Source organism: Trichomycterus rosablanca, chromosome 1, assembly GCF_030014385.1.
Source record: "Trichomycterus rosablanca isolate fTriRos1 chromosome 1, fTriRos1.hap1, whole genome shotgun sequence".
NCBI classification, from domain to species: domain Eukaryota; kingdom Metazoa; phylum Chordata; class Actinopteri; order Siluriformes; family Trichomycteridae; genus Trichomycterus; species Trichomycterus rosablanca.
In genome coordinates, this window is record NC_085988.1 from 64,668,403 (window position 1) to 64,738,458 (window position 70,056).

The 70,056-nt window shown below is 39.8% G+C and overlaps 3 protein-coding genes across 4 annotated transcripts; 2 read left to right on the plus strand and 1 right to left on the minus strand.

Annotated features, from left to right (window-relative positions):
- The first annotated feature begins 8,386 nt into the window (after positions 1 to 8,386).
- avpr1ab (arginine vasopressin receptor 1Ab) lies at positions 8,387 to 21,253 on the plus strand. The gene is made up of 3 exons (XM_063008101.1): positions 8,387 to 9,290; positions 18,323 to 18,649; positions 21,249 to 21,253. The coding sequence occupies exons 1-3, from the start codon at positions 8,405 to 8,407 to the stop codon at positions 21,251 to 21,253; spliced, it is 1,218 nt and encodes a 405-aa protein (XP_062864171.1). The 5' UTR covers positions 8,387 to 8,404.
- A 10,130-nt stretch (positions 21,254 to 31,383) lies between these two features.
- On the plus strand, positions 31,384 to 55,049 carry hcfc2 (host cell factor C2). Its single transcript, XM_062995006.1, has 17 exons — positions 31,384 to 31,543; positions 36,842 to 36,990; positions 37,484 to 37,644; positions 37,746 to 37,954; positions 39,033 to 39,117; positions 40,372 to 40,478; positions 41,886 to 42,101; positions 42,943 to 43,161; positions 43,262 to 43,317; positions 44,405 to 44,504; positions 44,611 to 44,679; positions 44,780 to 44,799; positions 44,876 to 45,013; positions 45,101 to 45,286; positions 49,585 to 49,876; positions 51,382 to 51,454; positions 51,607 to 55,049. The coding sequence occupies exons 1-17, from the start codon at positions 31,384 to 31,386 to the stop codon at positions 51,611 to 51,613; spliced, it is 2,247 nt and encodes a 748-aa protein (XP_062851076.1). The 3' UTR covers positions 51,614 to 55,049.
- Positions 55,050 to 55,061: 12 nt separating this feature from the next.
- Positions 55,062 to 60,170, minus strand: nfyba (nuclear transcription factor Y, beta a). 2 transcript variants are annotated; one of them, XM_062995025.1, is made up of 7 exons: positions 60,102 to 60,170; positions 57,797 to 57,890; positions 57,539 to 57,672; positions 57,261 to 57,458; positions 57,106 to 57,175; positions 55,955 to 56,034; positions 55,062 to 55,521 (listed from the first exon to the last, which is right to left on the minus strand). In XM_062995025.1, the coding sequence occupies exons 2-7, from the start codon at positions 57,888 to 57,890 to the stop codon at positions 55,489 to 55,491; spliced, it is 609 nt and encodes a 202-aa protein (XP_062851095.1). In that variant the 5' UTR covers positions 60,102 to 60,170; the 3' UTR covers positions 55,062 to 55,488. The 2 variants fall into 2 exon arrangements, with proteins under 2 accessions (XP_062851095.1, XP_062851086.1); XM_062995016.1 differs by having other exon boundaries at positions 57,106 to 57,184.
- Between the last annotated feature and the right edge of the window lie 9,886 nt (positions 60,171 to 70,056).

Sequence of the window (70,056 nt, forward strand, 5' to 3'; positions counted from 1 at the left end):
ATATTCTGAACTGTAGATGGGGAAAAATATTTTGCTGAGAAATATCTTTGAACTGACTGACAATTCTTTCATGAAGTTTGGCACAAAATGGTGAACCATGACCCATCCTTGCTTGCAAAGCCTTTATTGTATGCTTTTTTAATACTTAAATTTGATGACATTATAAAGATGATGTTAATAATATCTAAATATTTAAAGCTACTTGGCATCAATGCCTTCTTGATCTAGGAACTGCCTACACACTCTGGCCACATGAGGCTGAGGATTAAAAAAAGTTGGGACTGTATGGAAAATGCAAATGCAGTATTTCTTACAACCCCAAATCAGAAAAAGTTGGGACAGTATGGAAAAAGCAAATAATAAAAAACACCGAGTTTCTTACATTTACTTTGACTTTCATTTGATTGCAGACAGGATGAACCTGAGATATTTCATGTTTTGGTCAACTTCATGTTCTGGTCAACTTCATGGTCAACTTCATTTCATTTATTAATAAACATCCATTCCTACATTAACACATCCCAAAAAAAAGTACGGACGGTAAAGCATTTACCACTTTGTAATGTTGCTATTTCTTTTTACCACACGTTTTGGCACTGAGGAGACCAAGTGATTTAATGTTTCAGCTTTTATTTTGTCCCATTTTTCCTGCAAACACGTCTTAACATGTGCAACAGTACGGGGTCGTCGTCGTCACATTTTTCCATTCAGAATTCTCTATTGGGGACAGGTAGGTAGGGGACTGCAGGCAGGCCAGTCCAGTACCCGTACCTTTTTCTTCTGCAGCTATGCCTTTGTAATGTGTGCAGCATGTGGTTTTGCATTGTCTTGTTGAAAAATGCATGAACATCCCTGGAAGAGACGTTGTCTTGAAGGCAGCATATGTTGCTCTAACATATCAGTATACTTTTCTGCATTAATGCTGCCATTACAGAAGTGTAAACAACCTTTGCCAGGGGCACTGACACAACCTCATACAATGAAAGACCCTGGCTTTTAGAATTGTTGCTGAGGTCTGGATGGTCCTTTTAAGTTTGGTCAGGAGAACACAGCATCCATTTCTTTCAAAAAAGATCTGAAATACAGTTTTGTCTGACCACAATACACGTTTCCACGTGTGAGGCTCGATGTATCCAAGACAGCTAAGAGCCTAGCGAAATCGATCTGGACATGGTTAACAAGAGGTTTATTTTTTGTAGTGGCATTTGTGAATGAATCCCTTTACATTAGCACATTTAGAACAAGTTTGTACATTTTATTTGATTTTATCTTATACTGTAAACAACTTCTGTTTTGAAGATTGTTTACAGTCTTTGTGTTCAGTAGAAAACATAGATGTGATAATGTTTCTATTTAGTTTAATCTATTTTATTAAGTACTTTTAAAATGATTAAAGTCTCTCTCCTATTTTTGTAAGAAAAAAGATGGTTAGCTGTGGATCCTGGGTGAGGTAAATAAACATTAATGTTCAATTATGTCACCACATTCTATTGTTTTCCACAAGGATTTTTGTGATCACAGTGTTTTATTGATTTGGCTTAAGTTTAACTTGTTTTCCTTTTAAAAATTTGACAGCTGCATGAAGGCATCTTATTTACATCTGTGTCACACAGCACTATTAGTTGGAGATGCTGTTGTATTAATCAAATGCACTCTGAGCACTCCAGTAATGCACTAAGAGCAATGGCACTAAAATACGCCACTTGATTACCACTTCTAAGCAGACTAATAAATTGCAGATGTCAGAGATGTTGAAATTTTAAATCTCTCTGGCACCCATTGACATGTGTTTGCAGTTTGATTCCAAATAGGGTCTTGTTGAAAACATTTCATTTTAACAGATTATAAATCATAGACTTCTTGTAAGGAGAAAAAATAATCCTGTGTGTAAAGCTTCTTTCAAATTACACTACATTCATATTCCACTATGGAACTAAGTGGTGTGGAAAATGATGGTTATTGGCGAGCAATGTTTGTTGGCTAAAGCTGAGAGGGATTGGGTGTACTTAGTCTTTCTAAATTGTCATTTGCGGTTGAATACCTGTGACAAATGCTTGACTTAAAAATTTTTGGAAAGTACTTTTGAAAGTAGGAGGAACATAGCCAAAAACTTTAAAAGAACATAAACGTTATTTCTTAGCATCCAATGTGCTACAATGTGTAGGACACTTTAATGGGGAGCAGTCAACACATTTGTCAAACTTAAAAACACACTCCATTTCCAGTATAGTTGGGGCATTCTACAAAATGCAATTAAAATAAGAATGATGGATTTGTTTGTTTTCTTGAAACTTTACTTTTAACAATTTGGCTCATAAGCTTAATTTTATTTAAATGTTAAGTCTGCAACACACAAAAAGTTGGGACAAGGACAACATAGGAATGAACACAATTTGGACACATTCCACAATAAGCAGGTGAAGTGGTAACAGGTAAGGGTATCCTAATTGGGTGTAAAAAGAGGATCCACCAAAGGCTCAGTTTGTACAAACAATGGTGGGTCATGGCTCACCATATGATTTCAAATATTTTAGGTATTTGAACATCTACCATAATATAATATTGTGAAAGGAAGATGTCATTTGAACCCTAAGATGGCATCGCATGAGAAACATGCTACTGTGATAGTCACATGGGTTTGGGAGTACTACGAAACACTATTGTCACTTTACACAGTTCACCACTGCATCAAGAAATTCAACTAGAAACTATGAAGCAATAAGCAAGCCAATCAATGTATAAAGTTCATTGGGCCTGAGCTCATTTCAGATGGATGAAAAAACAGTAGAAATGTGTGCTGTAAAGTAGAAATGATGTGTCTGGTCTGTTGTGGTATGGGAATGCATCACTACCTAAGGAATGCATAACTTGCATATGTGTACCATTAATGCAAGGGCAAACATTTGGAGGGCGGCACAGTGGCTAAGTGGGTAGCACTGTCACCTCACAGCAAGAAGGTCCTGGGTTCGATCCCCAGGTGGGGCGGTCCGGGTCCTTTCTGTGTGGAGTTTGCATGTTCTCCCCGTGTCTGCGTGGGTTTACTCCGGGTGCTCTGGTGTCCTCCCACAGTAAAAAGACATGCCAGTGAGGTAAATTGGAGACACTAAATTGTCCATGACTGTGTTCGATATAACCTTGTGAACTGATGAACCTTGTGTAATGAGTAACTACCGTTCCTGTCATGAATGTAACCAAAGTGTAAAACATGACGTTAAAATCTTAATAAACAAACAAACAAACAAACAAACATTGGGATTTTAAAGAGGCATTACCTGCCATCGAGTTGATACCATTCCTTAGGCATTACATTGTTATTTCAGCAAGACAATGCTAGGCCCCATTTTGCATGTGCTACAACAATGTGGCTTTGTTGACACAGCATGTAAGTCCAGATCTGTTTCCGATACAAGAATAGGTAACAATTCGCCCTGCAGTTTAATTTGGAGTTAGTAATGAGATAAATAAATGATGATGTTATTTCAAACAGGTGATGGCAACAGGTGATTGTAATCATGGTTTAAAACAAAAGCAGTATCCATGAAAGGCTGAGTCTTTGAGGAGCAAATATAGGCAGAGGATCTCCAGTTTGTCAACAAATGCAAGGGAAAATTATTGAAATGTTTAAAAGCAGTGTTCCACAATGAAAGATTTGTAAGTTTTGTATTTGTGTAAGATTTGAATGGATGTGTTAGAACTCTGAAATCTTGTATTCAGAAAAGTATGCAGATTCTTAGCTGTGGCTCCCCAATGGCCCAGCCAAAATACTTAATGCCCATTTAACATCTTTAAAGAGACCTGTACATTGCAGTTCAAGGAAGCTTACCATCAGTTCTGATGGATCTCAAAAAATTAGATAACCATAAAAAATTAGATAAACTGCTTAAATCCCTTGTGGGGGTGTACCCAGGAAGACTTGCAGTTGTAATAAGTGCCAAAGGGGCTTCTATTGTAAAAGATTTCAGTTGATTCTTTGATTTTGATGAGGTAAGAATTAAAGCTTAAATAAAGGGTATTGCGGATCAAATGGAAAAGAAAAAGCAGAGGAAGAGGCTTCTTAAATGATTGAACTTTGGTTTGTTATTATACAACATTCTTTACAGTTAAACAGCAAAGTACTTCTCTAAACTACAGTACATGGTAAATATAAAAAACATATAGTTTGTAGAATGTGATATTGGAACTAGGCTAGCATGGTGGCTCAGCAGGTAGTGCTTGTGACTCACAGCCCCTGGGTCCAGTGCCAATCATTACTTTGGTACATGTGAGATTTGGTATGCATACTGAATGTACACTGGTTTCCTTCCACTCTCAGAAACATGACAGTAGATAAACTAGCTACTTTACTTTAAGTGACTGTGAATAATAGTGTGACACTGACCTGTCATCCAATCTAGATAATATCCCCACTTTGAGCACTATGACAGGAACTATCCAGAACCTTATCAGGTTAAAGCCATTATTAAAATAAAAAATAATGATACAGATTAACAAATGAATTATTAAATTACTAAATTAAAATGGTCAAGCAAGGTCTTTTACACATGTAAACCTCACCAACAGCCCACCCTTACAGCACAGAGTGAATTATGAGCTATCCTGTCATTGGCAGTACTTGATTGCACCTCATTGTGTAATAGTTCATTGAAAAAGGGAGCTGGAGTGCAATAAGCTAGTGAAACATAAAAGGGAGTTCTAAGGCATGATAGCTGAGTTGGAAAGGTCTCAGTGTAGGTTTGCTTCAGCATTTCCCAATCCGGGCCTCAGGGAATCCTGCATTTTTTCCAGCACACTTTCTATTTATATAAGACAATAAAGATTAATGTCATTTTGTCAAATGCCACCGGCCCATTGAACTTTCCCTTTACACATTGCTCTCCCACAAAAATATTACTCACTCACTCACTTTCTTAACCGCTTATCCAATTAGGGTCGCGGGTGCTGGAGTCTATCCCAGCTTTTCAATGGGCGCAAGACACAGTAACATCCTGGACGGGACACCAGTCCATTGCAGGGCAGACACACATACACACATCCATTCACCTGTAGGGCAATTAAGTGTCTCCAATGAACCTGACTGCATGTGTTTGGACTGTGGGAGGAAACCGGAGCTCCCGGAGGAAACCCACGCAGACACGGGGAGAACATGCAAACTCCACACAGAAAGGACCTGGACCGCCCCGTCTGGGGATCAAACCCAGGACCTTCTTGCTGTGAGGCGAAAAATGCTAAAAATGTCAGTGCTGAGTTACTACCTGCAGGGATTATAAATGTTCTGCTGAGCACAATTGAACACAGTAAGATTGGAACATTGCCCACAGTGATTCAAGTGATGTATTATGCACGCACGCCCCATGGCTCTATTAAATGACCCCAGCAGTCGTAGACCTCCGAGCCGCTTTCAATCTCACTAAGAGAGAGAAGATAAAATACTAGGGGGGGGAGCCTATACCAGCTTTTCAATGGGCACAGTAAAACCCTGGACGGGGCACCAGTCCATCGCAAGGCAGACAGACATACACACACACACACACACACACATCCATTTACCTATAGGGCAATTTAGTGTCTCCAATTAACCTGACTGCATGTTTTTGGACTGTGCTACCCACCGAGCCACTGTGCCGCCCACAAAAAGATTAGATTTTATTTATTTTTATGTTTGTAAGACACAAAATATTGCTGCTAAAATTTCCAGTGCTGAGTTACTACCTGCAGGGATTATAAATGTTCTGCTGAGAACAATTGAACACTGTAAGATTGGAACACTGAAGGTGTTTATTTCACACCAAGTGTTTTGCTGCCCTCCCCTGCAAATGCAACTTCCAAAGCCTTATATTTCTAAGTAATATAATGTGTAACGATTCTGACACTGCAGTAGTCACCAAAAGTGGCATATTGCGTTGAATTTGGAGAAACCACTTGTTATATAAGTTGTGTTGAGCTGTTTAAATTATTCTTGTTAGTTTTATTGCAGACAGCTGAAAGATTGTAATTTTTGTTAATAAACCTGCAATAAATTTGCAATGGGGGTTGAGTGATTTTGCCTGCAACTGTAATTTAGGGATTTTATGGCAGTAGGGGAGATTACTTCTGCAATTACAGCTTTCATATTATTTGTTAATAATTTCACAAATCCACCCTCCCCCCTTTTTTATATTATGGGTGGTTTTGTGTTTACAAAAATTGAAAAAAAGGTATGCAGGGTTGAGTACTTATGCAAGTAATGGCCAGTATATTCAAACCTGTTCAGACTTGTTTGCATTTAATTGAGGAGTACATTATATTTTTATAGTAAGATACCCATTTTACCCAGCAATCTACATCTTATAACCCATCATTTGTAATGTTTCCCCAAATTAAAAATAAAAAACAAAAGCAATTCAATTCAATAAAAGTGCATTCTGCCGCTCAGGTGAACACCATGCTGGAACCAGAGCTGGGATCTCGAATGCATCGTATCGAATCTCAGCTCTGCTGTTGTTCAGATATGTGTGGGATTAAGCCGGATAGGGTCTCTCTCTCATAACTAATGCAATCACTCTGCTGGCTGATTGATGCCGCCTGCACAGAGATAAGAAAGAGTGCTCTCAGGGTGTGTCTCTCTGTACACAGTGCTGAACTGCACTGCACTAGTCAAAGTGTAGGTGACAAGATGCATAAGGCATGCTGTCCACGTGTCAGAGGGGTTAGCAGCGTGGGTTAGCTTCGTTCTCCTCAATTAGAGCAGGGATCGGCATTGGTGGAGAGGAAGCATGACGCAATCGGGCAATTGGACGCGCTAAAATGGAGAAAAAGGGGAGATGCATAAATAAAATATATATTTTTTTAAAATACAAGTGCATTCTGGTCAAGTGCATCCTATTGTCACTATACACAGGTACAATGCAATTTCGAATGGCATCTCCCCAATAGAGGTAGTAGCAGCAGTAGAAAAAAAAAAGATAGTAGTAGTAAAATCACAAACATTATTTATATTCTAAAAAATATAAATAATACACTGCTTAAGTAGATTTACTGTGTCTAGAATGTAACTGTCCACCTGTTGCAATTTGTATTGATTGGACCTTTTATTGATAATTACCTAGCCCCTTGATATTTGATACAGTATTTTCTTCTTTCAGAATAAAGTTTAAACAATCACGATCAAGTCTGTTGATGCATGCTCAATAATCAAGGTACACAAATCCACAAAGTTGAATCAGTTCATCTGGACACAAGTTTGTTGTAGAGATACGTTTCACCACTTAATCCAAGTGACTTCTGCAGTCTGAGTTGGTGGTGGGTTGGGGTATCCACCACCAGCTCAGACAGAAGAAGTCACTTGGATTGAGTAGGTTGGGGTATCCACCACCAGCTCAGACTGAAGAAGTCACTTGGATTGAGTAGGTTGGGGAATCCACCACCAGCTCAGACAGAAGAAGTCACCTGGATTGAGTAGGTTGGGGTATCCACCACCAGCTCAGACTAAAGAAGTCACCTGGATTGAGTAGGTTGGGGTATCCACCACCAGCTCAGACAGAAGAAGTCACCTGGATTGAGTAGGTTGGGGTATCCACCACCAGCTCAGACTAAAGAAGTCACCTGGATTGAGTAGGTTGGGGTATCCACCACCAGCTCAGACAGAAGAAGTCACCTGGATTGAGTAGGTTGGGGTATCCACCACCAGCTCAGACAGAAGAAGTCACCTGGATTGAGTAGGTTGGGGTATCCACCACCAGCTCAGACAGAAGAAGTCACCTGGATTGAGTAGGTTGGGGTATCCACCACCAGCTCAGACAGAAGAAGTCACTTGGATTGAGTAGGTTGGGGTATCCACCACCAGCTCAGACTAAAGAAGTCACTTGGATTGAGTAGGTTGGGGTATTCACCACCAGCTCAGACAGAAGAAGTCACCTGGATTGAGTAGGTTGGGGTATCCACCACCAGCTCAGACTAAAGAAGTCACCTGGATTGAGTAGGTTGGGGTATCCACCACCAGCTCAGACTAAAGAAGTCACTTGGATTGAGTGCCGAAACGTATCTCTATGACAAACTTGTGTCCAGATGAACTGATTCAACTTTGTGGAATCACGATCAAGTTAAACTCAGGTCCAGTCTTGCATGTTGGTTATAGTTTGGGGGCGGGGGAAAGAAGGGAAGGGCGGAACTTCAAAGGTTTCCTGTTTAAAAGCAAAAGCGCACAGAGAAGCTGGGGTTAGAAATGCGAAATGCTCCTGGTAGCCTTAGTGTGCTGAAAATGTGAAAGCAAATGAAGCTGATTTGATCAGTGTGCGCGGACTTCAATCAGGATCAAATGGCGCATCTCGGATCGGGGCTGTGCGCCTCTGCGCATGGAATACAGCATGGAAACGGCACACATGATAACTGGACTCTGTGCCTGAGCACATCGGGTGCGCATTTCCGAATGGATGGAACTGAAAACAACACCGCTACAGGGAACAGCAGGTTTGCGGGTAACACCAGTGGTGACCCGTTCGGGCGCAATGAAGAAGTAGCCAAGCTGGAGATCACGGTGCTGAGCGTGACCTTTCTGGCTGCTGTAGTGGGCAATGTGAGTGTCCTGCTTGCAGTGCTAAACGCGGGCAAGAACAGCTCGCGTGTGCACCTGTTTATTAAGCACTTAAGCCTGGCAGATCTGGTGGTTGCGTTCTTCCAGGTGCTGCCCCAACTCTGCTGGGAGATTACCTTTCGCTTTTACGGACCCGACTTCTTATGCAGGTTGGTGAAGCACCTACAGGTGCTGGGCATGTTCGCGTCCACTTACATGCTGGTGATGATGACTGTAGATCGCTACATCGCGATATGCCACCCTTTGCGCAGCCTGCAAGGTGCCACCCGGCGTGCGCGCTTGATGATCGCGTGCACTTGGTTGTGCAGTGTGATACTCAGCGCACCTCAGTATTTTATCTTCTCTCTTAGTGAGATCGAAAGCGGCTCGGAGGTCTACGACTGCTGGGGTCATTTCATAGAGCCATGGGGGGTGCGTGCCTACATCACCTGGATCACCGTGGGCATCTTTCTCATTCCGGTCACCGTGCTCGCCCTGTGCTACGGGTTCATCTGCCGCAGCATTTGGAAGAACGTGAAGTGCAAGACGAAGAGCAGCGCGGCGCATGGTACGAGCGCACTGATCGGTAAAGCGTCGGTCAGCAGCGTCAGCACCATCTCCAGAGCCAAACTGCGAACCGTCAAAATGACCTTTGTGATCGTGCTGGCCTACATCGTGTGCTGGGCTCCGTTTTTTACTGTGCAGATGTGGTCCGTGTGGGACAAGAACTTCTCCTGGGATGGTGAGTGCCAAAAAGCGATATTACGCACACATCTTGAGTGGGCATTGTGGCAGCCTAGTGCTTGATTGGTTACATAATTCTAATAAAAGTAATGTACATTGCAGATTTATTAATGCATATTGTATTAAACATTAATATATTAAATCTATTCAAATACAAAAAGAGTGGTTAAGGTACTGGACTAGTGATCAAAAGGTCGCTGCCAGGTTGCCCCTGCTGGACCCTTGAGCTGCCCACGTGTGGGGGGGGCGTGGGTTAGCTTTGTTCTCCTCAATCAGAGCAGGGATCGGCATTGGTGGAGAGGAAGCATGACACAATCGGGCAATTGGACGCGCTAAAAAGGGAGAAAAAGGAGAGAAAATGCATAAATAAATTATAAAAATAAATAAATAAAAGTGCATTCTGGTCAAGTGCATCCTGTTTGCTTTAATTATCCTTGAAATAGAATAGAATAGAATAGAATCATACTGTCACTATACACAGCTACAATGGAATTTCGAATAGCATCTCTCCAACCAGACAGACAGATTTTATTAATTCTAATAAAAGTGCTGTACATTAAAGCTTTATTAATGCATATTGTATGAAACACAATAATATATTAAATCTATTCTAATACAAAAGAGTGGTTAAGGTACTGGACTAGTAATCAAAAGGTCGCTGTCAAGTTGCCACTGTTGGACCCTTGAGCAAGGTCCTTAACTTTCAATTGCTTAGACAACATACTGTCACAATACTGCAAGTCGCTTTGGATAAAGGCGTCTGCTAAATGCTGAAAATGTAAAAAAGTTCCTCCACACCCTGCTATGCAAACTATGTCTTAATTGACAGGCTCACAGTTATTTTAGGTCCTTCCTCATACTGTTTCAACTCAGATAGAAGCAGAAGATTGTTTTTATATAATAGATTTATACGACTATTGGAATGGATGCGACTTAAACATCCAAATTAATTATTTGGGGGGTGACCATACATTTCGGACTTGATAATAGCCTACTTTAAAAAATATCATTTATTTTAGAGCATTTGTTTTTTCATTGTCATGGCTTTCTTGACATATTATAAACCCTATTTTAAAACATACATAAGTTCTTACTGCGTTTTGCGATACTGAGATTTCTTTCATACTTTTTATCTATATAAATGTTCTTTCTAATGTAGTTTCTTATGTGTTGTCTTATTTGTTGTTGGTGTCAGTCACGTTACTAAAGATACAAGCTATAAATTATGCTTTCACAACAGAGATGTTCACAAGTCACAAAATACGAGTCTGAGTCGAGTCATGAGTCTTTAGGCTAGAGTCCGAGTCAAGTCACAAGTCTTTAGGCTAGAGTCCGAGTCAAGTCACGAGTCTTTAGGCTAGAGTCCGAGTCGAGTCACAAGTCTTTAGGCTAGAGTCCGAGTCAAGTCATGAGTCTTTAGGCTAGAGTCTGAGTCAAGTCACGAGTCAATATAATATACACAAAACAAGAAAAAAACGAATAATTTGTAAGTTCAGATAAAAACAACAACAGATTAGCGACTGTATTTTGCCGTTTTACTTAGTGCCTTTACTTTCCTAGGTACCAGTTAAAAGCTTAAACTGATGTTTTGTTTTCATTGCAAATTATGGCACAGCTGCCAAAATCCCAAACACAGCAAAAAAATCCATAATACTGCTTACCTTAGCTTATGTTCTTCCAGACGCTGTTAAATTTATAACCGTGTGTCCCATTAGGAATATAATCTGTTATTTTGTAAATATGTTTATAATTAAAAACCTCCAAACTTTTCCCGATTGTGAAGTAAAACACAAACTCGTTAGGAAGCCAATCAAGCGTTTCATTGACACATAATCTGTGTGACTCTGCAAACTAAATACATGCAAATAACAGCATTTCTTACTAAAAATTAAAGTCAGAAGGTCTGACTGGTTCAGAAAGCGGTTCTTACAATCATTAGCGCCAATTCTGCAGGAGCGTTCCATTGTCACAAGTAACTAATGTTGCTGACTTTTAATGTCCACAAGTCATTTTATGCGTCATGAGTCGAGTCCGAGTCATTTGAAATGAGTCAGAGTCAAGTCTGAAGTCACTGTGTGTGCGACTTATGCCTAGTTCACACTACACGATTTTTGCCCTGATCTTCGCTCAGCAACTGGTCGGCGCTAGATTTGCCGGCTCGGGAGCAACTCAGCGTTTGCTCGGCGATCAAAACTCGGCTCTCAATCGCTATGTGTGAACTACCCAACAACTCGATCCAACTGGCTTGCCGAGCACTCGGCGACCCGATCGAGATTTCTAGCATGTCAGATATCTGATCTGAGTTGCACGACCCGGCAATGAGTGCTATGTCGAACAGCCAATGAGAACGCAAGATACAGTGTGAGGGGAAACGCAGGGGAGGTGTGTAAACAGGTGGGACAGGGGGATAATATAGTTTATATCAGAATACACCGGCACACACACACGTTTTACAGTATTTCTGACTTGATCGTTCTCTACTAAACATAACACCAACGTTGCACTGCAAAAATATTAATTAACCTCCAACTTACTATAGAACAATCCACACTGTTCGTGTTGCCAAATCCACTCAGATTCATTTATTTTTCCTCCTTGATTTTACGCTGCACATCAGCGCACAAACAACTTTGATCACTCGCTACTTGTTGACGTGCATATTTGGACGTGGTATCATTAAACCCCTCGTCACTTCTCACGTTTGTTTTCGTGACAAAACATAGTTTGGGAGACCAGAGAAGCTCGCCTGCGATTCCAGTTGGTGATAGATCATGTAGTGTGAAACCCCCTATCGCAGATCAGTCGTGTAGTGTGAAATACACACCGACTGAAAGACTCCCGAGTGCAAGAGATTCAGTCGTGTAGTGTGAACTGTACAGCGACCCGACAAATCAGAAAGTCGTGTAGTGTGAACTTGGCATTAGAGTCCCCATCTCTGTTTCACAACTTTTACATTGTGTAATAATTGTTAAGTATGACAACTGATTCAAAGAACTAAGTTCTTCAGTGATGTAACTTATCATCACTGGTGTAACAGCTAAAAAAATGAAGCCAAAAAGCCAATCCATTCTGGTAATGACCCTTGTCAAATAATCCTTCACCTAATGAGCAACATTAGTAGCTTTGTGTGGGTACAACCACCAGAGGCATTAAAGACACTTTGACTTATTAGTGCTGTTTGTTTTAATTACGAAAAACTTTTCTTTCATACCATTTCCTGTATACCCAATGGCTGGATTCCAGGATCTAGATTGAGCATAATCTTAAAATTGCCTGAAATTGCCAATGCATATTATTTAAGTTAGAAGAAGACCTTAATTTGCAGTGGGAATAATGTAAGAAACAAGCCGGTTCTGTCTCACAGAAAAGTTATCAAATCTAATACAAACAAAAATGTACACGTAAACTTTTTAGCAGTGTTTTTCTTTTCACTGATTCATCCTGTCCGGGGTATTTTCCTGCCTTTATTCCAATGTTCCACAGCCCATGCAACTGTAATCAGGCAAAATCTGCTGTCAAAATAAACTTAATATTTTCATTACTTAGCTTTGATTACTTGGTGCTGTGGCAAAATTAATCATTGTGGTTAATGTGTGTTGTGCTCGGGTGGTGTAGCAGCAAAGTACGCTGGTCCAGTACTGCCGGGATCCAGGGTTTGAATCCCAAGTGGTGCTGTCAGCTGTCTAGAATTGGTCAATGCCCCATGATGGTTGTGATGTCTAGGTGTGTTACTGCATTGCACGACTGAACCCACCACAGCACTACCAAGAATAAAGCAGACACACCGAATGGGACTAGTTATGTAAAGTAAATAATAAGCTTTTAACTTTGTGACAGCAGTTTAGCAATGGCCCTTTTCTATTTCAGCATGACTGTAATGTGTATAAAGTGAGGTCAATAAACACATGGTTTGACAAGTTTGGCGTAGAGGATGTCGAGTGGCGGGTCTGGCCTCAATGCCATATAACATTTTTGGCATGCATTACTGAGTAGCTGACCTCAAAAATGCTATTTTCACTGAATAGACACACAATCCTTTAGATACACTTTAAAATCTTGTAGAAAACCAATTCTAATTGGTCCATCACGATGGTTTGATTGACATCCACATCTTCCAATTGTACACACTTTTGTTAATCAAGCCGAAAATGCTGCTAAATGTTCTGTGTGTAAAAGTTAAAATAAAAACAGCAGTTTTGCATAAGTGTGATGTTGTAGGTTCTGTATTTATTCCTTTAGAATATTTGTTTCACAGTCTGAGCATTGTTATTTAGATAGCTAGTTTAACCATGGTGCATTGAGACATGTATTATTACTGCTTAGTTGTTTGATAGGAGAAATGGCGGTATCGGATTTGTATCGGCAGATAATCAATTTGCAGTCTGTACAAATTTGGCATGAATTGTCATAAAGTAATGTGACAAAATGATGTAAAGACTTCTAAAATGTGTCAATTTTCCACCAACAAGTTACAAACTTCAGCTTTTAGTTAAAACAGAATAATTTTACTGTGTGTGCAAAAAATAAAAATAACACATTAAGGATGAACATTTAGAACATGGCCACCTGACGTTTAGAAAATGCTCAGCTGTTCTGGAAAATAGCTGTCATTATAATCTGAGAACGTTTTGTGCTGTTCAGTGGTCTCAGTTGAGGTAAATTTCCACATTGCCTCCCAACTTTACCATGCTGACATGAAAAGTAATGCTGTCTGGATGACATAATAATGTGGGGAGAATTTATCTTATTCTTATTTGACTGTTCCCGTTATGGATCGCCACAGCAGATCATTCGTCTCCATCTTGCTCTCTCCTGGGCATCCCACTCTATCACCTAAAACACATGCATGTCTTCCCTCACTGCATCCATAAACCTCTATTTGGTCTTTCTCTCCTATTCCTGCCTGGCAGCTCCATCATCAGCACCTTTCTCCTGACAGAACTTTTATTACTCCCCTGCACATGCCCAAAATATCTCAATCTCTCCTTAACTTTATCTCCAGAACATCCTACCTCAACTGTCCCTCTACGCCACCCATTCCACCCTGCCTGCATTCTGTTCTACACGTCTCTATCACAGTCTCTATTTCTTTGTACACTCAAATTCAAGTCCACATTCATCACCTCAACTCCCTGCAGCTTAACCTTTTCAGCACCCTCCCTCTCATTCACGCACATATACTCTATTTTGCTCCTGATAACTTTCATTCTCCTTCTTTCCAATGCATTCCTCAATCTGTCCAGGCTTTCCTTAACCTGCTCCCTACTCTTGCTACAAATCACAATGTCATTCGCAAACATCATAGTTAATGGAGACTCGTGCTTAAACTCATCCATCATCCTCAAGCTGTGGCTGATATTTGAACCATTATGCTTCTTTTCCACTCCTCAGGCATCCTTTCACAGTCCAAGATTTTGTTAAAGAATCTAATTAAAAACTTCTCTCGCCATCTGTCCTAAACATTTCCATGTTTCTACTGGTACGTCATCAGAGTTAACTGTCTTTCCACTCTTAATTCTCTTTATAAGTCCCCTGACTTTTTCTTTGCTCATCCAGGGCACTCTGTGGTTCACTATCTCTACGTCATCCCCCACCACCCAGCGCTTGTCTTCTTCCTTTACCCTCTCCATCTGATCCTTGGTTCGGTCATCATTCTCCTTCTTCTCCTTTTCACCTCCAAAGACATTCTACAGACTACCATCTGAGATTTACTAACTACACTCTCCCCTGCTATCACCTTACAGACTCCAATATACTGTAGTTCACCTATGTGCACATTTCCCTGCTCTTATATCTCACTGTGTTCCTCCTTCTTACAATGTGAGATGCCTATAGCCATTTCCATCCTTTTAGCAAAATCTACCACTCTCTGCCCTCCTTATTCCTATCCTTAACGTGTATTTACCCAACACATCCTCTTCCCTTCTATTTCCTTTACCAACATGCTCACTACAGTCAGCTCGAATTACAACTCTCTTTTCTTTGTATACCCTCTTCACAACTTCATCTCACTCACTCCAGAATTGTTCTTTCCCCTTGATCTCACAACCCAGTTGTGGTGCATATACACTAATGATATTCATCAGCATGCCATCATTTCCCAGCTCTACACTCCTCACTCATCTTTTCACCTTCATTACATTCTTGATTCCCCTCCCATGTACAATATGGTAGAACAGTTTAAACCCAACTCCAATGCTTCTAGCCTTACTCCCCTTTCATTTGGTCTTGGACTTCTTGTCTCCATTATACAAGTCTTAGTGCCCATGTTCAACATTCCAACTACCACCTTTCTGTCTCTCTCTCTCTCTCTGCTGTAGAACATTCTTTTCCCTCTCCTCCTTCTTCTCCTCCATGGCCCAACAGTAGAATAGTTTGCAATAGTATCCTGCTGACCAACAGTTCTAGAGGTAGTTGTCTAACCCAGGCGGGCGGCACAGTGGGTAGCACTGTTGCCTCACAGCAAGAAGGTCCTGGGTTCGATCCCCAGATGAGGCAATCCAGGTCCTTTCTGTGTGGAGTTTGCATGTTCTCCCTGTGTCTGCGTGGGTTTCCTCCGGGAGCTCCGGTTTCCTCCCACAGTCCAAAGACATGCAAGTGGGGTGAATTGGACATACTAAATTGTCCATGACTGTGTTTGATATAACCTTGTGAACTGATTAATATTGTGTAATGAGTAACTACAGTTTCTGTCATGAATGTAACCAAAGTGTAAAACATGACTTTAAAATCCTAATAAATAAACAAACTAACTAACCCAGGCTTGGGACCGGCACAAAGAGTGCACTAATACATGCCTCCCTATGGCTAGGTTGGGGAGAAATTATATGAGACAAACAAAGGAATTCAAACTAAGGACCTATTGTTTAAACATTTACATTTAAGACATTCAATTAGGCTTGTCTGTGAAAACCCTAAAATGTTTTCTTCATACTTTTATCAGTGAAATAAAAGTTAAACAAATTACAAAATTAAAAAAATAAAAACAAATTACAGTTTTTAGTTTTTATTGCGTTTTTTGAAAGTGTCCCAACTTCTCTGGAAATGGGGTTTGTACTTTATGTGTAATCTTTGTTAATTATTGTGTACCAAAATTGTGTGAGGTGATTAAGCAAAAAATAATTCGAAACAAAGATAATATAAATAAGAGAAACCACAGGTTTTAAAAATATTATATTATTACTGAAGGAAAACAGTACATAATACATTAAATATAATAACCAGTTCTGCCGGTTTAAGCAACAGCTAATACCAAATGTATTCTAATAATGGAACTCAGTATCATTCTGACCCTCACTTATTTGCATAATTGCTTTAATTTGGCCACATTAGAGGGATTTGTCTATTTAAGGTTTTGCCATATTACCTTGATGGGGTTCAAGTCAGGAAGTAAGCCATTCAGAGGTGAACTTGCTCTTGTGCTATGGGTCATTGTCTGGCTACGTCAATTAAATAAGCTTGAGCTTCAGATCATGAACTATTAACCAGACATTTTCCTAGAGATGATAATTTATGGTTCTGTTAGTTATGGCACTAACACAGCAAAGTATCCCCACACTATTACAGTACCACTACTATGTACTTTTTTCATCTCATGTGTTTTGATTGTGGCATAGTGTGGTACTTGTTGAAACCTTGTGGCCTTTTTCACATTGCTTGAAAGTTCAGATCAATGTTTAGATTCAACAAAGCTAACACTAATTAAGGTGTTTAGTACTAACTGTGCATAGTTATCAATTAACTCAGCTGAGAGGGCAGCTTTTTCCCTACAGAGCAAGCTAGTGTTATACATAAACGGAAATATCCATTCATGTATATATCTGAGGTTCTTCAAAAAGTTTCTGCACCTTTTAAACTCTATTTATTAAGAATTTAAAAAGCAAATTACATCACTTTTGTACATAGTCGCCTTCCGATGCATTTTTCGATGCAAAGTCGTACCAACTTTTTTATTATTATTATTTTGTTTATGCATTTTCTCCCCTTTTTCTCCTGACTTTTAGCGCATCATATTGCCCGATTGTGGCCCCTGCTCTGATCTGAGAACAAAGTTATCCCACACCCCCTCCAACACGTGGGCAGCAGCCATATGCTCTTTTCTCCTACACTAGATGAGATCAGCTGCAGACCAGCTCTGTGTACGGAGAGACACACCCTGATCCACACACTTTTCCCCGCCTCTGTGCAGGCGCCATCAACCAGCCAGCAGAGGTCATAGTTGCATCAGTTATGAGAGAGTCCCTATCCGGCTTAATGCCCCACACCATATGAACAACCGGCCAATTGTTGATCATGTGGCTGCTCAGCCCAGCCGGCAGGCAGAGCTGAGACTCGATACAATGTATTCGAGATCCCAGTTCTGGTGTCAGCGTGTGTTTTTACCGTTGCGCCACCTGAGCAGCTCTCATACCAACTTTTTAATGTCATCAGCAAAAAATGTTTTTGGTTGAGCGTGTAGCCACTGATGCGCCGCTGCTTTCACATCATTATCACATGAACATCTTCTTCCCCTTAAAGCTTCTTTGAGTGAACCAAAAAGGTGGAAATCAGATGACGCTAAATATGAACTATAAGCTCTCTCAGTCTCTCAAACACGACCAATTACTACTCCTCCCAACCTTATCATTTCCAACAAAAATTTAAAAGTGTGGAAACTTTTTGAAGATCCCTTGTATATTCAATTTAAGTATTCACATTAAGTATTAATATGTATTCAATTTAAATGATGTTTTAGATTAAACATGTCTGGCAATAATCATGCCTGGGTGTGGCTAGTAAAATTCAACCCAACAACCGAATTTGGTAAAGTGGTTTATTTAGTAGGAATAAGTGGGCAGGTACCTTTTTATATAGGGCCAAGTAGAGCTGAACAGCATCTCTCTTTCCATAAATAAAAACATAATTTTAAAAAGCATTTTGTGTATGCAGAAATAGAATAAACTGGGAAGTGGACAAATAGTGGTTGTAAGCTTTTTATTTATGATATTTTGCCTGCTATCATTTTAAATTATGTATATTTACCTTTTACAGATTCAGAGAACACTGCAGTGACCCTGTCGGCCCTTCTCGCCAGTCTAAACAGCTGCTGCAACCCATGGATCTACATGCTCTTTGGCGGTCCTCTTCTGCACGACTTTCTGCACTGCTTCCCATGTTGCCGCAAATTCAGATACGTCATCCGTAACAACTCTGACAGCAGTTTAAAAAGGAACACACTGCTGAGCAAACTACCCAGCACCTGCACACCCGCAAATGCCTCCGACTCTTTGAGGGACTCGCAGAAGTCCAGTAAGCCTGTAGCACCTGACTGTTCACAAAAAAGCAACCAGTGCACCAATGTGGACTCAAAGAAACATTGTAAGTGCTCAGCACTGGACAATCCATGCAAATCAAAGCAATCACACCTTGCTCAATTCCTTGATACAACAAGTTAAAGACTGTTTACAGACTCTGAGCCACATTTGTCCACTACAGTAGCAATGTTTTCAGTGTCTTTGTGTTATCTTAATATAATTACATATGGAAATGTTCCTTAATATTTATAAATATAGTACAGTCAAATGAACAGTACGTAAAATTGTATGAAAATAAGTATTTGTAGTTAAAATCATATTCTGTTTAGGCTTGCAGTGGGTCCAACATTGTCTGTGCATGCTTGCTTAATAGGAATACGCTGTGAACCTGGCACCAGATAGTGACTGGCTCACTTGCATTTAGACAGAATTTAGAGCTCATTCCACATGCGGAAAGCATATCAAATTTCTTATAGACATTGACTGAAGGTGAGGTTTAAAGCCCAGCTGCTGTGCAGTACCCACACTACCTGATGAACCACCACACCACACCAGTAAAAATATTTAGAAAAATTAGATCTATAATTGAAGTCTTGAGCTCTAACAGGCTTAACTGGCCATGCCTACGTTTTACTGAGTTTCGCTTTATTGCAGCTAAAAAAATGCAACTTTTTCTGTCTGGTTGGGCGGCACGGTGGCATCCCCTGGTGGGGTGGTCGGGGTCCTTTCTGTGTGGAGTTTGCATGTTCTCCCCATGTCTGCGTGGGTTTCCTCCGGGAGCTCCAGTTTCCTCCCACCGTCCAAAGACATGCAAGAGAGGTGAATTGAAAATACAAAATTGTTCATGACTGTGTTTGACATTAAACTTGTGAACTGATGAATCTTGTGTAACCAGTAACTACCATTTCTGTCATGAATGTAACCAAAGTGTAAAGCATGTTGTTAAAATCCTAATAAATAAATAAATACATTTGCTGTTTGGTTAAGAAACCTGCATGAGTGGTGGATGATTCCGGTAGGGTTTTATGAGAATCCACCACTGGCAGGTAAAAAGAAGTAACCGGCGAATACATGCCTATTTGAAGGGGCAGGTACTAGTCTGCGACTCTCCTTGGCCAGCATGGGGGTGGTGCAAGTGGCATAGGAATTGTAATTGGGATTGGATTGTGAAAAAAAGGGCAAAATATCCCAAACAAATGTTACTTATAGGTTTATTTGTCAATATTTTAGTTTTAGATAAAGCTAATTAAACAATCAGCCTTTACCAAGAGTGCCAGGCATTTTGGGTATGTTCACCAAGGTGGAATGTCTTCCTCCAGAAAGTAGCAGATGAAATAAATAATTTGCTGAATAAATGTAAATAAAAAAGGATGTTAAAATGAAATGTAAGCAATGCCTCAATAATACATTTAAGCCTCAAGTCAAAATTGTTTCTATGGTGACAAGGAAAACTGTTATAAGGCGACAAGACTGTGCAGCTGGTAGCATAAGTGTGGCACCGTAATGAGGACCCTCACCGTCATTTTCTGTAATGAGTTATTTTCATGTTTGTGTTGGTTTTCTCTGGATAGTTATGTACTCCAACCTCCCAAGAACATGTTGTAAGTAGATGAAAATGACTATTGTCCTGTCCCGGGTGTATTCCAGCCTTTCACAAACCAGTTTTAGATAAAAAGCAGCCATGCTGTTGTAGCATGCATGACGCTTGACATTATCTTGCTGAAATAACCATGGACATCCCAGGAAATAACGTTGCTTTGATGACAACATTCGTCTCTCTAAAATTCCATTTCATGCCTTCACATCAATGGTTCAATCACACATGCACCTCCACAGCACAACAGGATTTGCATCTTTTGCCCATAATCTAGATGGTCCTTTTCCTCTTTGGCATGAAGAACTTAACGTCAGTGAAACAAGTGGACACGTCTGACCACAGAACATTTCCACTGTGTTTTGATCCAGCTAAGCATGAGCAGGTATCAGCATTTGTTTATATATATAAAATAAAATAGTTCCTAAAAAAAGGTTTGTCGATATTAAAAGTCATTTCTTTGTTGTCAGTTAAATAAAGGTTTAAAAGAATGAACAAATTATAGATTCTTGTTTTTATTTTATTTTACAGAATACCCCAAGCTTTATAGAAATTGGGTTTATACACTAAACATTTTCATAATATGCAGAGGGAAACCAACAGGGTCCTTCACACCATCAGAGAGGGTCTAAGATACTCTATAAAAATAATATTTTGAAAGTAAGCAGTTCTACTTTTATCTACTCATAATTTGACAATCAAGATTTAAACAAATACAAATCTAATCAAATAAATCATTTATACCTGCCGGTTCAATTTGTGAATGGGAACAGTTAAAAGTACAGAAGCCCCTTCGTCTCCCTGTAATAATTTGTCACCTCTGCTGTTGCTGGAAATAATATTGGTGATTGGTAGAACAAAAGACAATTATTTTAACCATTTATCCTGTTTATTTAAGGGAACAGTACAAGAAAACAGAATGAAACTGATTCAGTAGTTTAGGAGAGGACACAGTAAACTTCACTGGTTTTGTTCTTCAGTCAATAAAAGGGGGTGTCACAGGGCCAAGGTTCAAGAGTCACAGTTTGCTACTGGTAATATGTGCCTTTGCTCTTTTTACCCCAATCAGCCTGACTTCCAGTAACAAGTGCTGGTAGAATTATTTTGGACTACTACACTTAGTGGAACTGGGTAAGTTTAACCCAGATTTTTTACACAAACTTGACTTTTTAGTCAAGTCAAGTCAAATTTATTTATATAGCGCTTTTTTACAATGGACATTGTCTCAAAGCAATTTTACAGAATCCAACAGACAAAAAAAAACCCTACTGAGCAAACTGAGGACAACAGTGGCAAGGAAAAACTCCCTTAAAATTACAGGAAGAAACCTTGAGAGGAACCAGACTCAGCAGGGTGGCCTGGAGGATACTTTAAATAAATAGGATTTAGTGCATTCCAAATATTATCCCTGAGGACAGTGAGAAGCTATTCCAAAAGTTACAATTTAAAACAATTTATTCATTCCATTTGTTTAAGTCTGTTGTCCCACTGGAACACTCAGTTGCACTGAGATTTAAGAACTTTAAGGTATTTTTCTTTTATTATTGTTTTGTCCACGTTATACAATGAATTCAGTTTTAATTAACAGCATCAGAAAACAATACTACGGCCACCATGCTTGAGACACGATGCTGTTTAGAAATGGATCCAAGTAAATATATTTTCTAATTTCAAATTAATTCCATCTTTTGACTAATGCATACATGCATACATGATGATTGGGGCATGTTTAGTAAAACCAAGCAATCTACTGGCCTGTTTTTGGATATTTGAGTACCCTGCCAAACACAGAAATGTAGAATTAAATCAGATTGCATCAGTTAAAGAGTTTATTTTAAATCTGCAATATGAATGTACTTCTTTGGATTGAAATATTTTTAATGCAAACAGCCACTAAGCAGTATCATAACAGGGAGAATAAGGTGCTTTAAGGGCTTTTTTCATTTGTTGCCATGACAGGGACCTGAACTGTGCTTATGGCCATGGGCATGATATGATAAACCACCAAAACACTGAGCCTCTTTGAGTAAGATCATTCTAAAGGGATGTCAAACACAAAAGTGGAACTTTTGGGTTAAAAACACATATACAGCAGCTTTTTTAACAGCACATATTTTAATATGATGTTGTTTAAAGTTTCAGAATGTCATTTAACCTTGTGGCTTGAAAAAAGCACAGTATCTGGTTATTTCTCCGTACCCATATAAACGGGGTTTCATATGGCATAAATGCAAGAAAGAGGCCCCTGCTTCAGCTTTTTTCTTTTTTGAGTTTCAAGGAGTTAACTGTGCAGCAGCTTCCAGTCCTGTTGTGATAAGGAGCTGTTGGTGCTTTTTTTTAAATCCCATCTAACATCCAGACAAGTTTCCTCTCAGTTGACAATTCTTTTTTTTTTGTTTTTTCCTGACCAAAACAACATGCTTCCTGCACTCCTGAAGGGATTAGGAAGCCATGCCACAAAGTCAAATGGCATTACAAATGTTTATACACCACGAATAATACATAATATATAAACAACTGTTGAAAGATGGTTAATGAATATTTAAAATACAAGCTTCAAATATTCCGCTAGCACACCAGTGCCGAGATTCTGAACTCCTTGGTTCGAAATTCGCCATTGCCACTGGTCAGCTGGGCGCCATGTGGCGGGCACAATTGGCAGTGCCTGTAGCAGATACTAATTGGACACCGTATCTGCAGGGTGGGGGCCAGACTATGTGTGGGGTGGAATCTTCATACACTGTGTAAGAACCCTGATTGACGGAAGAGACGCCTGTGCAGAGTGCAGGGGCGAGAAGAGGAGGGCTGTGCACGTGTTGGAAGAGGCGTGTACAGCGACGTGCTCTCCTCGGATGCAATCAGGTATCCCTCAGCAGCGGAAGACCAATTTAGTGCGCTAAATCAGGAGGAAAATTGGGAGAAAATGTATTAAAAAAAATCTGTTGTCTAATGGGTCACCCATATGGGATTTAAACTTTGCAGACAAATATGTCTTAATCTGGAAATCTAAACACCTCTAGCAAAAACTGGCTGCTTGTAGCCCAAAAAGAAAGTAATATCCAGCATCTTTTGATCTGTCTACTCTGGACATGCAGTGTGCATCCTGCCTGAGATGCTACTTTTATTACTGACTGTAGTTCATCTGTTACTCTGCATGCTTTTTTAGCCTGCTTTCACCCTGTTCTTCAATGGTCAGGACCCCCACAGGCCCACTACAGAGCAGGTATAATTTGGGTGGTGAATCATTCTCAGTACTGCAGTGACACTGACATGGTGGTGGTGTGTTAGTGTGAGTTGTGCTGGTATGAGTGGATAAGAGTTTTTAAACACCTCACTGTCACTACTGGACTGAGAATAGTCCACCAACCAAAAATATCCAGCCAACAGCGCCTGTGGGCAACGTCCTGTGACCACTGATGAAGGTCTAGAAGATGACCAACTCAAACAGCAGCAATAGATGAGGGATCGTCTCTGACTTTACATCTACAAGGTGGACCAACTAGGTAGGAGTGTCTAACAGAGTGGACAGTGAGTGGACACGGTATTTTAAAACTCCAGCAGCGCTGCTGTGTCTGATCCACTCATACCAGCACAACACACACTGACACACCACCACCATGTCAGTGTCACTGCAGTGCTGAGAATCATCCACCACCTAAATAATACCTGAACTGTGGTGGTCCTGTGGGGGTCTTGACCATTGAAGAACAGGGTGAAAGCAGGCTAAAAAGGTATGTAGAGAAATAGATGGACTACAGTCAGTAATTGTAGAACTTCAAAGTGCTTCTATATGGTAAGTGGAGCTAATTAAATTGAAAAGTGAGTGTAGAATCCAGGAGTTGGTGTTAATGTTATGGCTGATCGGTGTATGATAAATGAGATTGGTCATTGTAGACCAAATTATAAATTGAGAATTAAAAATGCATTAGCACTAATGTGACCAGAGTAAAAAACAAATGTAATTAACGTACTTCTACTTCACTTTTTAATTGGTTTAGAAAACATTGGAAACATTGGTTTTGTTATTCAATACAGTTTCAGTGTAATTATATATACTGTACACTCAGTTTCAGTCCACATTAACTTTATACCTGGTCAGAAAACAAAAAATAAAATATGTATGCACTAATTTATCTCATAGTGTCTGGGGAAAGATAAGCTGTATGTATTGTTTCAAAAACACCATTACTGCTGTGAAGTATAGAGGTGGGGGCATCATGGCATGGGGCTGCTTCACTGCAAATAGTACTGGGGCGTCATACGTAGCTTGTTGATTGATGGCACAGAGATGAGGCGAACAGAGACGAGGGATAATGAGGATTACGGTGTGACTCTCCATACACAAAGCTGATCCACATATAAACACTATGCATGTGAAAAGATGCAGTCGGTACTGCACACATGTAGGAGGGGGTGTGTGATAGTTGCGGCTCTCCTCAGTCAGGAGTGAAGGTTAGCATCAGTAAAGGTAAAGCGTACTAATTATGATATTCTGAAGCAATCTTAGTCCATGCAGGGCAAGAATGAAAAGCACTACTAAGTGTGATGACCTTCGAGATTTTTGACGACACTGCATGAGAAATCATGCTACAGTGATAAATTTAACCATGGAATCAGCGATCATCAGAAAACTGTTTTCACCTACCACAGTCCACTGCTGCATCAGAAAATGCACCTCAAAACTCTATACACAAAGAGAAAGCCATACATTAGTTCTATACAGAAACACCACAGAGTTCTCTGGGCCCAAGCTCATCTGAGAAGGACCTAATGACTGCGGAAACATGTTCTTTTGTCAGATGTGTTCATGTTTCAGCTTGCTTTCTGAAAAAAGGACATTGAGTTATCTGTGACAACAATGAAAGGGACCATCCAGGCTGTTATTAGTGAAAACTGCAAAAGTCAACAACTGTCATGGCATAAGGGTGCATCAGTGCCCACGGCATGGGTGACTTGCACATGTATGAAGGTACCATTGATACAGAGGTGTGGATTTTAATTTTTAAAAGGTGTTGCTATCAACCCAGTGCCATTTTCCAGAAATCTGTGGTTGTTGATATATTACGAAGGATTTCATTTGCAAAACTGCAAGAGTTAGTATCTGTTGCAAAGATTAATAGGAAAGGTGACAGAACACAGCCCTAAACATGCCTTTTTACCAACTTATTTAAGTGTGTTGCAGACATTAAATTTTAAATGTCTTTAAGAGAATTGACAAATCACAGATTCTTCTTTTGACTGCATTTTACAAAATGTCCCAGCTTTTCTGTAAATGGGGTTTGTAATCAAATATATATTTAAATATACTACTTTTTCATATTATATTGAAGGAATCCTTGGTCCATGTTTATCTGCTAAAATCTGAAAGTTTGTACATGCAAAATGGTCTTCTTTTCCTGATAAACATATTGACAAAAACAAGAAGTACATTAACAAAGGAAGGAAATGCAAGTACAATGGGCAGTTAGAAAGAGATCAATGCGTAGTTAAAAATGGAAATACTTTAATCTTAGCAAGAACAGATATGCTTTCTGACCCTTCTAAACAACAACTGTGAAAGCCATACATGCCAATGATTTTCATCAAAGCCCTTGGCACATTCTTTAAACCATCTCTATTGTGCTAATTCCTTTACCAAATGTTATCTTGACAAAAACATTACTTATCAAGGAATCAAGGAGGGTTTATTGTCATTCACATCACATGTGGTACATGAGGTGGAACGAAATTATGACCCAAGGTCCCAGTTACACCCAATAAAATATCTAATATATACAATACAAAAGAATAATCATAGTATGAAAAATATTTACAAATATAAAAAGTAGAAGTAAATGTAGCAATGTAAAAATGTAGAAATGTAAAAATGTAGAAATGTAAAAATGTAGAAATGTAGCAGCAACATGAACAATAAGAGTGCATTTAACTTATAAGCATGGGTAGTAGAACTGAGTAGCAGCATAATAAAATGACCAAGTGCAAGGTGCAAAGACAGTGTCTTATTGTGCGTAAATGTAAGGTGTCCAAGTGTACTCTGAAAGTGTCAGTGCAGAGTGTTTGGCGAGGTGGAGTTTGAGAGTCTTACAGCTTCGGGAATGAAGCTGTTTCTCAGTCTTGTTGTTCTACACTTAATGCTCCGCAGCCTCCTGCCTGAGGGGAGCGGGACAAAAAGTGAGTGTGCTGGGTGAGTGGGGTCCTTCATGATGCAGGTGGCCCTTTTCCTGCATCTGGAGGTGTAGATGTCGGTGGTGGTGGGGAGGCTGACTCCGACCGTCCTCTGTGCCGCCTTCACCACTCTCTGCAGAGCTTTCCTGTCTGCAGCCGAGCAGCTTCCATGCCACACGTTGATGCTGGAGCACAGGACGCTCTCCACCACACATCTGTAGAAGGAGGTGAGGACTGAGCTCCCGAGTCCGGCTCGCCTCAGCCGCCTGAGGAAGTAGAGCCGCTGATGTGCCTTCTTGACCAGACAGGAAGTGTTGTTGCTCCAGGTGAGGTTGTTACTCAGGTGCACACCTAAGTACCTGTAGCTGGAGACCACTTCCGCCTCAGATCCTCCGACGTGCAGGGGGAGGTGGGCGTGTCTGCTCCTTCTGAAGTCCACGATCATCTCCTTCGTCTTCTTCGTGTTGATGCAGAGGTTGTTCTTTCTGCACCAGTCCTCCAGGTGTTCCACCTCCTGTCTGTAGTTGGACTCATCATTGTTTGTGATGTTTCCAACCACTGCTGTGTCGTCCGCAAACTTCACAATATGACAGCCCGGATGGAGAGGTGAGCAGTCATATGTGAGCAGTGTGAACAGGAGGGGGCTCAACACGCAGCCCTGAGGGGAGCCAGTGCTGAGGATAGTGGTGGAGGAGGAGATGTCATGGATCTTCACCGACTGCGGCCTGTTGGTCAGGAAGTCCAAGACCCAGTTGCAAAGGGAAATGCTCAGTCCAAGTGAGAAGAGTTTGTTTGTTAGGGTCTGGGGAATCATGGTGTTGAAAGCAGATGTAAAGTCCACAAAGAGCAAACGAAACCTGCTACTGATGAATAACCTCAGGAGCTTTAAATAAACAATTTAGAGCTGCATAACAGGGTTATGATTAGGATCTAGAGTACAATGGGCATTTCCTCTCCTGTCGTGTATATTCTTCATTAGTTCCTGGTTACTTTCATAAGGCCTAACACATTCTGCACCTGTTTATACTGTTTTAAAATCCTCACTTGTTTTGTTCCCTAACCCCCAGCATTACTTTGGGTGAAAACCTAGGGAGCTCTCTACATAGACAGCATTTTACGTCATCCTACACTCGCTTCCGAGAAGTAGGCTGTTCGAAATCCTAGATGCCTTAATATGCTCACTAGTAAGGTATCTTAAAATTTCAATGGTATTTTGACCAGTGGCGTAACTAGGAGCGCATGGGGCCCAGTGCAAAAAACTATTTTGGGCCCCCTCAATAAATTTAATATATATCTATTGGCCTAGTAACGTTAAGCAGGTTACACAGATTCCCAAAATCCCTTGCTGTGCACTCACTGTATATTTTGATTAAATGTATTCTGATATTTCATTGTCTTTGAGTTATTTTACTTAACGAAAATATTGTTGTGTTTGTACTTTCGTTATCACTGCACTTTACCGCTAGCATTAGCCACTTGCTACTGTAGAGGGTCGGCTCACCTAGCCACTGCGAGTGCTGCTCGTCCGTCGGGAATGCTACGGGTCTTTTGCTGCGTGCGGTGGTGGAGGTGTGGGAATAAAGGCACACGACAAGGTAGAGTTAACTGTTTAGTCAGGACTTCAATGAGCGTTACAACACTTTAGACTGCCTAGCTCCAGCACCCGAACTACCTATTGCGTTCAATGCTAGGGCCATACGGCGAGTCTCATATACAAAACTAACTAATTGCAGAACGTCCGAACACACATGTATAAACCGGGTGCTGCATTCTGAATGGGTGAGCTAAATGTCACTCACATATTGCCGCTAAAATATTGTAATATAATAATAACCACCTGGCGAGTGGAGGGTTGAGTTCATGTCATGGAGGCCCCCCCCGCCATGGGCCCCAGTGCACCTGCCACCCCTGTCCCCCTGGTAGTTACGCCCCTGATGACTCAAGAACAAGTGAGCATCCGATGCTGCCTTAGCGGTGGAGGCAATCCCAGCATTCAGTGCGGCACAGTGCGGTTATTTCCAAATGTAAATAAATTATTATTGATTTTTAATTTGTATAAACTTAAGTGTCATTTATTTGCAAATTCGGGCTTGTTAGCGAATTTAACTGTTTTCGGTACACGAAGGCAGATGTTAGTTGATTGGATTGAATGGCATGAGGCTAACTGTGTTAGCTTAGTTAGCGAAAACTGATGGAATCGCTGTCTAAATAGCGTGTTTGAATAACCTGCCTTATAAGTCAATGACTTATTAGAATCCTCTCTACTGAGGCAGTTGCCTATGTAGGCTGTAAGACGGCAAAGCAGCTCACTAGGTTTTTGAACACACCCTTTGTCTCTTGTTTTAGTTAAATAATTAAACAACTAACAACTGTTTTGGAACTTTCAGCAGGACAACAGTAAACTCTTCACAACCAAGCGAATTTAAAGCCCAAGTGCACTGGGTGAAAGAAATTTAGAAAGTTATCTTTATAGTAAAGTTTAATGCACTGACTGGATTAAATAATGCTAAACGTAGCTGTCGTGCATTAGTCGTAAAAGGCCAAGAACTTCTTGAACTTGTAGTTTTTCTAGAACTTCTGCTAGTAGCTGTCCTGTGCTCCCCTCTGCTGATGAAAAAGAGTGTGGCTGTGCAGTTTGTTACAGGTAATGCCAGTGGTGTGTTGTTATGTTTACAGCATTTAGCAAATGCTGTACAGACGTTTCACAGAAGTGCTTCTCTTATTAAACATTTTCTTACTCTGGTTTAATTAGACAACCAAAAAGTACACAAGACATTAAAACATTTAAGGCTCCTATTTAGGCCCCTCGTAAAGAATTAAGCTGTTAGCTGTCTTTTAAAGACAGCAACAGACCCAGCTGTTTGAACAGACAGGTATTAGTACAGAGAAGGTAGCTCAAAAGGTTAAGGTGCTGGATTAGTGATCAAAAAGTTCCAAGGTTTAAGCAGCTCTACCACCAAGTTGTCATTGTTGGGCTCCTGAGCGAGGTGCTTAACCCTTGATTGCTTGTATTCTATTCAGTAACAGTTATAAGTAGCTTTGGATAAACGGTCTGATAAAATGCTGTGAATGAAATGTATATGTAAGAAGAGAAAAGTATTGATGCTCGTCTTATTTGAGTTTTAAATAGAGGATCAAGACAAGCTAGGCTTTTGGCTCAAAGGGTCCATGATCTGTCTGGGGTGTTTTCTGTCTTTTGCCCAATTAATCAGAAACCACAACCTTTACCAGGATAAAGCTGTCATAAAACTCTGTAAAGACTATGAATGAAGGAATAAATGGATTATCTGAATTTTGTCATTAAGAATCATTATGATTTATTGAGAGTCATTAAGTGAGATGGCAAGATTTTGGCAAATCACCAAGAATATATATCAGCATTAAATAATAGTTTTAAATACAAATGAGTATATTAAAAGATATAATATTTTTTTCCCTTGAAATACTTCTTGGTCTACTGTTTGTCTTATTGTTTTACAATTCATTTAGCAATAAATAAATAACATACAAATTAAGGGAATTCTACCATAACAATATTTACATAAATTCATGCCTGTTTCCATGATGAATTGGCGTCCTGTCCAGGGTCTGTTCCTGCATTGCTCCCAGTGATTCTGGTAAAACTGGACTCTTCATGACCCTGGCCATGATAAAGCAGTGGTAAAGCATGAAAATGAAATTGTGACAATTGACAGATTGTCACAGTTGTTTAGGTGAGAGCTGTAGCAGGATGGGGAAGTGGGGGGATGAACGTGGGAGTAATTGAATATCCAGTCATGCTAGATGATAATGTCATTTAAATATGCTGTAGCATATGCACTGTGTGGATGCTTTGTTGCAGTGCTAACAATTGTAGCACACAGCTTTTCAGAATACTCAGAATATATATGAAAATTCTGGAAAAGGAAAGGGCTTTACATCTCTGAATTAGCAATTACAGACAACGTCAATAATTTAAAGGGGTGTCCCAATACTTTTGTTGTCCATGGCTTCAGTCATATTGAAACGGAAGAAGCCTGGCACAACCTTGAACCTTCCTAGAGCTGGCCTTAACGCAATAAAGTGGGCCAAAGCATTGGGACCAACCCCCAAATATTTGCAAAAATTTACTATTGTACTATTTTGTGTTGACCCACATTTTACTTTAATCTGCAATATTTGTAAAGCATTTAATTTAGAAAGGTAATAAACCTGCTGTTTCTTGTATATGCAGGATAAGCACAGTTTTCTGCTAAGGTCTACATCATGTATTACACAATAATAAGATACAATTATTACATACATGTGTAAGGGCCATGTAGCCTATTTAATATAAAAAACTTATTTTTGATTATGATTTGGACAGTGTTCTATGTCCAATAAAACATTCACAAATGAAAAACAAAACATTTCTAAGTTTATTGTGTCTTTTTAAGTCTAATTTAAAATCCAACTTTAATACAACTGGCACGTTTGAAATGGTTTTCTGCAAGATTTTGGCATTGTGCGTTGGACTGGAATTTGAGACCATTTAGTTAAAAGACTATTTGTGATGTCAGGCCTTCCAATTTTCTCCAAAGGTGTTCAGTAAGGTTAATGTAGGCTATGTGCATTGTTATTGGAATTCGTATTCTGACGTATATTAAAGGATTATTTTAACAAGAAGATGAATGATCTATCTGCTCTTTTCAGTCATTCAAATCTACTGACTTAGCTCATCAACTGATCTTAAGGATGTATTTGCATTAGCCTGGCAAATTTGTAAGGACACTATTTGTATTATACATTTGTTAAATAAGATTATAAATTAATTAAATACAAAAAAGAATGAAAGCAATGACACCACAGCTTGCTGTCTTTGGCACGTGTAAACACCACTGCTTTGTCGAGTGGAAGGGGCTAGTGAAGGTCAGATGCTAATTTGAGACGCTCCCTGACAACGTCTTTTGTGCTGGCCAATCAGAAACAGAATTTCGGGAGGTTCTGTATTGCGCTGTAGCGCTGCGTTTGAATACACGTGATTTTGTATTATTATTTGATAAAGTTTTACTCATGTTATAATGGTAAACGAGGCTCCTTTGTGGAAACAAGTACAGAGTTTTACTGGTCCAGTTCCCCGGGCCAGACATGGGCACCGAGCGGTGGCTATACGGGAGTTAATAGTCGTGTTTGGCGGTGGAAACGAGGGTATAGCGAATAATCTGCATGTTTACAATACAGGTACGGTAGCCGAGATGCTAAGTTAGTTCACTCTAGTTTGCTAGCTGGATAAACAAGCTGTTCTTGTTTATAAATAAACAATTAAAACACATTTACTGGTAAAATGATTGTCGGTTAACTTAATCTTACAATGTTCTGTACAATTAAAAGTTTCCACCGAGGTTTACAATATATGTATTCTGGTAACGTCCTCTTGTAGCTTCATGGCATAGGCTGCTTACTGGCGTATCCTGCATGCTACATTTAGAACCGTATAACCTACTAAACGTGGGTATATTGTTTTAACTAATATTAATATTACGTAGTTCACTGGTAATATACACCACATGAGACAATACGGTACTTTACTAGAATACATTAAGTATACACTGTATTTGGCACCTTTTATTATCATAATTTATCCATCTTATAATGGCTATTTCCAGTATAATAACATAGCAAGTTTTAAAGCACAAGAATTTTTCTTATATTATCTACAACAACAGTATATTAGATATGCAGCATCAGTAGATACTGTATATCACAGCCCAGTATCCATATGCATTGTGTACTACATCCACCACATACTACAGTATGTACTGTATACCACATTCAACCCCAGTGTAATCTGTATACTGTACCACACTCAGCACGAGTACATACTGCATACTACGTACACCGTCAGTACATATTGTGTACCACGTACAGTACCATATACATTGTGTACTATATACATCACCAGTATGTACTGTAATCCACATACAGCAACCATATATACTGTATGCCACATTTAGCACTAGTATACTGCATACCACATTTAGCACTAGTATATACTGTATACCACAAACATTACTATGTATTGTATACCACACACAGTACCTACTGTACAGTGGGGCCAAAAAGTATTTAGTCAGCCACTGATTGTGCAAGTTCTCCTACTTAGAAAGATGAGAGAGGTCTGTAATTTTCATCATAGGTACACTTCAACTAGAGAGACAAAATTAGAAAAAAAATCCAGGAAATCACATTGTAGGATTTTTAAAGAATTTATTTGTAAATTATGGTGGAAAATAATATTTGGTCAATAACAAAAGTTCAACTCAATACTTTGTAACATAACCTTTGTTGGCAATGACAGAGGTCAAACGTTTCCTGTAAGTCTTCACCAGGTTTGCACACACTGTAGCTGGTATTTTGGCCCATTCCTCCATGCAGATCTCCTCTAGAGCAGTGATGTTTTGGGGCTGTCGCTGGGCAACACGGACTCCACAAATTTTCTATGGGGTTGAGGTCTGGAGACTGGTTAGGCCACTCCAGGACCTTGAAATGCTTTTTATGGAGCCACTCCTTCGTTGCCCGAGCGGTGTGTTTGGGATCATTGTCATGCTGGAAGACCCAGCCACGTTCCATCTTCAATGCTCTCACTGATGGAAGGAGGTTTTGGCTTAAAATCTCACGATACATGGCCCCGTTCATTCTTCCCTTAACACGGCTCAGTCGTCCTGTCCCCTTTGCAGAAAAACAGCCCCAAAGCATGATGTTTCCACCCCCATGCTTCACAGTAGGTATGGTGTTCTTGGGATGCAACTCAGCATTCTTCTTCCTCCAAACACGACGAGTTGAGTTTTTACCAAAAAGTTGCATTTTGGTTTCATCTGACCACATGATATTCTCCCAATCCTCTTCTGGATCATCCATATGCTCTCTGGCAAACTTCAGACTGGCCTGGACATGTACTGGCTTAAGCAGCGGGACACGCCTGGCACTGCAGGATTTGAGTCCCTCACGGCGTAGTGTGTATACTGATGGTAGCCTTGTTACTTTGGCCCCAGCTCTCTGCAGGTCATTCATCAGGTCCCTCCGTGTAGTTCTGGGATTTTTGCTCACCGTTCTCATGATCATTTTGACCCCACGGGATGAGATCCCAGATTGAAGGAGATTATCAATGGTCCCACAGTTGATTTATTCACACCAACCTGCTTGCCTATTGTAGATTTACTCTTCCCAGCCTGGTGCAGGTCTACAATTTTCTTCCTGGTGTCCTTCGACAGCTCTTTGGTCTTGGCCATGGTTGAGTTTGGAGTCTGACTGTTTGAGGCTGTGGACAGGTGTCTTTTATACAGATAACGAGGTCAAACAGGTGCCATTAATACAGGTAACGAGTGGAGGACAGAAGAGCTTCTTAAAAAAGAAGTTACAGGTCTGTGAGAGCCAGAAATCTTGCTTGTTTGTGGGTGACCAAATACTTATTTTCCACCATAATTTACAAATAAATTCTTATGTGATTATCTGGATTTTTTTTTCTCATTTTGTCTCTCATAGTTGAAGTGTACCTATGATGAAAATTACAGACCTCTCTCATCTTTCCAAGTAGGAGAACTTGCACAATCAGTGGCTGACTAAATACTTTTTGGCCCCACTGTATATACATTATGTACTACTTACAATGTCAGAATATACTGTATGCCACTTAACCTTTGTATATACTGTATATTACATTTAGTAACATCGGCTGTAATTGGCCATACAGTGTATCACAAAAGTGAGTACACCCCTCACATTTCTGCAGATATTTAAGTATATCTTTTCATGGGACAACACTGACAAAATGACACTTTGACACAATGAAAAGTAGTCTGTGTGCAGCTTATATAACAGTGTAAATTTATTCTTCCCTCAAAATAACTCAATATACAGCCATTAATGTCTAAACCACCGGCAACAAAAGTGAGTACACCCCTAAGAGACTACACCCCTAAATGTCCAAATTGAGCACTGCTTGTCATTTTCCCTCCAAAATGTCATGTGATTTGTTAGTGTTACTAGGTCTCAGGTGTGCATAGGGAGCAGGTGTGTTCAATTTAGTAGTACAGCTCTCACACTCTCTCATACTGGTCACTGAAAGGTCCAACATGGCACCTCATGGCAAAGAACTCTCTAAGGATCTTAAAAGACGAATTGTTGTGCTACATGAAGATGGCCAAGGCTACAAGAAGATTGCCAACACCCTGAAACTGAGCTGCAGCACAGTGGCCAAGATCATCCAGCGTTTTAAAAGAGCAGGGTCCACTCAGAACAGACCTCGCGTTGGTCGTCCAAAGAAGCTGAGTGCACGTGCTCAGCGTCACATCCAACTGCTGTCTTTGAAAGATAGGCGCAGGAGTGCTGTCAGCATTGCTGCAGAGATTGAAAAGGTGGGGGGTCAGCCTGTCAGTGCTCAGACCATACGCCGCACACTACATCAAATTGGTCTGCATGGCTGTCACCCCAGAAGGAAGCCTCTTCTGAAGTCTCTACACAAGAAAGCCTGCAAACAGTTTGCTGAAGACATGTCAACAAAGGACATGGATTACTGGAACCATGTCCTATGGTCTGATGAGACCAAGATTAATTTGTTTGGTTCAGATGGTCTCAAGCATGTGTGGCGGCAATCAGGTGAGGAGTACAAAGATAAGTGTGTCATGCCTACAGTCAAGCATGGTGGTGGGAATGCCATGGTCTGGGGCTGCATGAGTGCAGCAGGTGTTGGGGAGTTACATTTCATTGAGGGACACATGAACTCCAATATGTACTGTGAAATACTGAAGCAGAGCATGATCCCCTCCCTCCGGAAACTGGGTCGCAGGGCAGTGTTCCAGCATGATAATGACCCCAAACACACCTCTAAGACGACCACTGCTTTATTGAAGAGGCTGAGGGTAAAGGTGATGGACTGGCCAAGCATGTCTCCAGACCTAAACCCAATAGAACATCTTTGGGGCATCCTCAAGCGGAAGGTGGAGGAGCGCAAAGTCTCGAATATCCGCCAGCTCCGTGATGTCGTCATGGAGGAGTGGAAAAGCATTCCAGTGGCAACCTGTGAAGCTCTGGTAAACTCCATGCCCAGGAGAGTTAAGGCAGTTCTGGGAAATAATGGTGGCCACACAAAATATTGACACTTCAGGAACTTTCACTAAGGGGTGTACTCACTTTTGTTGCCGGTGGTTTAGACATTAATGGCTGTATATTGAGTTATTTTGAGGGAAGAATAAATTTACACTGTTATATAAGCTGCACACAGACTACTTTTCATTGTGTCAAAGTGTCATTTTGTCAGTGTTGTCCCATGAAAAGATATACTTAAATATCTGCAGAAATGTGAGGGGTGTACTCACTTTTGTGATACACTGTATATGCAAGTAAATACTGTATATTACATACATCACTAGTACTGTCTGTATACCACAACCATCACCTATAGGGTGGCACTGTGGCTAAGTGGGTAGCACTGTCGCCTCACAGCAAGAAGCTCCTGGGTTTGATCCCCAGGTGGGGCGGTTCGGGTCCTTTCTGTGTGGAGTTTGCATGTTCTCCCCGTTCTTGCGGGTGCTCCGGTTTCCTCCCACAGTCCAAAGACATGCAAGTGAGGTGGTTTGGAGACACTGAATTGTCCATGACTGTGTTTGATATGACCTTGTGAACTGATGAACCTTGTGTAATGAGTAACTACCGTTCCTGTCATGAATGTAACCAAAGTGTAAAACATGACGTTAAAATCCTAATAAACAAACAAACATCACATATAAATGCTGTATACTATATATGGCGCCTGTGTACAAACTACATTCAGCATCAGTACATATTGTATACTACATACAGCACCAGTATGCAATGCCTATAATAAATAATCACATCCTGTCAAAATTTAGAACTTTTATTACGTGTAAATCTTTGTCCAGGTGTATTTTACAGATCATTGTCCTCAATGTTACAGTGAAAATAACATTCAAACATTCTAAAAATAATTAAAATGTAATTAACAAATGTGCTTGTTCAAGGCCAACCAATCACCTTCCACCCAGCTAAATGTTCACTATCTGACTTCAAAAGTATTTCTTTTGTGGCTGAGATTTGTTTGTCTATGCCTGTGACAACAACCACACAGGCTTTACACAGGTCTGGCAGGGAGCCTCTATCGAAAACCAAAACACACCATATCTCTTATAAAGCATGGTGGTGGTAGCATTGTGTTGTGGGAAATTTCTTTTTAGTGGAAACTGGGCAGTTGATCAAAATGCATGCTGCACGCATATGGTAATGCATTATTGTATTTTACATCTTTATTATGCTAATTTAAAAATGATTTTTCTTAAACACAGAAATAAAGAATTGTGTAAATTATATGGTTGAGACATGGTTAAATCCATTAACTAACATTTTGTGCTGTAAATGCTTATGAAGTTGATTGACCATCCAACTTTTTGTCTGCATTGGGAGATACTTTCTGTATGTTTTATTGCACTTACACTTACCTAACCGCCTATTCTGCTCTCTGCTTAGTTTCCAGACAGTGGTTCCTTCCAGCTGTGAGAGGGGACATCCCCCCTGGATGTGCTGCACATGGTTTGGTCTGTGATGGCACACGAATCTTGGTGTTTGGGGGAATGGTGGAGTTTGGGCAATACTGCAACAGCCTCTATGAGCTGCAGGTTAGGATGTGTCTCTTTACTTGGGAAAGGTAGGGTTAGTGTTTTTGGAAAGGACACAACAGCTTTCAATTAAATACTTGCTCATATAGACTTATGTTGCTGCTTCAGGCTTTGTAAACAGGGAAATAAAATCATAGAAGCAGCTTGCCTGTCAGTCATTTTTTAAAAACCATTTGAAAAGCATTTGGTAATTCAAGCTCAGACAGCAATATGTTTGTATGTGTTTTGGAAGCATGACTTGGAAGCATGACTGAAGCATTGCAAAGTGGCTGTATTTGTTCCATGTGCACCAGTGTTCTGTGAACCTGGGTATAAATATATAAATGAGTAAATGCATGGTGTAATAGATTATTGTCCTGTCCAGTCTGTATTACCATCTTGCACCCAGTGTTTCTGAGTGCTGCTGGACTCACTGCAACTTTATTCAAGATGATGCTCTTGCTGAAGGAATAAGTGTCTAATGAAAGAGCTGCTGTCTAATGAATTATTTTAGGCCAGTCGTTGGCTCTGGAAGAAGCTGAAGCCCAGGCCGCCAAGGAATGGTTCACCGCCTTGCCCCCGGCTAGGGCACAGCTTTACACTCCTTGGCAATAAGTGTTATCTGTTTGGAGGACTGGCCAATGATAGTGAGGACCCAAATGGCAATGTGCCACGGTGAGCACTGTTTTGGAGTATTTGAAGAATAAGGTTTGTGTAGTTGCTTGACGGTTTTCTTGTGTCCTCAGTCATTTGCTTATTTATATGTGACACTGCAGATACTTGGATGATTTCTATGAGCTGGAGCTGCAGACACAGTCAGGAGTAAAAGGTTGGAGCATTCCTGAAACTAAAGGTGCTGGTCCCTCACCCAGAGAGTCACACACATGTGTGGCATTCTGCGGAAAGAGCAGCAGCTCCCCGAAGCTTTACATTTTTGGGGGTATGTCTGGACAGAGACTAGCAGACCTTTGGCAGCTAGATATTGGTAAGCTTTTAAAATGAGCATTTAAAATCTAACATAAAATCTGTTTTATTTTTCTTTTAAAAGGCTTGCTTTGGATCTAGAGGTAGGTCAGATCATGACCAGGTATTTCATATTCTTAAAAAACAGGGAAATGAAATTCATGTTAGAAGATTTGAGTTGTGTTAAACACATGACAGGCAAGTGATCTTTTTAGTTTTTAGAATTAATTACATGCTCAATGTGTTAGTAAACTACATAATAAAAAGCAAATTTCTGCTTATTTTCTACTTTTTAATTTATGTAAAAGTTAAGGACCTCCAAAGCTAGGTTATAAATATAAGGAAATATAAAGTGAGACAGTGTCCAAAATTCCTTGGTCATTCATCAACATGTGAAAGCTTAAATAATACACAAATTAAATGAAAACCCAATCAGACTATACTATATATTAATAATTAAGGTATTAAATAGCGCATGGGTCTATGAAATGCTACATGTCATAATGCCCATTATTCTGGTAATAATTGTGAAGTTTGAGTGAGAAGGATCTTGGATGATCTTGGAACATTTTGGCAGCAGGATGTACCAAAGGGGATTGTTACATGGGAAAAAAAATAGTCCCTGCTGATGTGTATGGTGGAGGGAATATCTGAGGTGTTTTGGGGTTGATTTGTCTTGTTTGGACTTGCTATTATAAAGGGAAGGACGAATTCCAATCTCTGTTAAAAGTGTTTATAAAGAATCTACAATCATTTGTCATCTAGCTGATGCTGGGGTAAAAGTGGGTTAAACAACAGGACAATTGTTTAAAATACAAAAGCAAGCCATTGTCTGGGTGGCTTTATAAAATACACGAAATAGGAAGTTTTGTGGAGGTCAAAATGGACAGTTTATGTCTAAAAAACATGAACAGTATTTTTTATGTAATGCTGATCTTTAAAGAAGATTGGGATCGATTTTGTTAAATTAAAAGCTAATAGTAAATCATTCAAAGTGTTTAGTAGGGTAAAAGGGGGTTGGATAACATTCCTTAAATTGATAAAAATGATTAAGGTGACAATAAATTTTAACCTTCCAACAATTTTATTTTTACTTTCAGAGACTATGACTTGGTCTACACCTCTAACCACCGGACCCAGGCCACTACCCAGAAGTCAGCACTCTTCCAGTGTGATCAGAAACCAGTAAGTAAAATCCTCTCAGATTTATTCCCAGTATACTTGTCCTTTACTGACACATTTATGCCCACTATAGATTGCTGTGCCTTAAGTGTTTTTTACTTTTTGCATTTTCATGTCATTTCACAGTCAGTTTGTCAGGTAGTGGTTATGTTTGAATGCACCCTACCTAATGTTAGGAAGACTAATGCTCAAAATAACTGAGAACAAATACAGTTACAGGAAATTTCTGGGCTGACTCGCATGCACAAAAACAAACCATTCTTTAGCAGGTTGGACACCTACTTAAGGTAGTGATTTTAAATATTAATTAAGAATATAGAGACCTGATGGCATCCTGTAACAGTACAACGTTTGAATTCGTTAAGCTCTTTAGAATGACCCATTCTTTCACAAATGTTTGTAATGGCAAACTGCATGGCTAGGTGATTGATTTTATACACCTGTAGCAAAGGGATTAAATGAAACACTTGAATTCAGTGATTAAGAGAAGTGTCCTAATACTTTTGTCCATATAGCGTATTTGTAACCTGGGGTTCTACGGCTTATTTTATATGGGTTAAATGGTCCAATAGTCTTATCAGTAAAATGAGCTCTTCTGTTACATAGAATTACATAAAAATACAAAAATGTCAGTATAGCAGTATCAGATGGCATTAAAAATCACTACTCTGGTAACAACCAATTAATACACTTCAGTAAATACAACTAATTCCTAGCCTACTAATCTAATTCCAAAAATGTAATGAAGAATGATTTCTGAATAAATCACTAGTGAATTGCTTTATAATGCAGCAGTAAGTAGAAAGAATATGCAACTGTTAAACTTAAAAAACACAGATTTTTTTAAATGGAATTTATTATTATGTGCTCGGGTGGGTCTACTATGCTAGCCCACCACCGCTGAGATTCGGGTTCAAAACTCGTCTACACAGACATGATTGGCTAATTTTGAGGGGGAATTGGCACCATGTCCAGAGTATCCTGCCTTGCGCTCAGTGCTTTGTGGTGCAACCGGACCTGCCATGACCCTGACCAGTATAACGCAGTTGATCAAAATAAAAAAGGAATTGAATTTAGTATACATCATGTGTGTAACAGGACTATAATGTGTATAAGGGTGCTGTCTGTTAAATTACTGTGTGTTTTCTGCACAGGTAAAAACACACAGCCTGTACATTACTGGTAAATGTAACTTTGTAACTGGTAATGTTTTGAGCATGTATTATGCAATGACTGCCTCTTCTTCCCTGTTTGTAGGATGTATGTGTTTGGTGGCTGGGTGCCTGCTGAGGAAACAGCTGGCATACTAAAGAGTTCAGGGCCAGAATGGGTCTGTACTAACTCCATGTCCGTGCTAAACTTGGGTATGTACTACACACTTATGTACTACACACGAGTTTTGGCTTCCTTTCTTACTAAAATTTTCTGTATGAACATTGCATTGTTTTAACATGTGACAATATTAAATGCTTCATTGCTTTTGTTGCTGTTAAAGATAGTGTGCCAATTGCTAAATAAGTGTTATATTTAGCATTCCCCCCACATTTATTATATATTTATTATTCTCCATATTTCCATGCACCCTTAAGGCCATTTGTGCAATTTCAGATCTGAGTCAGTGGTCAGTATTAACAAGTTTATAGTCAGGGGTCCACATACATTCAGCCATACATTATATGTCATTCAAAATCAAGTGCATGTTTCTATTTATAAGTGCAAAGTCAGGGTGCTTGGGTGGTGCAGAAGTGTAATAAGCTGGCCCACCACTGCAGAGAGAGTTCAAGCTCCTGAGTTCCAAGAATAAGCTGTGCTACCATACTGACATGGTGCTCAAGCACGTTTGCCTGGGTATAAGACAGGAAATATAGGACAGGGTTTCTCTTTTCTGCAGCTGCAACAGAAATTTGTGTATGAGAGAGGTGAAGGACAAAAAAAAATGTGATCCTCTGGAGATGCTGAGGCTCTCTGTATAAAAATCTGCCACTGGCATATGCTAGCTACAGCCCTCATCAGACAGCGAGGGTGTTGTGCAGCTGCAAAGGTCACCAGAGTGCACAGACAAAATTGCATTTATTCAAATTAGGACAGTTGAAAAGATAGGGGACTTAAATGCACTTTTGCACTTGCTTCCTCTGCTCATTATACCATCTGTCAAAATGACCAAAATGCCTGTCTTTACTGTTTAGTATTGAAATACAAGGTTTGGGATATTTAATGATAAAGACATTTTTAAAGCAAATACAGCCAGATTTTTACAAAATACGATAAACAGTGCTCATGGGAATGGATATAAATACAAACACAAAACTTGGGACATTTCGTTAAATGCATTAAAAAACAAGAATCTGTGATTTGTTCATTCTCTTGAATCTTTATTTAACTGACAAAAGTACAAATAAATAATTTCCAATGCTTACACTAATCAACTATATTAAATGTTTTCAAACTGTGTTTAAATATTTTATGAACGTTTTACTTTTATTTTGCTTGTCCCAACTTTTATTGAGTATGTTGCAGGCATCAGAATGTGTTTATATTTACAAATAATTATGTTGGTCTGTGTAAACATTGGAAATCTTTTTGTACTTTTAAATAAAGGTTTATAAGATGAAATAAATTACAGGTTTTTATTTTTATTGCATGTTATAAAATGTCCTAACTTTTCTGGAACCAGAGTTATAATGAAAGCCCGTTTTTTCAGTGTTTTGGAGGATTTTATGCTTTCTATATGTATACTCTTAAATTTACTATACTCTCTCACTGTAATTTAGACACAATGACTTGGCATAGTCTAAATCCTGAGGGCCAGCAGGAGCAGTCGGACTCAGTAGGAGAAGAGGAGGGCAGTAGTCATTGGCCAAAGGCTAGGTCTGGTCATTGCGCTGCAGTCGTTGGCTCACGTCTTTATATCTGGAGTGGACGCGATGGCTTTAGAAAGAGCTGGAACTACCAAGTGTGCTTCAAAGACTTGTGCTACCTAGAAACAGGTGAATTCATCAGAAGAATTTCATAAAACCTGAGTCTATAATTGTGAGACTTAACACATTCTGTACAAGAATCTGCACATTTTAATGCACAGTCACTACTTATTAGCTTTATTTAACGTATTGAAAAGAGATAAAAGCCTAAATGGGCAGGAAGCATGCAGAAGTCTTTGTATAATTAGTGCAGTAATGTCAGCAAACTGTGAGTCTAATATTGAAAATAGTGAAACTTTTAACTTGATAACTTTACATCCTCCCTTAGCAGCAATCACCTCTATCAGATGTTTCTGTAGCTGCAAGTAAGATTTCCACAATGTTAAAGAGGAATTTTATACCTTTCCCTCCTGCAATAAGCTGTTTTAGATGTGTTAACAGCACTCATGGTAAAAAACTAAGGAACTGTTACAAAAGCTGATAGAGGTGATTGTTTCATTGCACCAAAAAGACAATGGGTATAAGATATAAAATTTTTATATTTTGGGGAATATGAACCACAAGTCTTCCTGACTGTGCTGCTGAACAAACCCTGTTAAAATGAACAGAAGCTAATGCCAACCATTCACTGTAGTTCTTGTAATATCTTCTTGGTATAGATGAGGGCAGTTAGCAGCCTCACCAAAATTGTAAAATAAAATGTGGTAGCTAACTTTATGTGTTGGGGAAAGCAGCTGCCAGCCTTACCCACCCAGATCAGTGGTCTTTGTTTAATAAGACAGACTCACCGAAGTTTCACATTCTTCTAGTGCTGTAGTTGTGTCACAAGCATTGGCAGATCAATTATTAAAAGTGTCATGTTCAGAGCTAACCTGTTTCTTTGGGTTGTTTTTTTTTGCTTCATGTGCAGAGAAACCGCCCACACCAGCTGCAGTTGGATTGGTGAAGTCCACGATCGATATGCTGCACGTAGCCTGGCGGCCTTTACCTACAGCTGATTGCTATCTGCTTCAGTTGCAATATGTTACTCCACGGACAGCCCCATCCTCATGTGATTCACCAGCAATCCCAACCTTACCATTCAGTATCACACAGGGAGATGAGAATCCACAGGATCATGTCCATAAAGGTTTGCATTTTTAGTATCGCTTAACTATGGTTTTAAAATATCTGGGCATTTTTTAAGGCATTACTAACAATAGTCATATTAATGAATGTTTCTTCTCTAGAGTCTGAAGTGTCTCGACAATGTGGAAATGAGGACCAAAGGAACTTAACACTACAGGTCAGAGCTCTCTAGACCATCACACATTTTGTATAACAGAACAGTAATAGGATAGGTTAAAACAATAATGAATTTTTAAAAAAAATCAGTACTGTCTGGCTGTAAAGCCTCTCTCGGGCCATTCCTCTCACTACTGAATTCAATAAATTTGATGAAAAAGAATGAAGAATGCCTTTATTTGTCATATATACATATACAGACGTACAGTACAATGAAATGCTTTCTTCACATATCCCAGCTTGTTTGGAAGCTGGGGTCAGAGCACAGGGTCAGCCATTGTACGGCGCCTCTGGAGCAGAAAGGGTTAAGGATCTTGCTCAAGGACCCAACAGTGGCCAGGATTCAAACTCTCAACCTATAGTTGATGGCCCAAAGCTCTACCCACTAGGCTACCACTGTCCCATTGAGCTAATTAATGAAAATGTGACTGAAAGCACCTGAAATGTGTTATTATTATTATTATTATTATTAATATTAATATTAATAATCCCCCCCCGGCCAATTTAGTCCTTTAATTTCCCTATTACAATTTTTCTGCCACTTGCCCCACACCTACACTGGCCCAGGAGGGCCGCACCCTAGCACCCACCCCCTCTCATGCATGTGATTCTTACACAGAGCCATATGTAACTCCACTGCTTGTATTGGTGCCTTCACCAGACAGCAAAAGTTCTACAACCTACTGTGCCTGATGAGTAACCAGTCAGACGTGTAATGTATTTTTCCAGAACTGCACTGTTATTTTGCAAGTATTCATGTGATCAGTAATGCTTTCTGGTTACATTTGCCTTTTTACTGTTTTTTTACTACTAATACTATTGTTTTATGCCTTGTATTTTCTTTTCTCTGATACCTTAGATACCACATCATCCAAACATTTATTTTACATGGTAAAGCTTTTTACCATGCTTTTTTTGTAACCAGAATCTCTGGTGTTTGCTGTACTAAAGAGAACTGATGCGAAAGCAGTATTTGGGTTAAAAACTGTAGACTGATGTGAAATATACAATAACAAATTGTCATTGTTAGAGAGGGAATGTGAGGGTATTGGTTAAAGTAATAAATTGGATGTCTTTGTGACCCACAGGAGAGGTCTAGGGGTGAAGCCAGGACAGGTTTCTGCTCCACCGATAAGAGGGGCAAAGCAGATTTGGAATTCACAGCTTCTGTAAACACAGCAGAATCTGGTAAGACTCTCTTTATAATGTGCATTAGTTTCATTTGTGATTTTTATTTTTACTTTGTTGAGTCACTTAAGAATCTTTGCTCTATGGTATTACTTAATACTGACAGACAGTGGCCGGAGTGACTGTGATGCCCTGAGACCAGAGCAAAATGGTACTAGAACTAAAAAACAAGAAGGTAAAAGATTTTTCAACATTTCTGAAAAACCTACAGACTGATTATATAAGTCTTTAAGTAATGTATTTCTGATTACAAATGCACTTTGTTTAATCCACAGATCTGCCCCACTCTGCACAGGTATTTTATTCTATTGTGCTCTTTATGTATAATTCACTGTAAGTTGAAGTATTTCAATAATTTTAATTCTTTGCAGAGTGAGATCGAAGTATCTGCATGGTTTGATGTTGGCATATTTAAAACACTTTCCTGTGAGGTCACACACTACTATCTACACTTTGAAGATGGCATCACTAAGTCCTCCATGACCAAACAAATCTCTGTTGACGAACAGGTCAGTCTGTGTCACACATTAGAAATTCAAGAATTCTTTTTGTTTCCATTCTTAACACACTGTTTTTGTTTCTGTCTGTGTCTTTAGTGGGAAATGCCCGAACCTCACATTTTCGAGGGCATGGAAAAGCAGGAGCTTGCATCTGGTATAACATACCGCTTTAGGCTGGCCGGCCTAAACAGCTGTGGCCAGGGAGACTTCAGTCCAGTCAGTGAGTTTAAGACCTGCCAGCCTGGATTCCCTGGAGCTCCCTCTGCTGTCAAGATAACCAAGGTGCTACTTTCTGTTTACTAATGTTAGATTAAAAACTGAAGGGAGCATGTTGTAATCTTTCAGATACAGATACAATATGAAAGCCCCTAAAAAGAATGTACACTGATCAGCCATAACATTAAAACCACCTCCTTGTTTATACACTTACTGTCCATTTTATCAGCTCCACTTACCATATAGAAGCACTTATGGTATATGGTTCTACAATTACTGACTGTAGTCCATCTATTTTTCTACATACTTTTTAGTCTGCTTTCACACTGTTCCTCAATGGTCAGGACCCCCACAGAGTAGGTATTATTTTGGTGGTGAATGATCTCAGCACTGCAGTGACAATGACATGGTGGTGGTGTGTTAGTGTGTGTTGTGCTGGTGTGAGTGGATCAGACACAGCAGCGCTGCTGGAGTTTTTAAATACCGTGTCCACTCACTGTCCTGTTGGTCCACCTTGTAGATGTAAAGTCAGAGATGATCGCTCATCTATTGCTGCTGTTTGAGTTGGTCATCTTCTAGACCTTCATAAGTGGTCACAGGACGCTGCCCACGGGGCGCTGTTGGCTGGATATTTTTGATTGGTGGACTATTCTCAGTCCAGCAGTGACAGTGAGGTGTTTAGAAACTCCATCAGTTCTGCTGTGTCTTATCCACTCATACCAGCACAACACACACTAACACACCACCATCATGACAGTGTCACTGCAGTGCTGAGAATGATCACCACCTAAACAATACCTGCTCTGTAGTGGTCCTGGGAGAGTCCTGACCATTGAAGAACAGCATGAAAGGGGGCTAACAAAGCATGCAGAGAAATAGATGGACTACAGCTAGTAATTGTAGAACTACAAAGTGCTTCTATATAGTAAGTGAAGCTGATAAAATGGACAATGAGTGTAAAAACAAGGAGGTGGTTTTAATGTTATGGCTGATCAGTGTATATACAGTGTATCACAAAAGTGAGTACACCCCTCACATTTCTGCAGATATTTAAGTATATCTTTTCATGGGACAACACTGACAAAATGACACTTTGACACAATGAAAAGTAGTCTGTGTGCAGCTTATATAACAGTGTAAATTTATTCTTCCCTCAAAATAACTCAATATACAGCCATTAATGTCTAAACCACCGGCAACAAAAGTGAGTACACCCCTTAGTGAAAGTTCCTGAAGTGTCAATATTTTGTGTGGCCATCATTATTTCCCAGAACTGCCTTAACTCTCCTGGGCATGGAGTTTACCAGAGCTTCACAGGTTGCCACTGGAATGCTTTTCCACTCCTCCATGACGACATCACGGAGCTGGCGGATATTCGAGACTTTGCGCTCCTCCACCTTCCGCTTGAGGATGCCCCAAAGATGTTCTATTGGGTTTAGGTCTGGAGACATGCTTGGCCAGTCCATCACCTTTACCCTCAGCCTCTTCAATAAAGCAGTGGTCGTCTTAGAGGTGTGTTTGGGGTCATTATCATGCTGGAACACTGCCCTGCGACCCAGTTTCCGGAGGGAGGGGATCATGCTCTGCTTCAGTATTTCACAGTACATATTGGAGTTCATGTGTCCCTCAATGAAATGTAACTCCCCAACACCTGCTGCACTCATGCAGCCCCAGACCATGGCATTCCCACCACCATGCTTGACTGTAGGCATGACACACTTATCTTTGTACTCCTCACCTGATTGCCGCCACACATGCTTGAGACCATCTGAACCAAACAAATTAATCTTGGTCTCATCAGACCATAGGACATGGTTCCAGTAATCCATGTCCTTTGTTGACATGTCTTCAGCAAACTGTTTGCGGGCTTTCTTGTGTAGAGACTTCAGAAGAGGCTTCCTTCTGGGGTGACAGCCATGCAGACCAATTTGATGTAGTGTGCGGCGTATGGTCTGAGCACTGACAGGCTGACCCCCCACCTCTTCAATCTCTGCAGCAATGCTGACAGCACTCCTGCGCCTATCTTTCAAAGACAGCAGTTGGATGTGACGCTGAGCACGTGCACTCAGCTTCTTTGGACGACCAACTCAAGGTCTGTTCTGAGTGGACCCTGCTCTTTTAAAACGCTGGATGATCTTGGCCACTGTGCTGCAGCCCAGTTTCAGGGTGTTGGCAAACTTCTTGTAGCCTTGGCCATCTTCATGTAGCGCAACAATTCGTCTTTTAGGATCCTCAGAGAGTTCTTTGCCATGAGGTGCCATGTTGGAACTTTCAGTGACCAGTATGAGAGAGTGTGAGAGCTGTACTACTAAATTGAACACACCTGCTCCCTATGCACACCTGAGACCTAGTAACACTAACAAATCACATGACATTTTGGAGGGAAAATGACAAGCAGTGCTCAATTTGGACATTTAGAGGTGTAGTCTCTTAGGGGTGTACTCACTTTTGTTGCCGGTGGTTTAGACATTAATGGCTGTATATTGAGTTATTTTGAGGAAAGAATAAATTTACACTGTTATATAAGCTGCACACAGACTACTTTTCATTGTGTCAAAGTGTCATTTTGTCAGTGTTGTCCCATGAAAAGATATACTTAAATATCTGCAGAAATGTGAGGGGTGTACTCACTTTTGTGATACACTGTATATGGCCCCTTTTCTCACATCACAACATCCGGCTAGTGTGAGTGTGGTCATGGTGAACGCCATCAAGTGTAAACAAACCAATGTATCATGCCTTTGGCTGTATGTGGGAGCCTTAGGCGACAGGAAGTTATAAATCCTGGGATATAATAAAAGAGTGGCAACGTGCAAATAATGTGGGAAACTAAACACCCTTGGCTGACCACATCACACTTCACTAGGCATCTGAAAACACACCAAGATGGGTTTGTTTGGTTTACACCAGCCACTTAGACGCCATTCCAGCTATATAAAATACAATTCTTTTCCATCTCTCTACCCTAAACTCCTTACCCTGGCTTGATATAGTTACTGTAACTAACAGGTTCATGTTTTTTGACTAAAATTGTAAGAAACTGTGTGGGATTTAAAGAAAGAAAAGGAAAAGGACTTATTATATGCACACAGAGGTAATGTGTGTTATTTGATATGAACTTATGTATTAGTTGTTTATTTATACGCTACATTTAGCATATATGTAAATATGTATATTATATTGACTTGAGACTTGACTTAGACTCAAGCCTAAAGACTCATGACTTGGACTTGCATTTTGTGACTGGTTAACATCTATGAATAACAGAATAACAAGCCAAATAACAGGCATTGCACAACAGCTGGCTAGTACCATTTCTACTGTGAAATATTGGGGTAGCAGCATTATGCTGTGGGGTGCTTCCCATCAGGTAAGGCTGCTAAAAAGTAATGGATGTATGAATGCAGACAAATGCAGGAACAACTTCTCCAGAGTACATCAATCTCAGAGCAGGGTAAGCGATCACCTTTCAACATGACAATTACTTTAACATAAAGCCATAACAACACTGGAATGGCTTTGGAGCAATGTCCTTGAGTGGCCCAGCCAAAGCCCTGAAACAACCTATGGAGAGACTTGATGAAACAGTTCAGAAACGCTGGCCATCCAGTATGACAGAGCTTAAAAGGACATGCCATGAAGAATGGGACAAACTGCCCTAATCCAGGTGTGCCAAGAAAACTTGCAGCTGTAATTGTTTCTAAAGGAACTTCTAAAAAATTAGAAGTATTACAATTTCAGATTTTTCAGAAGTGAAAACATAAAAAAACATGAGAAATCATGTTTTCTCTTTGTGATTATGTGCTATTAAATGTAGATCTATAGGTAAAATCAAATCCACAATGAAATGTCCAAATAGTCAAAGCGGGCGGCACGGTGGCTAAGTGGGTAGCACTGTCGCCTCACAGCAAGAAGGTCCTGGGTTCGATCCCCAGGTGGGGCGGTCCGGGTCCTTTCTGTGTGGAGTTCGCATGTTCTCACCGTGTCTGTGTGGGTTTCCTCCGGGTGCTCCGGTTTCCTCCCACAGTCCAAAGACATGCAAGTGAGGTGAATTGGAGATACTAAAATTGTCCAAGACTGTGTTTGATATAACCTTGTGAAGTGATGAACCTTGTGTAATGAGTAACTACCGTTCCTGTCATGAATGTAACCAAAGTGTAAAATATGACGTTAAAATCCTAATAAAACAAAAACAAACAAACAAATAGTCAAAGGGTCTGAATACTTTCTAAATCCACTGCCGTTGTTTACTGACCATTTCAACACCTGTGCTCCGTATATGACTGGCAAGTTGACTGTTCATCTTTTCAGTCAGTTTTGGGCGGTGACTAATTGCCCTCCTCCCTCTGTTCTTAATGATTCAGGCATCTGATTCAGTACACATCACATGGGAACCGCCCACCTCTCCATCAGGTAAGATTCTGGAATATTCCTTGTACCTGGCAGTGAAGAAGACGCGGAGCAGTAGTGTGGAGAAGCCAGGTGATCTGACCTTCATACGAATCTATCGTGGCACCAAGACCTCATGTACAGTAAATGGCAACCATCTGAGTAACGCACACATCGACTGTTCAGCACGGCCCGCCGTCATCTTCCGCATAGCTGCCAAGAATGAGCAAGGCTACGGGCCAGCAACTCAGATCCGCTGGTTACAAGGTGAGTGTGTGGGTGTAAAAAAACTTTAGTATTTGTACTGTTTTTCTGCCACTTGTCTTGTACAAAGCCATATTACAAATTGGAATAAAAAAAAAAAGATCAAAGTTAGTTAAGAAAACAGTAGATTAAGTATGTATACACATGTTCTTGTATTGTGTTTATTTATTAATTACCTTTGAATCGGGTTGTGCTATCGACCAGCTTGCCACTTACACAGACAGGTTTGGATATGTTTGAGGAGGGGATGACCAAAGCCCTGCGATCGATTGGTACCCTGCCCAGGGCATTCCTACCTTGCAACAAGTGTTTTCCGGTGTAACCGGACTTGCCGCAACCCTAAACAGGACAAAGTGGTTAATAAAAACGAGAGCAGAAAGTTTAAATTAAGCAGCAGCAAACAAAGGTGGTAGCATGAGGCAGTAGCCCATTAAGGCTGCACAGGTATTTCAGTTCCTCCAGAATGGCACAACCATACATCCCATCGCAAGAAGGTTTGTCTCTCAGTAGTCTAAAGTGCAAGAAGATACCAGGACGGGAACAATTACATGAAAAAAGCTGTCAGAAACAGCCTCCATGAGGGCCCAACATCCTCTAGTGGTACCTGTGTTCACAGCCAAGCCACATGCAGCTCGGTTGCCAGAGATGAGAGCAGGTTTACACTAAGCACATGTGATAGACATGAAAGAGTCTGGAGACGCAGTGGTGAATCATTCATCGTGGCTAGTCTGGCAGTGGGTCATGATGACCTGGGGAGGCATATTCCTGAGGGGTTGCACAAACCTCCATGACTGCTGTTAAGTATCGTGATGAAATCCTGGTAGCCTTTGTCAGAAGGTGCAGTGGGCCCAGGGTTCCTTCTATTGCAGGACAATGCCCGGCCTTATGTGTGTAGGCAGTTCCTGGATGACTAGCCCTCACGTTCCCCAGACCCGAATCCAATCGAGAACCTCTGGAACATTATTTATCAGTGCATGCAACACCAGCGAGTAGTGCCACAGACTGTCCAGGAGCTCACTGATGCCCTGATCTAGGTCTGAGAGAGGATCCCCCAGGACACCACCAACCATCTTATCAGGAGCATGCCCATAGGTTTTTGGGAATGCATACAGGCATGTGGAGGCCATGCACACTACTGAGTCACATCATGAGCTGCTGTGGTAAAATTCACGCAAATTGGATCAGCCTGTAATTTTAAGTTTTTATTGAGATTTTCTGGGTGATGTAGAATCCAGGCATCAATGGATGATTTTGTTGGTGATAATTTTGCTTTCCAATGACCGACATCATTTTGTTCTCAACAAATTACACTGTTCATATCAGTAAAGATTTTCAACTTTCATTTTTCATTAATCTAGATCCGATGAGTGATTTACGTGTTCTCTTATTTGTGTGAGCAGTGTAAATGGTTTAATTTGGATTAATTAACTTTACTTAGAAATGCTGATGAAATTTGTATGCACATACTATCCGAGTATTTTACCCGAGTGTTGCTTGTTACTCCACAGAAGGCAAACTCAAGTCCTCAGACCCGGATCCAGAGTCCAGCCCCACAAATCCTGAGCCAGATGATGGTAATAGGTAAGCTCAGCCAACACAATGCACCAAATAAGAACCAATCTTATTAAATAGAGAAAATAGTACATGTTAAAATAAGTCATTAATAAAATTTAACACTCAGATCTTTAAAGAAGCTGAAGCTAATCATTGTTGTTTGCATTTCTTTTTCCTAGCTTATGACGACAGCAGAGAAGCTGTTCTTGATTGTCAGCTCTATTGGCTTTTTGTGGAAATGTTTTTGTACTTTTCATTCAGTTTCTGTTGGTTTTTTATGTTAAATGTATTTCTATTAACTGTAAATGAAATGTTTTGTAACTTATTTTTGACAAGAAACTTTTATGTTAAATGTACAATAACGGTGTACAAATTACTATAGCAGATTAACTACAGTTAACTACAGTTCTGGGCTTGTTTGGTGGAGGACGTAATCAGCACATCCGAATCCTGGCTCGATTGTGCAGTTGAATTTTTTAATCATGTCTGCTGCAAGGAAAATGGGGGAAACACTCAAACGTTATAATTTTTAGTATTGTTTACTGCATTGAATCTTAGGCCTCAGAGGTGCACCACAGATGTGTCCCAGAGTTTAAGTGTAAAAAAGGCCTAACAATACAAGGCCTTACATTGCAGCACAGCTGCTTTCAGTGGCAGGCAAGTTGAAAGTAAACTGCAGAACAGACTGTAGTTCAGTTCTTTGCGTTAGTGAAACTGGTTTAATATAGTAAAGCTGGTGTTATTGGAGATACAGTGGTGTTCAAAAAAATAGCAGTCCAACATCATTAACCTGATAAATCACTGTTTTTAGTAGAAATGCTATTTCTACATATCAAAAAATTTACTTGAAAGTGTAGTAGAGTAATGAAAACAAAACCCAACAATTAGAACATGCATGCCGCTCATTCTGAATAATTGAAGCATTGATTGAAAGGGGGTTGTTCAAAATAATAGCAGCGAGGAGTTCAATTGGTGAAGTTATTCATTCTGCAGAAGAATGGGTGTCAGTTTTGGTCCTTATTTAAGGTAGGAGGGTGGCAAATGTTGCACAGGTTGGTCATAGCACATTTCCTTTTGAAATACTGGGTAAAATGGGTTGTTCCAGACATTGTTCTGATGAACAGCGTACTTTGATTAAAAAGTTGATTGTAGAGGGAAAAAACATACAGAGAAGTGCAGCAAATGATAGGCTGCTCAGCTAAAATGATCTCAAATGCCTTGAGGTGAAAACCAAAACCTGAAAGATGCAGAGGGAAGTGTGGAACTACTGTTCGATTTGCCAGAATGGCAAAGGTTTAGCCAATGATCACCTCCAGAAAGATCAAGGAACATCTGAAGTTCCCAGTGAGTACAGAAGATGATTAAGTGAAGCCAATTTACCAGCAAGAACTCCTTGCAAAGTCCCGTTGTTAAGAAAAAGACATGACCTGAATGGGTTCAAATTTGCCAAGGAACACATTGACTGGTCCAAAGAGAAATGGTTCAACATTTTGTGGACTGGTGAAAGCAAAATTGTTCTTTTTGGGTCTAGTGGCCGTAGACAGTATGTCAGACGACCCCTGAGCACTGAATTCGAGCCAAAGTTCACTGTGAAGACAGTAAAGCATGGTGGTACAAAATGATGATATGGGGACGTTTATCATACCATGGTGTTACGCCTAGTTATCACATACGAGGGATCATGGATCAGTTTAAATATATCAGAATAATTGAGGAGATTATGTCGCCCTATGTCGAAGAAGAAATGTCTTTAAAATGGGTGTTTCAACATGACAATGACCCAAAACATCTTGGTTACAGACAAACAAGATTGAGGTAATAGAGTGACCAGCACAATCTCCTGACTTCAATCCCAGAGAGAACTTGTGGGCTGATATCTGAAACACGTTTTTTTGAGGCAAAACCCAAAATTGCAGAACTGTGGAATGTAGTCTAATCATCCTGGACTGGAATACCTGTTCAGAGGTGCCAGAAGTTGATCGACTCCATGCAACACAGATCTCGGAAACAATTGTTATGCCACTAAATATTAGTTCAGTAATTTAAAGTAAAGTGCTGGCACTGCTATTTTTTTGAACAGCCTAATATTCATTTTTCTTAACTTTCTGTAAAGGATTAACACAAACTGGCTAAATGTTGTTAATGTTTTGATTTAGAATTGAAAGTGTAGTATTTTCAGTGCATTTGCATTCATGGAAATAAAAGTTATTATAATGATTTTGTGCTTTATTCACTTTTTTAAAATCACTGCTATTTTTTTGAACACCACTGTATTTGTATTCGTTTTGGACATGTAGAAAGCTTTATTACGTTATTTAACTTTGGTATGGCCCCCTAATTCCACAGTAATTATAACTTGCTACATCTGGTTAGTTGGCTGCACCCATTAAAAAGTACATGGAACATTGGTATTTTTTGCCAGTGACAGAATAAAATCTCCAATGTAAAAAAACACTCAAGTGAGCTTTAAATTACCACTTGTTTAGAGGATGCCATGCAAGATCGAACTGGATATGTACAGCACTATGAAAAAGTATTTAGCTCATTTTTCCCCAATGTCTTCTATTTTTGCATATTTGTCACATTTGTTTCAGATCATCAAACTACTTTATTGTTAGACAAAGAAAACCAAAATAAAAACTAAAATGTACCAATAATGTACCAGAAAAGAAAGACACAGGGCAAAAATGGTATCCAAAGGAGAGATGCAGGGTGCAAACCATTGCTGACCAAAAGGCTTATCTCATGTTTGCCAAAAAACATCTAGATGACCCTCAAGACTTAGCATGCCTGATGAGTCAAATGTGGAACTTTTTGGAGGACATGGGTACTGTTACATATGGCATAGGGTAATTATGCATTCCATCATGAGAACATCATACCAGCAGTCAAACATGGTGGTGGTTGTGTAATGATCTGGTGGTTGCTTTGCTTTGTCATAATTGATGGAACCATAAATTATGCTCTCCGTCAGAATATCCTGAATGTCTGCCAGCAATTTGTGACCTGAAGCTCAAGTGCATTTGGGTTATTGCATTAGGACATTTATTCCTAACACAACCAATTCCATGTTTGAATGGCTCAAAAGAAACAAATTTAAGGTTCTGGAATTGCCAAGTTGCCTTCTGCCAGTGTGAATTCAGAGAAACATTTGTATAAAGGGCAAAGCCAAAAACCAATACTGAAATGCCCATGACCTTTGATACCACATTATATTAAAAACCAGATCTCAGGAACCGTCATCAGTAAGCACAGGTCAAGTTTATGCTTAGACTATCAACATTCAGAGGCATTGCCATTTTATTCAGCCCGAAACTCATGTGATATGGACCGACACTTTCATTTACATTTTGACTACTTTTTAGACTACTTCTAAATTGAGTTTGTATATATTGTCATTGGAGCAAACGCTACTAAAATGATTGACCGTGTACCACACCATGATTCTTTTTCAGTTTGTCCTCCCAGTCTGTAACTTGTTTAGCTATCTGTATTATATATGGTTTTATTTAGACTGACAGTGTAGAAATTCCACATGTGGCTGTTCAACTAGAAATTCAAATGTCTTAGAATCTATTCATTTACAAATGATATGAAATTAAAAATGTTTTTAACACCTTCATCCACACCAGAGTATGTTTTCTTTATGTTTATTCTAAGAATCAACAAAGGACATCTGACATTAATTTATCTTACATGATTCAAGCAAATCAAATAAGGATCCCTTTATTCTCTATGTGTAAATCCACTAGACACCCCTCCCCCAAACCCCAACTTTAAAAACTCCTAACAAATACAATGGACACATATCTCACAAAAACAATCATCTCAGAGCAAGTGCTCTCAGAGTTTAAAATAACATGGGTTACAACAACAAATGACTTACATGAATTAGACAACACTAAGAAATGTACAATTTCAGGCTTTCTGGTGGCAGGGTTTTCTTCCCCTGCTCTTATTTCATGCCATTTACCAAAACCACCTGTAAAACTTCACAAAGTGAAGAGCGTGACCTGTCCACAAACAGATCAAAGGCTGCATGGTCTTAGAGCTGAACCCGGTCATGAGAACTGGATTTGCTGTACACCAGGGATCTGGGGAAGACAAAAGTACATTATTAATACATGCATATATCCTAAAGAGAGATTGTCATAATTTAAAGTAAACAGCTAATGAAAGTAGCATGTCTACATCATTTTTTTTTACTTATATACAGGCAATGACCATGCTATGCAAGTCATGACGAGCACAAAGAAGCTGTCCCAAAGTGCGCCTAATAGGTTCTGCTTTATTGTGGCACCAAAAAATGCAGTAAAAAAAAAAAAGTACAAGGCAGCTGCCTCAGCGTTTAGAAAGACAGCACAGACTAGCATTTACATAAAGAGTAACGATGACATCCCATTAAAATCCACCCACATTTGTGTTCATTTTTACATTTATCTCAACTGACCCAAACAGGTTTGTTATATTGCCATTACTATCATTTATGAAGCCAGCCCTTGTCAGTTCATTTGAATAAGTGCTTACCTGTTGGTATGAGGTCGTGTACACCATGACGTTCTGCTGCTGGCCGTCGGCTGTGATCAATCCAGCAGGTAACTGATTTGCTGCATGATGAAAATGTCAACATTAATCATGGCATGCTAACAGACCAGAGAGTTTACCTTCACTGCCCTGCAGAATCTAAGGTTTTCCGAGCTTCCAACACACCTGATTTTGTACTATTTGACTATAAGTTAGTTGGCTTTATTGCCATATTAGCTACATAGTCTATCTTCATAGCATACTCTTAGTGTATGGCTATTGTCATCTGCAATGTATATATCAGATGTTATCGTGTACAATTCCTAGGATTGTTTCTGGCAGAAGAAAATGTCTTTATTTTTGTGCAAGAAGTGTTTCGTTTGAGTAAGCAATACTTCCATTGTCTTGGATGTGTTAAATTTGGACATTTGTGACCAAAAAAACAAAACATAATAAGATGATCCAACATAAATGTACTACATTCATGTTTGTTGACTACTAGTGCTAAATTATGTAACCTTTTTAACCGTTTCTCCCACATGGCCACCAACATAAATGTCTGCTTTTGGCATACACACTGGTGACTGGTGAACAGCTGTAATGTACCTTGGCATACATTCTAGACTTCTCTGCAACAGCAATTGAAATAATAAACATCATTCTTCCAAAACATGTTTCCTCAATTGATGTTTTTTTATTTACAGTGATGTTGGGGGATGCTGGTGAATGTCCAAAATCTCCCAAAGGTGTTTAGCTGGGTTAGAATCTGATCATTAAACGTTAAAGAATATGTTGTCCCACATGGACAAATTTGGTAGTACCCTTTCATATAAAGAAGAACCCACTTGAAACTAGTTGAAGTAATTTGCATCCATAATTCTTTCTTCCATAGTTAATAAAAATCAGACTTTGCTTTTGATTTTTAATTTAACTGAATATTTTAAATAATACAAAAAAACATGAAGATGGCATGGACAAAAACAATCCATCCTAGCTGCTTAATTGTATTATGCTTCTGTCTGGATACACCTGCTTCTCCACTTATTTTTGCTTCCTTTTTCTCCAGTGTCATCTTGTACACGTTTTAAATAATAAATTAGTTTGCAACATTCAAATCTAATTCCGCTCGTCCAGATGTTTTAGTAGGTACTTACCAAAACTGTCATCTGCAAGTTCCTCGCTCAGGCCTTCTGTCACTGGCACTGCTGTGATGCCCTTCTCCCCCTTCATTGCCTAAAAAACATGACACTTTATCTATTCCATGACACTGTAGTCCAGTATAATGTGTGAACAGGAGTGTGAACCATACCTCTCTAAACTTCTGCAGATAAACCTTGAGAGGCTCCACATACATATCAAAGCCCAGTGTGGACATGGCAAACAAGATGTCCTCGCCGTTGATGGTCTTTCGCTTCTCCTGATGACACCGCTCACTGGCTTCTGATGTGATAAAGCTGATGAACTCACTTACACATTCCTGTACACATTCTTTCGCATCCTTTGCAATCTAGAGGGAAATTAAATATCAATTATGACCTGAACCTATTTACAGCATGCATATGAGGAATAACTGGGAAAAAAACAGACCTTTCCAGTCTGTGGGATGGCATTTTTCATGATACGAGCGACATTTGCAATGGGTAGATAGATGTCCTGCTCTCTGAGATTGTCTTTGCACCCATTGCCATCTTCATGGTCATGCAGACTTTCTTCACCGTCATCTAGACGAAGAGAAGATTCATGTATTTGGTTATAAATATCTGTCTCACACATTATAAGCAGTACATACATTTCGAACACTCAAAGGTTAGATACGAGATTACACATCTGGTTTAAGATCCTCACCCTCTTGAGTTTGTAGGACATAGTGGCCTCCGGTCATATAATCGCCAGTTATGTTTAACTGCGAGGCGTCTGTGGTGGTACCGTCTCCGTCCATCTGAGAGAACAACAGTACCAAATAATATGGTTTGTGCAAATCATTATACAGCATGACCATGATTACATTTTACAGTAAATGACAACTTTGCTGATGTCAGTACCAAGGTTTTTTTTTTTATTTACAAATTTAGTGTTTAAAATTTCATTGGAAGTCCATCTTCCAACATATGCACTTGCAGCCTTGTATCTCTTACTTATGAGTGCCTATTCAGGTATACAAGGCTGTGGGATGTTGAATTTTGTTTACTGATATAGGTGCTTTTCTTAAGACTGTGTCACACTTGACGTTTGATGTTTCACAAATTAACAAATAAAAACAGTTCTTGTTTGCAGTGTTGTTTGTCTGTCCACATAAAAATTCGGGTACCATGACAGAATTAGAAAGGTGTATTTGGTTTGTTTTTGTTGATTTCTTTTTTTCCTTAAATTTCCAGGTTATATTTAAATGCTGCAATGAATGCTGCATTTTAAATAATTAGTAATATTAATGTGTTCTGTATCCAACCACCTTACTGCATTTATTTAAACTTTATTTTAAGTATTTGACTCAAATCTTAAAAATGAAATAGCTATGAAGCATAGAGCATAATTTAGGTGTTAATACAATTAGTAATAAATCCAGCTGTAACAAGAACTCAGACAAGGTAAACACTTTTCATATCAGATCTGTTTTTCTTTGCATTCCTTTATTCTACTATAATCTTGTTCACAGTGTAAGAATGCTGTGTACTTGCATACATTTGAAGTGCTTTAAGAGTACACTGTGTACCAGATTATTGGATGTATTGCAGCATAGGTCTGTACATTGTGTTGCTGAGTCAGTCTCAATCAAATGTTCATTTATGGGTACAGTTGTTGCAACTCAGCAAGCAATAATTTCCAAAAATTTATTTTACAATGAAGATACAGGACAGTTAGATTTGCTTCAGGGTTACTTATTAGCAATGCTAAAGTTGCTATTTGGATTTTTCATCTATCACTTTCAACTGATTTATCCTGGTCAGGGTCGTAGCTGGTTCGGTTCCACCAGGAAACAATGAGCACAAGGCAGTAATATGCCAGACAGCGTGCCAATCTGCTGCAGGATTTCAGCTTTCTCTCAGACATAGCAAATCATGTTTGTGTAGACACCTGATAGCAACTTAGTATGATTTTTAAAAATCATAAATGTCTTTTGTTCAAACCAAACAACTGTAATAAAATGTGTAGTCATTTACATATTTTCTTATTCAAGCAAATTATGCAGCTACTATTTCTAGGCTAAAGATAAAGATTTTCTCTTAAATTCTTCATCTTGTGTTTGGCACTGATTAGAAAGAGGTTGGACAGTAAAGTCTAGTAAGTAATCCAATGACAGAACAATTGCTGGATAACAAAAGCTCCTGTGAGGAAAAAGAAATTGACAAATATACAATAATGACTATATACACGTTGTTTCTAAAGCGTCTGTATGTATTTAAGACTAAGACGTCAGGTCAGAAACGTATAATTACGATTATTTTGATGGCATGTGAATGTAGCATTTGAGTTATATATATAACCCCGTGTTGACCAGAGCGCGCCGCGCGCCCGATTCAACATTGGCGCTAACCGGATTCTAGTCAGACGTGTAAAATATGACATTTTTTCTAATTTCACCATCATTTAAGTCACTATATAAAAAACGAGCAATTTGGTTACATTTAATGTTGCTTGCTTGTAGGCCTAACCGCGTGGAACAACTCTTCCAGAGGTTCGTTATTTGTTCGACCGAGTTAGCATAATAGCTAAACACAGCTAGTAAGAGAAATGGCTTCTTGACTAGCCACCAATTGCTGCTGAGACGCCTTTCAAGAAATATTCTGTTGCAATCTGACATGATTACATACCAGCAGTTACCACAACCTGGAGGTCAGTAACGGTCCTCGGTCGGGCAGAATGTGAAGGCATTTTGAAACGAGTCACTTTCAGTAAGCCAGTAGAAAACACGCTATGTCTGCAGTAAGGTCGCTTAGCTGTCCAACAAAGAAATTCTGCTCAGCACCGAGTTTAGGCCTAGTGCTAATACTGCACTTCTAACGTATCCCAATTAACCATTATTCACTACACTTCCTGCTTTCAATCGCTCATTCACACAGACAACAAGCACAAAAGTCAGCCCTAGACGGACATTTTCATTCGAGCTAACGAGAAATGGGATAGCAATCATTGGCCGGAGCCAGATACAGACCTGCAATGAAGCCCTGGTTGGTTCGCTCTTGCAATCGGCCGTGTGGTTGGACAGAAAATGGCTGCGAAAGGACCAGTCCCAGCGCGGAGTGCTTCTGCATACTGCACCGCCTACTGCTCCCACTAGAGGCCAAAGCGAGGTACAGTCACCGCACACACGCCACACACTACCACTCACTTCCTAGTACAGTTTGTCTCAATTGCTTTGGTGCATTTCTCTGATGCAGAACTGTTAGTTCAACCTCCACAAGATTTAGTCATTTGTGCACATCATAGTAGCAGTTTCTCATTCCTTCCAACAAATTGCAAATGCTTATGTCATGTCAGTCAAAGTGAACTATACTTATGAATGCTGAATAGTCATTCCCTATGAAACTAATAGTCCTCATTTCATTGCTTGAATCATTACATACAAAAATGTTGAACTAGTTGTCAAAATCAGTATGTTGTATGTTCCAATTAAGCTCCTATATGTACTGCAATATTGTTTACAGTTGTGCACAGCTCTACCCAAAGGGTGTTTCTTATGTCTGTTGTAAATAAGTTTGTACTTTGCTTTAGCACAATGCTGTGAACAAATTTGAATTGCAAAGAGTGTCTTGTACTCATTTACCTCACTAAATACAGTAATGTGTAACTTAACTGTAGATTTCAAATTGGTGTGCTAATAGTGTATAGTGCTGTCTTGAGCATTTTCAGGTAGTGTCACCATGATCTGACTTTTTTGCATTGGAAAACACTAACAGAGTGAACTGTCATAATGAAAACATGACAAAGCCATTTGACTATCTTGTTCATAAACAATGGTGTCAGGACTTTTTATTTTGATGACACTGACACTTTCATTGACATGAATACTTGCTTTTGAGGAATGAAGTGACACGCTTTTGCAGGTTATCAACTAGGTTTTGCAGTTTGTACTAATTGTTTTGAGAAATGCACTTACTGTTGTGCAAATGTTAATAGTGATGTGAGAAATGCACCAAAGCGACTGAGAAAAACTGTAACTAAAGCAGGGGTCACCAACCTTTTCGAGACCGAGAGCTACTTCAAGTGTACTGAATAATACGAAGGGCTACTTGTTTGATACAAACTTTCTGCACGATTCCCCTTGAGTTATATTATTATTTATTACTATTATTATTGTTATTTTTATAAATATTCATATACAGTGTATCACGAAAGTGAGTACACCCCTCACATTTCTGCAAATATTTCATTATATCTTTTCATGGGACAACACTATAGACATGAAACTTGGATATAACTTAGAGTAGTCAGTGTACAACTTGTATAGCAGTGTAGATTTACTGTCTTCTGAAAATAACTCAACACACAGCCATTAATGTCTAAATAGCTGGCAACATAAGTGAGTACACCCCACAGTGAACATGTCCAAATTGTGCCTAAAGTGTCAATATTTTGTGTGACCACCATTATTATCACTGCCTTAACCCTCCTGGGCATGGAATTCACCAGAGCTGCACAGGTTGCTACTGGAATCCTCTTCCACTCCTCCGTGATGACATCACGGAGCTGGTGGATGTTAGACACCTTAAACTCCTCCACCTTCCACTTGAGGATGCGCCACAGGTGCTCAATTGGGTTTAGTCCATCACCTTTACCTTCAGCTTCCTCAGCAAGGCAGTTGTCATCTTGGAGGTTGTGTTTGGGGTCGTTATCCTGTTGGAAAACTGCCATGAGGCCCAGTTTTCGAAGGGAGGGGATCATGCTCTGTTTCAGAATGTCACAGTACATGTTGGAATTCATGTTTCCCTCAATGAACTGCAGCTCCCCAGTGCCAGCAACACTCATGCAGCCCAAGACCATGATGCTACCACCACCATGCTTGACTGTAGGCAAGATACAGTTGTCTTGGTACTTCTCACCAGGGCGCCGCCACACATGCTGGACACCATCTGAGCCAAACAAGTTTATCTTGGTCTCGTCAGACCACAGGGCATTCCAGTAATCCATGTTCTTGGACTGCTTGTCTTCAGCAAACTGTTTGCTGGCTTTCTTGTGCGTCAGCTTCCTTCTGGGATGACGACCATGCAGACCGAGTTGATGCAGTGTGCGGCGTATGGTCTGAGCACTGACAGGCTGACCTCCCACGTCTTCAACCTCTGCAGCAATGCTGGCAGCACTCATGTGTCTATTTTTTAAAGCCAACCTCTGGATATGACGCCGAACACGTGGACTCAACTTCTTTGGTCGACCCTGGCGAAGCCTGTTCCGAGTGGAACCTGTCCTGGAAAACCGCTGTATGACCTTGGCCACCATGCTGTAGCTCAGTTTCAGGGTGTTAGCAATCTTCTTATAGCCCAGGCCATCTTTGTGGAGAGCAACAATTATATTTCTCACATCCTCAGAGAGTTCTTTGCCATGAGGTGCCATGTTGAATATCCAGTGGCCAGTATGAGAGAATTGTACCCAAAACACCAAATTTAACAGCCCTGCTCCCCATTTACACCTGGGACCTTGACACATGGCACCAGGGAGGGACAACGACACATTTGGGCACAATTTGGACATGTTCACTGTGGGGTGTACTCACTTATGTTGCCAGCTATTTAGACATTAATGGCTGTGTGTTGAGTTATTTTCAGAAGACAGTAAATCTACACTGCTATACAAGCTGTCCACTGACTACTCTAAGTTATATCCAAGTTTCATGTCTATAGTGTTGTCCCATGAAAAGATATAATGAAATATTTGCAGAAATGTGAGGGGTGTACTCACTTTCGTGATACACTGTATATGAAGAGCAGGGCCGGCGCTAGGGGGGGGCTGAGGGGGGCATTGCCCCCCCAAATTGTGTCTTTGCCCCCCCCAAGCACAATGCAAGCAACGGCTATTTTTAAAATTATCTCTGAACCAATCACAAAAATGCATTTTGTTTTACAGTGTGAAGATATTTCCTTGCTTATTCCTGATTGGCTCTTTGAGTCATATAAAAATCGGCAGACTGCCCCAAACAGTTCAGTTCGGCAGTATATGTTCTGTTAGTGTGAGCGAGAGGCAGGTATACTGGTAAACACTTTTTTTTTACAGAATTAGTATTCTTTTGTTTTCTTTATATTTTAATTTCCCAATAATATAAATATTCTCACTCATTCCTATTTCCACGTTTGAATATTCTCAGTCTGTGTGTAGGTACATTTGTCAGCTTTGACTTAAATTTGTATTAAAGCCTTTCAAGAAATAGAGTTGTTCTATTAGTAATGGCAATTTAATTAAGGGGGCGTATTAAAATGAAATATAATTAGATAATCTTTTTTCTCCATTTACATAATCAACATGTATTTTTTAATCATTGGGTTTTAAGTTTAAGTTCGAAAACATGCATTTTTATTTCTTTATCTCATACATCACTTTAAGCCAGTATCAATAGCTTGGCTGTCATCATTCATGCACAAATCAAGCCTTGAATATATTTCTGGCTTCAAAAACATGACTATCAACATGCCCCCTCATTAGGTTTTACTGCCCCCCCAAGCAAAGCAGTCCAGAACCGGGGCTGATGAAGAGTCTGATCATATGTTAATGTTAATGATTCCTCAGAAAAATTAACAATAATTTACCATGGTAGGAAACACAGATAGGCCTATATTTCAGCATGTAACATTATTTATCTCTATTAATCCAAATCTGTTTCAATATTTGAAAGTCAGAGCTATCACATCTCTGATATTTTTGTAAATGTTATTCCTGACAGTTTTGTATGAATGAGCAAATTTTTTGCATTTTGATCAACATCACACCATTTTTAGAACAAATCATGAACTCGGTCTCATGTTTGTACAAATTATCAGTTATGTACGATTTGAAAAAAAAAAAAGCTGTGGTGTACATGGAAGTTATTGTGACACGCACTGAAGTGTCTCTCCACATTCCTTCCAATCATTGTGAAAATCTTAAGTTTTCTTTCGCTTTTCTTGTATGTTTTTCATTATGATTTTTCGGGGTAAAACCCGCATCTCGCTCCGCATCGCAGCTGCGCATGCGTAGCTTGATTGTCTCAGCGTTATGCGCACAATATAAAACTCTGCACCCGGACAAGATCAGAGCTCATATAAACATCAAACATTTTCGTTTTTAAAATGTTATATTCAGTGTTGTCATTTTCAAATCTACATCAATGCAAGTCGTGTTACTGATTCAAAAAGAACAGCAACACAAATAAAGCAATAAGCCACTCGAGGCCGTGCATTACTGTTATGATTTTAGCACGGGGAAAGAAGTTTTAGGAAAAACGTCATCAAAAACGTTTTCAAAAACGTCATCCCCGTGCTAAAATCACAGTAATGCACGGCCTCTCGTGGCTTATTGCTTTATTTTACAACGGCTTCAAACGCGGCTCAGCCAATCAGATTTTAGGACCGGAACTATCCGTTTTATAATTGAATTTTTACACGGAGCTCTATAGTCACTAGTGCGATTTTAGAACATGCCCTGCGGGCGACTCAGGAGGGCACCGGGTTGGTGACCCCTGAACTAAAGCATTTAATTATTATTGTAAAATCTACATGGGTTCTCACCTTTATTCAAGACAGGTTTAATAGTGGAGACAGGTCCTGACAGTTTTGGGCATTGGAGAAAAGTAAAAGGAAATGTTTGACCTTCTTGCCTTCAACCAATTTATTTATGTATTTATTTATTAGTATTTTAACATCATGTTTGACACACTTTGGTTACATTCATGACAGGACAGGTAGTTAGTTACTCGTTACACAAGATTCATCAGTCATGTAAAATACAGTCATGTACAATCTCCAATTCAGTCGTAGCCTAGTGGGTAGAGCTTTGGGCTATCTACTGAAAGGTTGAGAGTTCAAATCCAGGCTCTGCCATGCAGCCACTGTTAGGTCCTTGAGCAAGGCCCTTAACCCTCTTTGCTCCAGGGACGCCGTACAATGGCTGACCCTGTGCTCTGACCCCAGCTTCCAAACAAGCTGGGATATGCAAAAAATGTGTTGTCCTGTACACCTGTATGTGTATATATGACAAATAAAGGCATTCTATTCTATCTCACTTGCTTATCTTTGGACTGTGGGAGGAAACCGCAGCTCCTGGAGAAAACCCACGCAGACATGGGGAGAACATGCAAACTCCACACAGAAAGAACCCGGACCGCTTACTCTGAATATATACTCTTACTGTATGCTTTTTACAGTTACCCTTTGCCTATTTTTCCAAAAACCTAAGTTTGTACATTAGCAGAGTAGGCGACGATTTATGATACATAGTTGAAGAGTCAATGTTTGCTGAAGTTTTATGTTTCGCTTCCACTCAGTACGTGTCCGGTGGTCAAGGCTGTAATGTTAGAATAGATCTTGTATGATCAAGGCCATAACTTTGAAAATGAACAAATCACTGATTCTTCTTTTTATTACGTTCTACAAATGTCCCAATCTTCTGGACATGGGGTTTGTATTAGAAAGCAGCCCGTGACAGCAATAAGTTGTCACCGCAATATTTTAGTCATTACCTTTAGTGATACAAGAGCCCTGACAAAGTACACACCTCCCAGAAGAACAAACAAAAAATAAATAAGATGTCTTGACAGTGAGTTACAGTGAGATCTCTGGGCACAGTTTATCTGGGGTTTTTTTCATATATATACAGTGGGGCCAAAAAGTATTTAGTCAGCCACTGATTGTGCAGGTTCTCCTACTTAGAAAGACGAGAGAGGTCTGTAATTTTCATCATAGTTACACTTCAACTATGAGAGACAAAATGAGAAAAAAAAATCCAGGAAATCACATTGTAGGATTTTTAAAGAATTTATTTGTAAATTATGGTGGAAAATAAGTATTTGGTCAATAACAAACAAGCAAGATTTCTGGCTCTCACAGACCTGTAACTTCTTCATTAAGAAGCTCTTCTGTCCTCCACTCGTTACCCGTATTAATGGCACCTGTTTGACATCGTTATCTGTATAAAAGACACCTGTCCACACCCTCAAACAGTCAACCATGGCCAAGACCAAAGAGCTGTTGAAGGACACCAGGAAAAAAACTGTAGACCTGCACCAGGTTGGGAAGAGTAAATCTACAGTACAATAGGCAAGCAGGTTGGTGTGAATAAATCAACTGTGAGAGCAATTGTAAGAAAATGGATGACATACAAGACCATTGATAATCTCCCTCGATCCCGTGGGGTCAAAATGATCATGAGAACGGTGAGCAAAAATCCCAGAACTAGGAGGGACCAGATGAATGACCTGCAGAGAGCTGGGGCCAAAGTACCAAGGCTACCATCAGTAACACACTACGCCGAGAGGGACTCAAATCCTGCAGTGCCAGGCGTGTCCCCCTGCTTAAGCCAGTACATGTCCAGGCCCGTCTGAAGTTTGCCAGAGAGCATATGGATGATCCAGAAGAGGATTGGGAGAATATCATGTGGTCAGATGAAACCAAAATGGAACTTTTTGGTAAAAACTCAACTCGTCGTGTTTGGAGGAAGAAGAATGCTGAGTAAACACCATACCTACTGTGAAGCATGGGGGTGGAAACATCATGCTTTGGGGCTGTTTTTCTGCAAAGGGGACAGGACGACTGATCCGTGTTAAGGGAAGAATGAACTGGGCCATGTATCGTGAGATTTTAAGCCAAAACCTCCTTCCATCAGTGAGAGCATTGAAGATGGAACGTGGCTGGGTCTTCCAGCATGACAATGATCCCAAACACACCGCTCGGGCAACGAAGGAGTGGCTCCGTAAAAAGCATTTCAAGGTCCTGGAGTGGCCTAGCCAGTCTCCAGACCTCAACCCCATAGAAAATTTGTGGAGTCCGTGTTGCCCAGCGACAGCCCCAAAACATCACTGCTCTAGAGGAGATCTGCATGGAGGAATGGGCCAAAATACCAGCTACAGTGTGTGCAAACCTGGTGAAGACTTACAGGAAACGTTTGACCTCTGTCATTGCCAAGAAAGAAAGAAAGAAAGATATCCTTTATTTGTCATATATACATATACAGGTGTACAGTACAATGAAATTCTTTCTTCGCATATCCCAGCTGGTGTTGGAAGCTGGGGTCAGAGTGCAGGGTCAGCCAACTTACGGCGCCCCTGGAGCAGATAGGGTTAAGGGCCTTGCTCAAGGACCCAGCAGTGGCTACAGAGCAGAGCCTGGATTTGAACCGCCAATCTTCCGGTTGATAGCCCAAAGCTCTACCCACTAGGCTACCACAGGCCACAACAAAGGTCATGTTACAAAGTATTGAGTTGAACTTTTGTTATTGACCAAATACTTATTTTCCACCATAATTTACAAATAAATTCTTTAAAAATCCTACAATGTGAATTCCTGGATTTTTTTTTTCTTATTTTGTCTCTCATAGTTGAAGTGTACCTATGATGAAAATTACAGACCTCTCTCATCTTTCTAAGTAGGAGAACTTGCACAATCAGTGGCTGACTAAATACTTTTTGGCCCCACTGTATATATATATATATATATATATATAATTTACATACAAAACATGCTGCACCCAGATAAGCTTAGCTTGCTAAGATATTCATTAATAAAAAAAAATAGTATAGTAAGTATTAAAAACTCTGGTAAATTAATGAACACAGCATCCATTTCTTCCAAAAAAGATTTTTTAATACTGATTTGTCTGACCACAGTACACATTTCCACTGTGTGATGGCCCATCCCAGATGCCTTCAAGCCCAGAGAACTCAACGCTACTTCTGGATGTAGTTAACAAAAGGCTTCTTTTTTGTACAGTGACGTTTTAAGTGGCATTTGTGCATGTAACTCACATATTTTAGTGATTGACCAAGGTTTGCCAAAGTAACCCCTGCTCATGTGGTTATATCAGCCATTGATGTGTAGCACTCGATGCAGTGCTGTCTGAGGGAGTGGCGATCACAGACGTTCGGCTTTTTATGCACTGAAATTATTCCAGGTTCCTCAAAAAAAAAATTTTATACTATGCACTGTAGAGGGAGAAATATGCAATTTCAATCATTATATCCATTTTAATCATTCATTGTTTTTAAACATTTTAATAATCTTCTCATGCATTTGTTGACAAACTAGAAATCCTCTGCCCAACTTTGCTCCTGCAAGACTAAACATTGTGTAGCTTCTGCTTTTGTACCAGATCGTGATTACAATTAGGGCTGCAACTAACGATTATTTTAGTAGTCGACTAATCTGACGATAATTTTTTCGATTAGTCGACTAGTCAACGATTATTTATGTCATACCCTCCATCTCTGCCTTAACATAACAAAACTCTGTTATGTTATTTAAGTTCCAATATCAAATTAAAATAATGACCCATGAAACATGAATATGAAACTTAAGCTTGATAGTTTAATTAAATATATTTGAAACATTAATACACAATCACAATAAAAAAAATTCAATTAAATAAGAAAGCTTTGAACAGCATTCTGAAGCATTATGTTTCAGAAGTTATTACTCTGGAAGTCAAAAACATATACGTATAACATGTGGTTGAGAAACATGTGAATGCTGTCTGTGAAGACCTCAGCCATCTGAGGGGTGCATGAACCTCTTCTCATCCACACTCCATTGCTTAGTGCTATTAATAGAAAGAGCAAAAGAGAAAGCTGTATTAATTATCACAAACTGAAGGCTATGTATCATAGTTTATTACAGATAGTGTACTGGCTATGCCAACTAAACCATAACAGGTTAAATATCTTAACTGAATTATCTGCTGAGCTAACTAGCTATCATTAAGTGGAGGAGGCTTATTATTTAGAATGAATGCTCTCATTAACGAGAGCAAAAAATTTGGAAGACGAGACAGGGTAACGTTAGGCTATAATGTTAAGTTATATAACGTTACTCATATAAATTACTGATTAACCATTGCACTTAATGCGTTAGCTAGCTAACAAACCTGAAAAATAGCGAACTCTTAGGAAGTTTTCCGACAAGTACTCTAGCATTAACAAACATTAACTACGTTGGTTAAAGCAAAAAGCGGTGTAAAAACTTACCTGTCCGGTATGGAATAACACTGGTCATCACGGCTGCAGGGTGCTCGCGTTTCACCGTAGTGCTTTTGTGAAACTACAACTCTGCTTTGTAGTATCTGCGTTCAGCTCGTTTCTTTGGGTTATTTTGGCTGAAATGCTCCTGAAATACTTTAGAAAGTTTCGGTCTCTATCTTTGCCTCTCATAAACTCTCATAAAGTGTCTTCATAAACTCCCCGCTGCGCCATGGAAGCGATGCTGCGCCCCCTGCAGTCCCTTTAGTGCGTTGCAATAATAACGACGCGTCGACAATGAAATTTCACGTCGACAAATTTTCATAGTCGACGTTATCGATTACGTCGACTAATCGTTGCAGCCCTAATTACAATTGCCTGTTGATGTCACCTGTTTAAAATTACATCATTGCTATTCCTAAATTACCCTGTCCCAACTTTTTTTGGAATGTGTTTTAAACAATCAAAATGAAGCTGACCAGACAAAACGTTAAATATATTGGGTTTGTACCGTCTGCAATAAAATAAAATAAAGTAAATGTAAGAAACACTATGTTTTTTATTTGCATTTTTCATACTGTCCCATCTTTTTCTGATTTTGGGTTGTATATTGGTTTCACTAAATGAAGATTGTCTCTTATTAGGAATTCCCCATTTGAAAGTAGCATGTTTATATTATTTACATGTGTCACTCAACTTTTACCCACTCAGAAATACCCTTCATACTGGACACTGTGTATTCTGAGTTGGGGACATGTTTTCGCCCACAGCCTGAGTGCCAGGCACAAATTTACTGGCACAAACTCATTGGCAAAATGTCAAGTGATGCTCATCCTACGTTCCTCTCTCATTTTGAGAAGACACAATGTGTATGAAAAAGAATTGATCATTTTTTTGAAACTTCAAGGAACAAACTTACTGGCACAAACTCCTTGGCAAAATGTCATGAAATGCTCATCCCACGTTCCTCTTGGATTTT

Excerpts from the sequence above, each read along its gene's own strand:
- nfyba (XM_062995016.1), bottom strand. The coding sequence starts at position 57,890 with ATGGACGGAGACGGTACCACCACAGACGCCTCGCAGTTAAACATAACT. Across the intron at positions 57,673-57,796 it reads TGTCCTACAAACTCAAGAGG|ATGACGGTGAAGAAAGTCTG; the intron begins GTGAGGATCTTA and ends CTCTTCGTCTAG. Across the intron at positions 56,035-57,105 it reads ACTTGCAGATGACAGTTTTG|CAAATCAGTTACCTGCTGGA; the intron begins GTAAGTACCTAC and ends TTCATCATGCAG.
- avpr1ab (XM_063008101.1), top strand. The coding sequence starts at position 8,405 with ATGGATGGAACTGAAAACAACACCGCTACAGGGAACAGCAGGTTTGCG. Across the intron at positions 9,291-18,322 it reads CAAGAACTTCTCCTGGGATG|ATTCAGAGAACACTGCAGTG; the intron begins GTGAGTGCCAAA and ends TACCTTTTACAG.
- hcfc2 (XM_062995006.1), top strand. The coding sequence starts at position 31,384 with ATGGTAAACGAGGCTCCTTTGTGGAAACAAGTACAGAGTTTTACTGGT. Across the intron at positions 43,318-44,404 it reads AAAGGAACTTAACACTACAG|GAGAGGTCTAGGGGTGAAGC; the intron begins GTCAGAGCTCTC and ends TGTGACCCACAG. Across the intron at positions 44,800-44,875 it reads ATCTGCCCCACTCTGCACAG|AGTGAGATCGAAGTATCTGC; the intron begins GTATTTTATTCT and ends AATTCTTTGCAG.